Genomic DNA, 72,089 nt, shown 5'->3' on the forward strand with positions numbered 1-72,089 from the left:
GCTCCTCTCAATGTGGAGGAGCAGCGGCTTTACACTGAGTTCCTCCCAGATGACAGAGCTTCTCACCCTATCTCTAAGGGAGAGACCCACCACCCGGCGGAGGAAACTCATTTCGGCCGCTTGTACCCGTGACCTTGTCCTTTCGGTCATAACCCAAAGCTCATGACCATAGGTGAGGATGGGAACGTTGATCGACCGGTAAATTGAAAGCTTTTCCTTCTGGCTCAGCTCCTTCTTCACCACAACGGATCGCTATAGCGTCCTCATTACTGAAGACGCCGCACCGATCCGCCTGTAGATCTCACAATCCACTCTATCCTCACTCGTGAACAAGACTCCTAGGTACTTGAACTCCTTCACTTGGGGCAAGATCTCTTTCCCAACCTCGAGATGGCACTCCACCCTTTCCCGGGCGAGAACCATGGACTCGGACATGGAGGTGCTGATTCTCATCCCAGTCGCTTCACTGCGAACCGATCCAATGAAAGCTGAAGATCTTGGCCAGTTGAAGCCATCAGGACCACATCATCTGCAAAAAGCAGAGACCTAATCCTGCAGCCACCAAACCAGGCGCAGTCATGGCGTTGAGGGGATCCTCAAAGCCATGACTGCGCCTAGATATTCTGTCCATTAAAGTTATGAACAGAATCGGTGACAAAGGGCAGCCTTGGCGGAGTCCAACCCTCACTGGAAAGGGGTCCGACATACTGCCGGCAATGCGGACCAAGCTCTGACACTGATCATACAGGGAGACACCCGCCACAATCAGACATGCCGATACTCCATACTCTCTGAGCACTCCCCACAGGATTTACCGGGGGCCAAGGTCGAATGTCTTCTCCAAGTCCACAAAACTTATGTAGACTGGTTGGGCAAACTCCCATGCACACTCAAGGACCCTGCCGAGAGTATAGAGCTGGTCTACCGTTCCACGACCAGGACGAAAACCACACTGTTCGTCCTGGATCCGAGGTTCCTCCTCTCCATTACACATGAATAGACCTTACCGGGAAGGCTGAGGAGTGTGATCTACGATAGTTGGAACACACCCTCCGGTTCCCCTTCTTAAAGAGAGGAACCACCACCCCGGTCTGCCAATCCAGAGGTACCGCCCCTGATGTAGACGCAATGTTGCAGAGTCTTGTCAACCAAGACTGCCCCACAGCATCCAGAGCCTTAAGGAACTCCGGACGGAGCTCATACCCCCGGGGCCTTGCCACCGAGGAGCTTTTTAACTACCTTGGCAACCTCAGCCCCAGAAATAGGAGAGCCCACCACAGACTTCCCAGGCACTGTTTCCTCATAGGAAGACGTGTTGGTGGGACTGAGGAGGTCTCGCTTGGCCTGTCGATATGCCCACTGCCTCTGGAGTCCCATGAGCCAAAAGGACCCGGTGGCTCTTTCTTCAGCTTGACAGCATCCCTCGGTGCTGGTGGATTACCGCCACGACAGGCACCAAACACCTTGCGGCCACAGCTTCAATCAGCTGGCTCAACAAGAGAACATGGTCCACTCAGACTCAATGTCCAGCACCTCCCTCGTGACATGTTCAAAGTTCTTCCGGACATGTTCAAAGTTCTTCAGGAGACTCTGCTAGGTGTTCCCAGCAGACCCTTACAATGCGTTTGGGCCTGCCAGGTCTGACCGGCAACCTCCCCTACCATCGGAGCCAGCTCACCACCAGGTGGTGGTTGGTAGAAAGCTCTGCCCCTCTCTTCACCGAGTGTCCAAAACATGAGGCCGCAAATCCCATGACACAACTACAAAGTCAATCATGCGGCCGAGGGTGTCCTTGTGCCAAGTGCACATATGGACACCCTTATGTTTGAACATTGTGTTTGTTATGGACAATCCGTGACAAGCACAAAAGTCCAATAACAAAGCACCACTTGGGTTCAGATCCGGGTGGCCATTTTTCCCAATCACGACTCTCCAGGTTTCACTGTCGTTGCCAACATAGCGTTGAAGTCCACCAGCAGAAAAAGGGAATCACCCGAGGGAGCACTCTCCAGTACTCCCTCAAGGGAATCCAAAAAGAGTTGGTACTCTGAGCTGCTGTTTGGTGTGTAAACACAAACAACAGTCAGGACCCGTCACCCAACCCGAAGGCTGAAGGAAGCTACCATCTCGTCTATTGGGTTTAAAGTCCAACGTGCAGGCTTTGAGCCGGCGGGCAACAAGAATTGCCACCCCAGCCTCTCATTAGTTGCAACGCCAGTGTGGAATCTCTTCCACTCTGGCATTGCAAGTAATGAAAGTTCAGCTCAGTCCAGCCCCTCTGAGAGAACAGGTTCCAGAGCCCTTGCTGTGAGTCCAACTATATCTAGCCGGGAACTTCTCCACCTCAAGCACCAGCTCAGGCTCCTTCCCTCCCAGCGAGGTGACGTTCCATGTCCCAAGAGCGAGCTTATGTAGCCGATAATCGGACCACCAAGTGCCCTGCCTTCGGCTGCCGCCCAGCTCACACTGCACCCTCTATGACCCAGCCCATGAGTGGTGAGCCCTGGAGGGGGGATCCACGTTGCCTCTTCGAGCTGAGCACGGCTGGGCCCCATGGGGACAGGCCCGTCAATCGCCATCGTGCCACACCTCTGGGCCTGGCTCCACAGGGGAGCCACGGTGACCTGCGTCCGGGCGAGAAAAAATCTAGGTCCTCAATTGTACTTTTAATAAAGGTCTTTGAGCTGCTCTTTGTCTGATCCCTCACCTAGGACCTGTTTGTCCTGGATCAGTGGGACACGCAAACCACAAAGGTGGCGGCTCAGAAAGCAGGTTATATAAATATAACTCCAAAACCAAACATGCAATATGTCTAAACATGCCTGTAATATTGTATCAATGTGACTTTTCCTAGAATCAGTTGTTTTTGTAAGGTTTGCAAATATACAAAAATTAGGTTTTACTCACAATGACAAAATCACACTCAATATGACAGTTATTTAAACATAACTCATAAACCACACAAAAAAATGGCTAATAATGCCTGAAATAATGAATCATTGGGAGTTTTACTGAGTTTTATATTTTGCAAACACAAAAAGTAGTTTTTTACTTGACTGTAATGTTCTTAGAACCCTGAGATAATGGGAAAAAAGCAATAAAAATGTATTTAAACCTAACTCCTAAACAACACATGCAAAATGGCTAATAATGCCTAGGGAGACATGTAACGTTGTTAGTTTAAAAAAAATGATCTTTTGTAAAGATATCAAAGACACTAGCTAGTTTTTTTTATTCAATATGACAGTATAACAGTCATACTAAATATGAAAGTTATATAAACATAACTCCAAAACCAAACATGTGTCATGTCTAAAAATGTATTTATGTGAGTTTGTAAGGTTTGCAAAAACAAAAAGTAGTTTTTTACTCAATATGAAAGTAATGTTCTTAGAATCCTGAGATAATGCGAAAAAAGCAATACAAATGTATTCAAACACAAATTTTAAACCAAACATGTAAAATGTCTAAAAATGCCTGTAATATTGAATCCATATAAGTTTTACTAGAATCAATTGTTTTTGTAAGGTTTGCAAATACAAAAATTAGGTTTTACACATAATGACATTAAAACTGTAACACTCAATATAACAATTATTTATTTATAACTCCTAACCACACATGTAACATGTCTAATAATGCGTGAAAAAATTTATCTTTGTGAGTGTTACTAGAAACATTTTCTTTTGTAAGGTTTACAAATACAGGTTAGTTTTTTTTACTCCATATGACAGTATAACTGCCACACTCAATATGACAGTTATTTAAACATAACTCTTAAACTACACATGAAAAATGATTAACAATGCCTGAAATAATGCATTCTTGTAAGTTTTACTCGAAACATATGCTTTTTTAAGGCTTGCAAACACAAAAATTATTTCTTTACTCAATATGACAGTAATGTTCTAAATTCTGAGAAAATACGAACAAATTAATAAAAATGATTCCAACATAATTCCTAAACCAAATATGCAAAATGTCTAAAAATGTCTGTAATATTGAATCCATGTGAGTTTTACTAGATTTAAATTATTTTGTAAGGTTTGCAAATACATAAATTAAGTTTTACTTACTATGTCATATCTGACAGTATATGACAGTTATTTAACCATAACTCAAACCACACATGAAAAATGGCTAATAATGCCTGAAATAATGCATCCTTGGCCGTTTTACTCGAAACACATGCTTTTTTAAATCTTGCAAACACAAAAAGTAGTTTTTTTACTCAATATGACTGTAATGTTCTTAAAATCCTGAGATAATGCGAAAAAAGCAATAAAAATGTATTTAAACATTACTCCTAAACAACATATGCAAAATGGCTAATAATGCCTGGAAACATGTATCTTTGTTAGTTTTACTGGAAAAAGGATCTTTTGTAAAGTTTGCAAAGACACAAGCCAGTTTTTTTTTTATTCAATATGACAGTATAACAGTCATTTTAAATATCAAAGTTATATAAACATAACTCCAAAACCAAACATGTGTCATGTCTAAAAATGCCTGTAATAATGTATTAATGTGAGTTTGTAAGGTTTTCAAAAACAAAAAGTAGTTTTTTACTCAATATGAAAGTAATGATCTTAGAATCCTGAGATAATGCGAAAAAAGCAATAAAAATGTATTCAAACATAACTCCTAAACAACCCAGGCAAAATGGGTAATAATGCCTGGAGACATGTATCTTTGTTAGTTTTACTAGAAAATGTATTTTTTGTAAAGTTTGCAAAGACACAAGCTAGTTGTTTTTATTCAATAAGACAGTATAACTGTCATACTACATATGAAAGTTATATAAACATAACTCCAGAACCAAACGTGTGTCATGTCTAAAATTGCCTATAATAATGTATTTATGTGAGTTTGTAAGGTTTGCAAAAACAAAAAGTATTTTTTTCCTCAATATGAAAGTAAGGATTTTAGAATCCTGAGATAATGCGAAAAAAGCAATAAAAATGTATTTAAACATAATTCCTAAACAACCCATGCAAAATGGCTAATAATGCCTGGAGACATGTATGTTTGTTAGTTTTACTAGAAAAATGATCTTTTGTAAAGATATCAAAGACAAAAGCTACTTTTTTTTATTCAATATGACAGTATAACAGTCCTACTATATAAGAAAGTTATCAAAACATAACTCCAAAACCAAACATGTGTTATGTCTAAAAATGCCTGTAATAATGTATTTTATGTGAGTTTGTAAGGTTTGCAAAAACAAAAAGTAGTTTTTTACTCAATATGAAAGTAATGATCTTAGAATCCTGAGATAATGCGAAAAAAGCAATAAAAATGTATTTAAACATAATTCCTAAACAACCCATGCAAAATGGGTAATAATGCCTGGAGACATGTATCTTTGTTAGTTTTACTAGAAAAATGATCTTTTGTAAAGTTTGCAAAGACACAAGCTACTTTTTTTTTTATTCAATATGACTGTATAACAGTCATACTAAATATAAAAGTTATATAAACATAACTCCAAAACCAAACATGTGTCATGTCTAAAAATGCCTGTAATAATGTATTAATGTGAGTTTGTAAGGTTTGCAAAAACAAAAAGTAGTTTTTTACTCAATATGAAAGTAATGATCTTAAAATCCTGAGATAATGCGAAAAAAGCAATAAAAATGTATTTAAACATAATTCCTAAACAACCCATGCAAAATGGGTAATAATGCCTGGAGACATGTATCTTTGTTAGTTTTACTAGAAAAATGATCTTTTGTAAAGTTTGCAATGACACAATCTACTTTTTTTTAATTCAATATGACAGTATAACAGTCATACTAAATATGAAAGTTATATAAACATAACTCCAAAACCAAACATGTGTCATGTCTAAAAATGCCTGTAATAATGTATTAATGTGAGTTTGTAAGGTTTGCAAAAACAAAAAGTAGTTTTTTACTCAATATGAAAGTAATGATCTTAAAATCCTGAGATAATGCGAAAAAAGCAATAAAAATGTATTTAAACATAATTCCTAAACAACCCATGCAAAATGGGTAATAATGCCTGGAGACATGTATCTTTGTTAGTTTTACTAGAAAAATGATCTTTTGTAAAGTTTGCAAAGACACAAGCTAATTTTTTTTATTCAATATGACAGTATAACAGTCATACTAAATATAAAAGTTATATAAACATAACTCCAAAACCAAACATGTGTCATGTCTAAAAATGTCTGTAATAATGTATTTATGTGAGTTTGTAAGGTTTGCAAAAACAAAAAGTATTTTTTTACTCAATATGAAAGTAATGATCTTGGAATCCTGAGATAATGCGAAAAAAGCAATAAAAATGTCTTTAAACATAACTCCTAAACAACCCAGGCAAAATGGGTAATAATGCCTGGAGACATGTATCTTTGTTAGTTTTACTAGGAAATGTATATTTTGTAAAGTTTGCAAAGACACAAGCTAGTTGTTTTTATTCAATAAGACAGTATAACAGTCATACTAAATATGAAAGTTAAATAAACATAACTCCAGAACCAAACGTGTGTCATGTCTAAAATTGCCTATAATAATGTATTTATGTGAGTTTGTAAGGTTTGCAAAAACAAAAAGTAGTTTTTTCCTCAATATGAAAGTAGGGATTTTAGAATCCTGAGATAATGCGAAAAAAGCAATAAAAATGTATTTAAACATAATTCCTAAACAACCCATGCAAAATGGCTAATAATGCCTGGAGACATGTATCTTTGTTAATTTTACTAGAAAAATGATATTTTGTAAAGTTTGCAAAGACACAAGCTAGTTTTTTTTAATTCAATATGACAGTATAACACTCATATTAAATATAGAAGTTATATAAACATAACTCCAAAACCAAACATGTGTCATGTCTAAAAATGCCTGTAATAATGTATTTATGTGAGTTTGTAAGGTTTGCAAAAACAAAAAGTAGTTTTTTTACTCAATATGAAAGTAATGATCTTAGAATCCTGAGATAATGCGAAAAAAGCAATAAAAATGTCTTTAAACATAATTCCTAAACAACCCATGCAAAATGGGTAATAATGCCTGGAGACATGTATCTTTGTTAGTTTTACTAGAAAAATGATCTTTTGTAAAGTTTGCAAAGACACAAGCTAGTTTTTTTTTATTCAATATGACAGTATAACAGTCATACTAAATATGAAAGTTATATAAACATAACTCCAAAACCAAACATGTGAATTGTCTAAAAATGCCTGTAATATTGAATTTATGTAAGTTTTACTAGAATCAATTGTTTTTGTAAGGTTTGCAAATACAAAAATTAGGTTTTACACATAATGACATTATAACTTTAACACTCAATATGAAAGTTATTTAATTATAACTCCTAAATACACATGAAACATGTCTAATAGCGTGAAAAAAATTATCTTTGTGAGTGTTGCTGGAAACATTTTCTTTTGTAAGGTTTGCAAAGACACAAGTTAGATTTTTTTAACTCAATATGACAGTATAACGCCACACTCAATATGACAGTTATTTAAACATAACTCCTAAACCACACCTGAAAAATGGCTAATAATGCCTGAAATAATGCATCTTTGGGAGTTTTACTGGAAACATATGCTTTTTTTAAGGCTTGCAAACACAAAAAATATTTTTTTACTCAATATGACAGTAATGTTCTAAAATTCTGAGAAAATACGAACAAATTAATAAAAATGATTCCAACATAATTCCTAAACCAAACATGCAAAATGTCTGAAAATGCCTGTAATATTGAATCCATGTGAGTTTTATTTGAATCAGTTGTATGGTTTGCTAATACAAAAATTGGGTTTTATGACAAACACAAGTTAGTTTTTTTACTCAATATAACAGTTTAGCTGTCATACTATATATGAAAGTTATATAAACATAACTCCAAAACCAAACCATTATGTCCAAAACTGCCTGTAATATTGTATATATGTGAGTTTTACTAGAATCAGGGTTGCAAATACAAAAATTGGGTTTTATGACAGTATACTGTCACACTCAATATGACAGTTATTTAAACATAACTCAAACAACACATGCAAAATAGCTAATAATGCCTGGAGCATGTATCTTAGTTAGTTTTACTAGAAAAATGGTATTTTGTAAGGTTTTGTTAGTTGTTGTTTTTATTCAATATGACAGTTATACTGTCATACTAAATATGAAAGTTATATAAACATAACTCTAAAACCAAACATGCATTGTGTCTAAAAATGCCTGTAATATTGTATCTGTGTGAGTTTAACTAGATTTAGTTGTTTTTGTATGGTTTGCAAATACAAAATAAGGGTTTTACTCACTATGACAGTTTACTGTCACACTCAATCTGACAGTTATTTATTTAAACATAACTCATAAACCACCCATGCAAAATGGCTAATAATGCCTGGAGATATGTATCTTTGTGAGTTTTACTAGAAACATTATATTGTGTAAGGTTTAGTTAGTTTTTGTACTCAATCTGACAGTATAACTGTCATTCTAAATCCATCCATTTTCTTCCGTTTATCCGAGGTCGGGTTGCGGGGGCAGCAGCCTGAGCAGAAAATCCCAGACTTCCCTCTCCCCAGCCACTTCGTCCAGCTCTTCTCGGGGTATTCCGAGGCGTTCCCAGGCCAGCCGGGGACATAGTCTTTCCAATGTGTCCTAGGTCTTCCCCGTGGCCTCCTGCCACACCTCCCTAGAGGCGTTCGGGTGGCATCCTGAGCAGATGCCCGAACACCTCATGGCTCCTCTCAATGTGGAGGAGCAGCGGCTTTACTTTGAGTTCCTCCCGGATGACAGAGCTTCTCACCCTGTCTCTAAGGTAGAGACCCACCACCCGGCAGAGGAAACGCATTTCGGCCGCTTGTCCTTTCGGTCATAACCCAAAGCTGGGAACGTAGATCGACGGTAAATTGAGAGCTTTTCCTTCTGGCTCAGCTCCTTCTTCACCACAACGGATCGATATAGCGTCCTCAATACTGAAGACGCCGCACCAAATCGCCTGTGGATCTCTCGATCCACTCTATCCTCACTCCTGAACAAGACTCCTAGGTACTTGAACTCCTCCACTTGGGGCAAGATCTCCTCCCCAACCTGGAGATGGCACTCGACCCTTTCCTGCGCGAGAACCATGGACTTGGACTTGGAGGTGCTGATTCTCATCCCAGTCGCTTCACACTCAAGGACCCTGCCGAGAGTATAGACCTGGTCTACCGTTCCACGACCAGGACGAAAAGCACACTGTTCGTCCTGGATCCGAGTTTCCTCCTCTCCAGTACACAATAGACCTTACCGGGAAGGCTGAGGAGTGTGTTTCACGATAGTTGGAACACACCCTCCGGTTCCCCTTCTTAAAGAGAGGAACCACCACCCCGGTGTGCCAATCCAGAGGTACCACCCCCAATGTTCACGCGATGTTGCAGAGTCTTGTCAACCAAGACAGCCCCACAGTATCCAGAACCTTAAGGAACTCATCCACCACCGGGGCCTTGCCACAGAGGAGCTTTTTAACTACCTAGGCAACCTAAGCCCCAGAAATAGGAGAGTCCACCACAGATTCCCCAGGCACTGCTTGGCCTGTCGGTATGCCCGCTGCCTCTGGAGTCCCATGAGCCAAAAGGACCCGATAGGCTCTTTCTTCAGCTTGACGGCATCCCTCCCTGCTGGTGGCCACCAGCGAGTTCTAGGATTACCGCCACGACAGGCACCAAACACCTTGCGGCCACAGCTCCAATCAGCAGGCTCGACAAGAGAGGCACGGAACATGGTCCACTCAGACTCAATGTCCAGCACCTCCCTCGTGACATGTTTAAAGTTCTTCCTTATGTTTTGAACATTGTGTTTGTTTTGGAAAATCCGTGACAAGCACAAAAGTCCAATAACAAAGCACCACTTGGGTTCAGATCCGGGTGGCCATTTTTCCCAATCACGACTCTCCAGGTTTCACTGTCCTTGCCAACATGAGCATTGAAGTCCCCCAACAGAACAAGGGAATCACCCGAGGGAGCACTCTCCAGTACTCCCTCAAGGGAATCCAAAAAGAGTGGGTACTCTGAGCTGCTGTTTGGTGCGTAAACACAAACAACAGTCAGGACCCGTCACCCAACCCAAAGGCGGAGGGAAGCTACCATCTCGTCTACTGGGTCCAACGTGCAGGCTTTGAGCAACAACAATTGCCACCCCAGCCTCTCATTGCTTGCAACGCCAGAGTGGAAGAGAGTCCAGCCCCTCTTGAGAGAACAGGTTCCAGAGCTCTTGCTGTGCGTCGAAGTGAGTCCAACTATATCTAGCCGGAACTTCTTCACCTCGCGCACCAGCTCAGGCTCTTTCCCTCCCAGCGAGGTGACGTTCCACGTCCCAAGGGCGAGCTTATGTAGCCGATAATTGGACTGCCAAGTGCCCTGCCTTCGGCTGCCGCCCAGTTCACACTGCATCCGACCTCTATGACCTCAATGGGCCCATGAGTGGTGAGCCCATTGGAGGGTTGACCCACGTTGCCTCTTCGAAATGAGCCCGGCAGGGCCCCATGGAGACAGGCCCGGCCACCAGTCGCTCGCCATCGTGCCCCACCTCTGCGCCTGGCTCCACAGGGGAGCCACGGTGACCTGCGCCTGGGCGAGAAAAAATCTAGGTCCTCGATTTGTACTTTTCATAAAGGTCTTTGAGCTGCTCTTTGTCTGATCCCTCACCTAGGACCTTTTCTCAGGGGATCCCGAGGCGTTCCCAGGCCAGCCGGGAGACATAGTGTTCCCAATGTGTCCTGGGTCTTCCCCGTGGCCTCCAGGATGACAGAGCTTCACCTTCACCAGGGGTGTCAAACTCAAATACAGAGTGGGCCAAAGTTTAAAACTGAACAAAGCCGCGGGCCAAGGTTGAACAAATTAACCTTTTAATAGGGACCCAAACACGTTTTGCATTGAATATTGAACAAGCAAGGCTTATATAACTTTATAGTGACATGCAAAATGGAGTTTCAAATAATAATAATAATCATTAAAAAATATCAATTGCATATCAAATATAATTTAAATACAAATTGAATGCCTCTTTTCTATTTGCAGCCTTCTGAGGTAAACATCAACATTAACTTTATCCACAGGCTAATAAATTTGAAAATAAAATAACAATGAATAAAACAACCATTCAGGACTTTAAACTGCTCAGTTTGCAACACACTGATCTAATTTGATGTGCCCAAGCCAGATACCTGGCATCTTTTTTTAGATGCTAGTTCTTTAATGTCGGGGCTCAGGCTTTGAGCTGAGGCAACTTTCATTATCGAACAAGATGTTCAACAGTCATATCTCGTACACCCAATTCTAACATCATTCAGACCCAGTCACAAGATATGTGCAGCTACAGCACGCATACACAAATGAATGCAACGCATACTTCATCAACAGCGATACAGGTTACACTGAGGGTGCCAGTATAAAAAACTTTAACACTGTTAGAAATATACGCCACACTGTGAACCCACACCAAACAAAAATAAAAAACACTTTTCGGGAGAACATCCGCACCGTAACACAACATAAACACAAAAGAACAAATACCCAGAATCTTTTGCAGCACTAACTCTTCCGGGACGCTACAAAATACACCCCCGCTACCACCAAACCTCCCCCCCCCCCCACACACACACCTTGTAGCGTCTCGGAAGATTTAGTGCTACAAAGGGTTCTGGTATTTGTTGTGTTGTGTTTATGTTGTGTTACGGTGCGGATGTTCTCCCGAAATGTGTTTGTCATTCTTGTTTGGTGTGGATTCACAGTGTGGCGTATATTTCTAAAAGTGTTAAAGTTTTTTATTTGGCTACCGTCAGTGTAACCTGTATCGCTGTTGATGAAGTATGCGTTGCATTCAATTGTGTGTGGGTGCAGAAGCTGCACTGACATGAAACTGGGCTGGCACTCGTTTGACTAGCTGGAAAAAAAAAAAAAATTCGGGAGGAGTGCTGGAGTCACTCCCGGGAGGGTTGGCAAGTATTAGAAGTAGCGGCACAGCTACTTAATAATCGAAGGTCCAGCTTTAGTGTTAATTTGATATTGCCTCAAGGGCCAAGTCAAATTACACGTTGGGCCAAATTTGGCCCACGGGCCAGAGTTTGACACCCATGACCTTCACTGTAAAAAATTACTGTAAAAATAAAAAATAAAATTACAGTTATATACTCCATCCATCCATCCATTTTCTACCGCGTATTCCCTTCGGGGTCGCGGGGGGCGCTGGAGCCTATCTCAGCTACAATCAGGCGGAAGGCGGGGTACACCCTGGACAAGTCGCCACCTCATTGCAGGGCCAACACAGATAGACAGACAACATTCACACTCACATTCACACACTAGGGCCAATTTAGTGTTGCCAATCAACCTATCATGTTCTTCTTAAATGCAGTTAAGTACTGTAAATTTTGTTGCATTTTTCAAAAAATATCGACCAGCAGTAAGTTACTGTAAAACCTACAGTGTAATTCAGTATTTTTCAGACTTGTTTCTTGGGTCCGCCCACAATTCGTCCAACCGAGCTTCATTTCACCTGGCCGACCCTGCTAAATCCATCCTACTGCATCGTGTGTTTTTGATAACAAGGTAAGAGTCACTTGTACCTTGATGTGTCATTTTCTGTTTGAATTACTTTATATATATATTTATAAAGTCCGAAATGACATAGCGTCACAGTCAGCATCACAGACACTATCGTTGACCACGCGCATGTACCGCCGCATGCTAGCTAGCTAAGTTTTCTTCTTTTTTGTCATAGTCATCATAAAAGATGATAACTTGCAACATATGTGCTACGACTTGCAGCAATGTATTTGCGTATGTTAGACACATGCGAAGTCATAGTTGTATGCCTAATGCATCGTTTAAGTGTGCTTTCCCTAAATGCACAAGAGTTTTTTCCAACTTCTCAGCCTTCAAAACTCACAGCCGTCGTCATAAATATGGTAAGAGTAGGACTGATATGTATAGCGCAGAAGGTTTACCTTGTAATATTGTCTCATGTAGCGCGAAGTGCGATGATATACGAGCCTTTCTCCTGCATTTGAAAAGTCATATTACCGAAGGTAGGACAGTTACGTGCCCCTTCAGTCAATGTGAAAAAAGATTTACAGTTAAGTCTACTTTCACATCGCACGTGTCAAGGAAGCACTACGGCTACACTGAACGAAGTTTGACTTGATCAACAGCAAATCCAAGCAGCTCTTGTGTTATTAACACTGATGATGACTATTGTGATATGCAACTTGAGGATTCAGGATATTCCTGTTATGAAGACATGGAGGTCTACTTGCATTAAAAAAATGTTCACAGCACTGAAAAAAGGTTGAGAACCACTGCCTTAGGACAGTGGTTCTCAACCTTTTTTCAGTGATGTACCCCTGTGAACATTTTTTAAATTCAAGTACCCCCTAATCAGAGCAAAGCATTTTTGGTTGAAAAAAAAGAGATAAAGAAGTAAAATACAGCACTATGTCATCAGTTTCTGATTTATTAAATTGTATAACAGTGCAAAATATTGCTCATTTGTTTTGGTCTTTCTTGAACTATTTGGAAAAAAAGATATAAAAATAACTAAAAACGTGTTGAAAAATAACCAAGTGATTCAATGATAAATAAAGATTTTTACACATAGAAGTAATCAACTTAAAGTGCCCTCTTTGGGGATTGTAATAGAGATCCATCTGGATTCATGAACTTCATTCTCAACATTTCTTCACAAAAAAAGAAATCTTTAACATCAATATTTATGGAACATGTCCACTACGCTTTAACCAAGCCTCCATTGTTTTCTACATGGATAGTTGATTGACAGTTGGTGCCGTGTGGCACCGCCAGGTAGGGTCAAACCATCATGGCATGGGGGAAACTCTGGCTTTATGGTAATGAATGGAATAGCCTACTTGATTAGTTGTTCAGTTTATGAACTTACATTCATATTTTGTCGAAGTATTATTCAATAAATATATTTATAAAGGATTTTTGAATTGTTGCTATTTTTAGAATATTTAAAAAAAATCTCACGTACCCCTTGGCATACCTTCAAGTACCCCCAGGAGTATGCGTACCCCCATTTGAGAACCACTGCCTTAGGAGACTAGATGTAAACAGAGGAAAGAGAGAGCGAGTGAGGTGGCCATTCCAAATACTTTTAAAATGCTACCCATATTGGATACTGTTTAGGAACATAAACTGCATTTCTTGACTGTACCAGTTGCTGGTGATGATCAGCATTGAAGGTGATGTCATCTGCAAAGGCGTCCAACCTAGCTTAAACTCAGGGCTTGCTGCCCTTCTTGCCACATACTATGTGTTCAACTTGGAATACCAAGAGGAAGGTCCTCGGACATTGGAATTTGTTCAAAGGTAAATCCTCTTGATACTGTTAAAATACTGTTAGGATATTTTATTTTATATTTCTCACCTCTGTTCAGGAATTTGACTTGTCATTTCCCCAATTGTGTGCCTTAAATCAATGACTCTTCTGTTCCTTTGTGGACCTTCTTATTAGGGACCGAAGCACCAGTTTGACTCTAGGATACAGAGAAGGTAGGTAATGTGCAGGTAAAGATATGTTGACTGGGTCAAAGAAGGAAGCACCTGTTTGACCCCAGGATGCAGAAAAAGTAGATAATTTGCAGGTAAAGACATGTTGACTGGATGATGGCAGGAAGCACCAGCTTGACCCGAGAATGCAGAGCAAGTAGGTAATGTGCGGGTGAAGATATGTTGAATGGGTAAAGGCAGGAAGCACCAGTGTGACCCCACTATGCAGGGAAGGTAGGTAATGTGCGGGTGAAGGTATGTTGAATGGGTGAAAGAAGGAAGCGCAGGTGTGGTCGAGGCCATGCAGACAAGGTAGGTATGTGCAGGTGAAGATATGTTGTATGGTGAAAGAAAGAAGCACCAGTGTGACCCAAGGATGCAGGGAAGGTAGGTAATGTGCAGGTAAAGATATGTTGAATGGGTGAAGGCAGGAAACACCAGCTAGACGCCAGGATACAGAGAAGGTAGGTAATGTGCAGGTAAAGATATGTTGAATGAGTAAAGGCAGGAAACACCAGCTTGACTCCAGGATATAGAGAAGGTAGGTAATGTGCAGGTAAAGATATGTTGAATGGGTGAAGGTAGAAAGCACCAGCGTGACCACACTATGCAGAGAAGGTAGGTAATGTGCAGGTAAAGATATGTTGAATGGGTAAAGGCAAGAAGCACCAGTGTGACCCCAGGATGCAGAAAAGATAGGTAATGAGCAGGTAACGATATGTTAAATGGGTGAAAGCAGGAAACATCAGCGTAAATACACGGTCCCGTAGATGGAGAGAAAACATGAATAGAGAGAGGGGTTGGGGAGGCTTTAGCATTGTCTTCCTCTCTGAATTTGTCTTAATGGGTTTTAGAGCATTCACTCATCTACAGCTGTGGTTATGGTATAGGCTCACATATATCTTAAAATTGATATTAATATTTGTGCAGTGCATATTCCTAAATAACAATGTGAGGGGGGTTCTGTATCGACTACAAGTAATCTTCAATCACAACAGAATATCTAATATGCTTTCTCTCTTTTTTAGGCGATTCATTGGCGTTAACCCTGAGAGGGGAACAAAGGCTAGCCAGGGAAAGGTGGTGTCCAAGAAGACCGGGAAGCTGGTCCAGAAAAAGGCAGCAACTGTAAATCCTCACGTAGCCACCCTTATAAAACATCTCACAGACTTTGAGTGGGGCTTTATGTAGCCGACAACTAAACACTGGACTCGTGTTCAGTGTTTTGTCTCCAGTTAGAAATTAAGTGGACATGTTATAAATGTTAAAATGCTTTACTGAAAATAAGAAGAATGCACTAAATGTACATTGAATGTATTTGATGCACTTTAAAATAATGGGTTAATAAAAACATAATCTTGCAAGGCCATTTCTCCAGTCAGTTTTATGCCAGCAGATTGCAGGGGTTTTGATTTTGAAAAATTAAAAGTTCAACTCATTAACTTCTAGTGGCATTATACTGTAAAGCTCAGTCTATAGTGCTTACAATTATTTTACTGTAATTAACTGTTAATGGATATTACAGTAGATACACTAAAATAACAGTGTAATGCCGCTAAACAGATGACAGTATTATGCTGTGAAGCGTATATTTGATACAGCACAGTACTGTGATACTTTTTACAGTAATAAACTGTAGTGATAAATCACAGTATGTGTGCTGTAGAAAAACAGTTTTATACTGGAACCATTAGCTGCCAGTAGGTTACTGTAATTAAACGGTGAAAATTCTTACAGTAAGGGAGAGACCCGCCACCCAGCGGAGAAAACTCATTTCGGCCGCTTGTACCCGTGATGTTGTCCTTTCGGTCATAACCCAAAGCTCATGACCATAGGTGAGGATGGGAACGTAGATTGACCGGTAAATTGAGAGCTTTTCCCTCTGGCGCAGCTCCTTCTTACCACAACGAATCGATATAGCGTCCTCATTACTGAAGACGCCGCACCGATCAGCCTGTGCATCTCACAATCCACTCTTCCCTCACTCATGAACAAGACTCCAGGTACTTGAACTCATCCACTTGGGGCAAGATCTCCTGCCCAACCTCGAGATGGCACTCCACCCTTTCCCGGGCGAGAACCTCAGACTTGGAGGTGCTGATTCTCATCCCAGTCGCTTCACACTCGGCTGCGAACCAATCCAATGAGAGCTGAAGATCCTGGCCAGTTAAAGCCATAAGGACCACATCATCTGCAAAAAGGAGAGACCTAATCCTGCAGCCACCAAACCGGATCCCCTCAACGCCATGACTGCGCCTAGAAATTCTGTCCATAAAATTTATGAACACATTTGGTGACAAAGGGCAGCCAACTTATTGCTGGCAATGCGGACCAAGCTCTGACACTGATCATACAGGGAGCGACCCGCCACAATCAGACATGCCGATACCCCATACTATCTGAGCACTCCCCACAGGACTTCCCGGGGTGGCCACGGTCGAATGTCTTCTCCAAGTCCACAAAGCACATGTAGACTGGTTGGACAAACTCCCATGCACACTCAAGGACCCTGCCGAGAGTATAGAGCTGGTCTACCGTTCCACGACCAGGACGAAAACCACACTGTTCGTCCTGGATCCGAGGTTCCTCCTCTCCAGTACACATGAATAGACCTTACCGGGAAGGCTGAGGAGTGTGATCTACGATAGTTGGAACACACCCTCCGGTTCCCCTTCTTAAAGAGAGGAACCACCACCCCGGTCTGCCAATCCAGAGGTACCGCCCCTGATGTCCACGCGATGTTGCAGAGTCTTGTCAACTAAAACAGCCCCACAGCATCCAGAGCCTTAAGAGCTCATCCACCCCCGGGGCCTTGCCACCGAGGAGCTTTTAAAACTACCTTGGCAACCTCAGCCCCAGAAATAGGAGAGCCCACCACAAATTCCCCAGGCACTGCTTGGCCTGTCGGTATGCCCGCTGCCTCTGGAGTCCCATGAGCCAAAAGGACCAGATAAGCTCTTTCTTCAGCTTGACGGCATCCCGCACTGCTGGTGGCCACCAGCGGGTTCTAGGATTACCGCCACGACAGGCACCAAACACCTTGCGGCCACAGCTCCAATCAGCTGGCTTGACAAGAGAGGCACGGAACATGATCCATTCAGACTCAATGTCCAGCACCTCCTTTGTGACATGTTCAAAGTTCCTCCGGAGGTGGAAAAAGAAACTCTCTCTGACAGGAGACTCTGCTAGGCATTCCCAAAAGACTCTCACAATGCGTTTGGGCCTGCCAGGTCTGTCCGGGATCCTACCCCACCATCGGAGCCAGCTCACCAGGTGGTGATCGGTAGAAAGCTCGCCCCTCTCTTCACCCGAGTGTCCAAAACATGAGGCCGCAAATCCCATGACACAACTACAAAGTCAATAATGGAACTGCGGCCGAGGGTGTCCTGTTGCCAAATGCACATATGGACACCCTTATGTTTGAACATTGTGTTTGTTATGGACAATCCGTGACGAGCACAAAAGTCCAATAACAAAGCACCACTTGGGTTCAGATCCGGGTGGCCATTTTTCCCAATCACGACTCTCCAGGTTTCAAAGTCGTTGCCAACATGAGCGTTGAAGACCCCCAGCAGAACAAGGGAATCACCCGAGGGAGCACTCTCAAGGGAATCCAAAAGAGTGGGTACTCTGAGCTGCTGTTTGGTGCGTAAACACCAACAACAGTCAGGACCCATCACCCAACCCGAAAGCGGAGGGAAGCTACCATCTCGTCTTCTGGGTTAAGTCCAACGTGCAGGCTTTGAGCTGGGGGGCAACAAGAATTGCCAACCCAGCCTCTCATTACTTGCAACGCCAGAGTGGAAGAGAGTCCAACCCCTCTTGAGAGAACAGGTTCCAGAGCCCTTGCTGTGCGTCGAAGTGAGTCCAGCTTTATCTAGCCGGGAACTTCTCCACCTCGCGAGGTGACGTTCCACGTCCCAAGAGCGAGCTTATGTAGCCGATAATCGGACCGCCAAGTGCCCTGCCTTCGGCTTCCGCCCAGCTAACACTGCACCCGACCTCTGTGACCCAGCCCATGAGTGGTGAGCCTATTGCAGGGGGGACCCACGTTGCCTCTTCGAGCTGGGCCCCATGGGCACCAGTCGCTCGCCATCGTGCCCCACCTCTGGGCCTGGCTCCACAGGGGAGCCACGGTGACCTGCGTCCGGGCGACAAAATATCTAGGTCCTCGATTTGTACTTTTCATAAAGGTCTTTGAGCTGCTCTTTGTCTGATTCCTCACCTAGGACCTGTTTGTCTTGGGGGACCCTACCAGAGGGCATTAAAAGCCCCCGGACAACATAGCTCCTAGGATCAGTGGGACACGCAAACCACAAAGGTGGCGGCTCAGAAAGCAGGTTATATAAACATAACTCCAAAACCAAACATGCAAGATGTCTAAACATGCCTGTAATATTGTATCAATGTGAGTTTTACTAGAATCGGTTGTTTTTTTAAGGCTTGCAAACACAAAAGGTTTTTTTTTACTCAATATGACAGTAAGTTCTTAAAATGCTGAGATAATGTGAAAAAAACAATACAAATGTATTCCAACATGATTCCTAAACCAAACATGCAAAATGTCTAAAAATGCCTGTAATATTGAATCCATGTGAGTTTTACTAGAATCATTTGTTTTTGTAAGGTTTGCAAATACAAAAATTGAGTTTTATGACAGACACAAGTTAGTTTTTTTACTCATTATAACAGTATAGATGTCATACTATATATTAAAGTTATATGAACATAACTCCAAAACCAAACGTGCATTATGACCAAAATTGCCTGTAATATTGTATAGATGTGAGTTTTACTAGAATCAGGTTTGCAAATACAAAAATTGGGTTTTATGACAGTATACTGTCACACTCAATATGACAGTATAACTGTCATACTAAATCCATCCATTTTCTTCCGCTTATCCGAGGTCGGGTTGCGGGGGCAGCAGCCTAAGCAGAGAGCCCAGACTTCCCTCCCCCCAGCCACTTTGTCCAGCTCTTCTCGGGGGATCCCGAGGCGTTCCCAGGCCATAGTCTTTCCAATGTATCCTAGGTCTTCCCCATGGCCTCCTGCCGTTCGGACCTAGGGAGGCGTTCGGGTGGCATCCTGAGCAGATGCCCGAACCACCTCATCTGGCTCCTCTCAATGTGGAGGAGCAGCGGCTTTACACTGAGTTCCTCCCAGATGACAGAGCTTCTCACCCTATCTCTAAGGGAGAGACCCACCACCCGGCGGAGGAAACTCATTTCGGCCGCTTGTACCCGTGACCTTGTCCTTTCGGTCATAACCCAAAGCTCATGACCATAGGTGAGGATGGGAACGTTGATCGACCGGTAAATTGAAAGCTTTTCCTTCTGGCTCAGCTCCTTCTTCACCACAACGGATCGCTATAGCGTCCTCATTACTGAAGACGCCGCACCGATCCGCCTGTAGATCTCACAATCCACTCTATCCTCACTCGTGAACAAGACTCCTAGGTACTTGAACTCCTTCACTTGGGGCAAGATCTCTTTCCCAACCTCGAGATGGCACTCCACCCTTTCCCGGGCGAGAACCATGGACTCGGACATGGAGGTGCTGATTCTCATCCCAGTCGCTTCACTGCGAACCGATCCAATGAAAGCTGAAGATCTTGGCCAGTTGAAGCCATCAGGACCACATCATCTGCAAAAAGCAGAGACCTAATCCTGCAGCCACCAAACCAGGCGCAGTCATGGCGTTGAGGGGATCCTCAAAGCCATGACTGCGCCTAGATATTCTGTCCATTAAAGTTATGAACAGAATCGGTGACAAAGGGCAGCCTTGGCGGAGTCCAACCCTCACTGGAAAGGGGTCCGACATACTGCCGGCAATGCGGACCAAGCTCTGACACTGATCATACAGGGAGACACCCGCCACAATCAGACATGCCGATACTCCATACTCTCTGAGCACTCCCCACAGGATTTACCGGGGGCCAAGGTCGAATGTCTTCTCCAAGTCCACAAAACTTATGTAGACTGGTTGGGCAAACTCCCATGCACACTCAAGGACCCTGCCGAGAGTATAGAGCTGGTCTACCGTTCCACGACCAGGACGAAAACCACACTGTTCGTCCTGGATCCGAGGTTCCTCCTCTCCATTACACATGAATAGACCTTACCGGGAAGGCTGAGGAGTGTGATCTACGATAGTTGGAACACACCCTCCGGTTCCCCTTCTTAAAGAGAGGAACCACCACCCCGGTCTGCCAATCCAGAGGTACCGCCCCTGATGTAGACGCAATGTTGCAGAGTCTTGTCAACCAAGACTGCCCCACAGCATCCAGAGCCTTAAGGAACTCCGGACGGAGCTCATACCCCCGGGGCCTTGCCACCGAGGAGCTTTTTAACTACCTTGGCAACCTCAGCCCCAGAAATAGGAGAGCCCACCACAGACTTCCCAGGCACTGTTTCCTCATAGGAAGACGTGTTGGTGGGACTGAGGAGGTCTCGCTTGGCCTGTCGATATGCCCACTGCCTCTGGAGTCCCATGAGCCAAAAGGACCCGGTGGCTCTTTCTTCAGCTTGACAGCATCCCTCGGTGCTGGTGGATTACCGCCACGACAGGCACCAAACACCTTGCGGCCACAGCTTCAATCAGCTGGCTCAACAAGAGAACATGGTCCACTCAGACTCAATGTCCAGCACCTCCCTCGTGACATGTTCAAAGTTCTTCCGGACATGTTCAAAGTTCTTCAGGAGACTCTGCTAGGTGTTCCCAGCAGACCCTTACAATGCGTTTGGGCCTGCCAGGTCTGACCGGCAACCTCCCCTACCATCGGAGCCAGCTCACCACCAGGTGGTGGTTGGTAGAAAGCTCTGCCCCTCTCTTCACCGAGTGTCCAAAACATGAGGCCGCAAATCCCATGACACAACTACAAAGTCAATCATGCGGCCGAGGGTGTCCTTGTGCCAAGTGCACATATGGACACCCTTATGTTTGAACATTGTGTTTGTTATGGACAATCCGTGACAAGCACAAAAGTCCAATAACAAAGCACCACTTGGGTTCAGATCCGGGTGGCCATTTTTCCCAATCACGACTCTCCAGGTTTCACTGTCGTTGCCAACATAGCGTTGAAGTCCACCAGCAGAAAAAGGGAATCACCCGAGGGAGCACTCTCCAGTACTCCCTCAAGGGAATCCAAAAAGAGTTGGTACTCTGAGCTGCTGTTTGGTGTGTAAACACAAACAACAGTCAGGACCCGTCACCCAACCCGAAGGCTGAAGGAAGCTACCATCTCGTCTATTGGGTTTAAAGTCCAACGTGCAGGCTTTGAGCCGGCGGGCAACAAGAATTGCCACCCCAGCCTCTCATTAGTTGCAACGCCAGTGTGGAATCTCTTCCACTCTGGCGTTGCAAGTAATGAAAGTTCAGCTCAGTGCAGCCCCTCTGAGAGAACAGGTTCCAGAGCCCTTGCTGTGAGTCCAACTATATCTAGCCGGGAACTTCTCCACCTCAAGCACCAGCTCAGGCTCCTTCCCTCCCAGCGAGGTGACGGTCCATGTCCCAAGAGCGAGCTTATGTAGCCGATAATCGGACCACCAAGTGCCCTGCCTTCGGCTGCCGCCCAGCTCACGCTGCACCCTCTATGACCCAGCCCATGAGTGGTGAGCCCTGGAGGGGGGATCCACGTTGCCTCTTCGAGCTGAGCACGGCTGGGCCCCATGGGGACAGGCCCGTCAATCGCCATCGTGCCACACCTCTGGGCCTGGCTCCACAGGGGAGCCACGGTGACCTGCGTCCGGGCGAGAAAAAATCTAGGTCCTCAATTGTACTTTTAATAAAGGTCTTTGAGCTGCTCTTTGTCTGATCCCTCACCTAGGACCTGTTTGTCCTGGATCAGTGGGACACGCAAACCACAAAGGTGGCGGCTCAGAAAGCAGGTTATATAAATATAACTCCAAAACCAAACATGCAATATGTCTAAACATGCCTGTAATATTGTATCAATGTGACTTTTCCTAGAATCGGTTGTTTTTGTAAGGTTTGCAAATACAAAAATTAGGTTTTACTCACAATGACAAAATCACACTCAATATGACAGTTATTTAAACATAACTCATAAACCACACAAAAAAATGGCTAATAATGCCTGAAATAATGAATCATTGGGAGTTTTACTGAGTTTTATATTTTGCAAACACAAAAAGTAGTTTTTTACTTGACTGTAATGTTCTTAGAACCCTGAGATAATGGGAAAAAAGCAATAAAAATGTATTTAAACCTAACTCCTAAACAACACATGCAAAATGGCTAATAATGCCTAGGGAGACATGTAACGTTGTTAGTTTAAAAAAATGATCTTTTGTAAAGATATCAAAGACACTAGCTAGTTTTTTTTATTCAATATGACAGTATAACAGTCATACTAAATATGAAAGTTATATAAACATAACTCTAAAACCAAACATGTGTCATGTCTAAAAATGTATTTATGTGAGTTTGTAAGGTTTGCAAAAACAAAAAGTAGTTTTTTACTCAATATGAAAGTAATGTTCTTAGAATCCTGAGATAATGCGAAAAAAGCAATACAAATGTATTCAAACACAAATTTTAAACCAAACATGTAAAATGTCTAAAAATGCCTGTAATATTGAATCCATATAAGTTTTACTAGAATCAATTGTTTTTGTAAGGTTTGCAAATACAAAAATTAGGTTTTACACATAATGACATTAAAACTGTAACACTCAATATGACAATTATTTATTTATAACTCCTAACCACACATGAAACATGTCTAATAATGCGTGAAAAAATGTATCTTTGTGAGTGTTACTAGAAACATTTTCTTTTGTAAGGTTTGCAAATACAGGTTAGTTTTTTTTACTCCATATGACAGTATAACTGCCACACTCAATATGACAGTTATTTAAACATAACTCTTAAACTACACATGAAAAATGATTAACAATGCCTGAAATAATGCATTCTTGTAAGTTTTACTCGAAACATATGCTTTTTTAAGGCTTGCAAACACAAAAATTATTTCTTTACTCAATATGACAGTAATGTTCTAAAATTCTGAGAAAATACGAACAAATTAATAAAATGATTCCAACATAATTCCTAAACCAAATATGCAAAATGTCTAAAAAATGTCTGTAATATTGAATCCATGTGAGTTTTACTAGATTTAAATGATTTTGTAAGGTTTGCAAATACGTAAATTAGGTTTTACTTACTATGTCATATCTGACAGTATATGACAGTTATTTAACCATACCTCAAACCACACATGAAAAATGGCTAATAATACCTGAAATAATGCATCCTTGGCCGTTTTACTCGAAACACATGCTTTTTTAAATCTTGCAAACACAAAAAGTAGTTTTTTTACTCAATATGACTGTAATGTTCTTAAAATCCTGAGATAATGCGAAAAAAGCAATAAAAATGTATTTAAACATTACTCCTAAACAACATATGCAAAATGGCTGATAATGCCTGGAAACATGTATCTTTGTTAGTTTTACTGGGAAAATGATCTTTTGTAAAGTTTGCAAAGACACAAGCCAGTTTTTTTTTATTCAATATGACAGTATAACAGTCATTTTAAATATCAAAGTTATATAAACATAACTCCAAAACCAAACATGTGTCATGTCTAAAAATGCCTGTAATAATGTATTAATGTGAGTTTGTAAGGTTTGCAAAAACAAAAAGTAGTTTTTTACTCAATATGAAAGTAATGATCTTAGAATCCTGAGATAATGCGAAAAAAGCAATAAAAATGTATTCAAACATAACTCCTAAACAACCCAGGCAAAATGGGTAATAATGCCTGGAGACATGTATCTTTGTTAGTTTTACTAGAAAATGTATTGTTTGTAAAGTTTGCAAAGACACAAGCTAGTTGTTTTTATTCAATAAGACAGTATAACTGTCATACTACATATGAAAGTTATATAAACATAACTCCAGAACCAAACGTGTGTCATGTCTAAAATTGCCTATAATAATGTATTTATGTGAGTTTGTAAGGTTTGCAAAAACAAAAAGTAGTTTTTTCCTCAATATGAAAGTAAGGATTTTAGAATCCTGATATAATGCGAAAAAAGCAATAAAAATGTATTTAAACATAATTCCTAAACAACCCATGCAAAATGGCTAATAATGCCTGGAGACATGTATCTTTGTTAGTTTTACTAGAAAAATGATCTTTTGTAAAGATATCAAAGACAAAAGCTAGTTTTTTTTATTCAATATGACAGTATAACAGTCCTACTAAATATGAAAGTTATCAAAACATAACTCCAAAACCAAACATGTGTTGTGTCTAAAAATGCCTGTAATAATGTATTTATGTGAGTTTGTAAGGTTTGCAAAAACAAAAAGTAGTTTTTTACTCAATATGAAAGTAATGATCTTAGAATCCTGAGATAATGCGAAAAAAGCAATACAAATATATTTAAACATAAATCCTAAACAACCCATGCAAAATGGGTAATAATGCCTGGAGACATGTATCTTTGTTAGTTTTACTAGAAAAATGATCTTTTGTAAAGTTTGCAAAGACACAAGCTAGTTTTTTTTATTCAATATGACTGTATAACAGTCATACTAAATATAAAAGTTATATAAACATAACTCCAAAACCAAACATGTGTCATGTCTAAAAATGCCTGTAATAATGTATTAATGTGAGTTTGTAAGGTTTGCAAAAACAAAAAGTAGTTTTTTACTCAATATGAAAGTAATGATCTTAAAATCCTTAGATAATGCGAAAAAAGCAATAAAAATGTATTTAAACATAATTCCTAAACAACCCATGCAAAATGGGTAATAATGCCTGGAGACATGTATCTTTGTTAGTTTTACTAGAAAAATGATCTTTTGTAAAGTTTGCAAAGACACAAGCTAGTTTTTTTTTATTCAATATGACAGTATAACAGTCATACTAAATATGAAAGTTATATAAACATAACTCCAAAACCAAACATGTGTCATGTCTAAAAATGCCTGTAATCATGTATTAATGTGAGTTTGTAAGGTTTGCAAAAACAAAAAGTAGTTTTTTACTCAATATGAAAGTAATGATCTTAAAATCCTGAGATAATGCGAAAAAAGCAATAAAAATGTATTTAAACATAATTCCTAAACAACCCAGGCAAAATGGGTAATAATGCCTGGAGACATGTATCTTTGTTAGTTTTACTAGAAAAATGATCTTTTGTAAAGTTTGCAAAGACACAAGCTAATTTTTTTTATTCAATATGACAGTATAACAGTCATACTAAATATAAAAGTTATATAAACATAACTCCAAAACCAAACATGTGTCATGTCTAAAAATGTCTGTAATAATGTATTTATGTGAGTTTGTAAGGTTTGCAAGAATAAAAAGTAATTTTTTACTCAATATGAAAGTAATGATCTTGGAATCCTGAGATAATGCGAAAAAAGCAATAAAAATGTATTCAAACATAACTCCTAAACAACCCAGGCAAAATGGGTAATAATGCCTGGAGACATGTATCTTTGTTAGTTTTACTAGGAAATGTATATTTTGTAAAGTTTGCAAAGACACAAGCTAGTTGTTTTTATTCAATAAGACAGTATAACAGTCATACTAAATATGAAAGTTATATAAACATAACTCCAGAACCAAACGTGTGTCATGTCTAAAATTGCCTATAATAATGTATTTATGTGAGTTTGTAAGGTTTGCAAAAACAAAAAGTAGTTTTTTCCTCAATATGAAAGTAGGGATTTTAGAATCCTGAGATAATGCGAAAAAAGCAATAAAAATGTATTTAAACATAATTCCTAAACAACCCATGCAAAATGGCTAATAATGCCTGGAGACATGTATCTTTGTTAATTTTACTAGAAAAATGATATTTTGTAAAGTTTGCAAAGACACAAGCTAGTTTTTTTTAATTCAATATGACAGTATAACAGTCATATTAAATATAGAAGTTATATAAACATAACTCCAAAACCAAACATGTCTCATGTCTAAAAATGCCTGTAATAATGTATTTATGTGTTTGTAAGGTTTGCAAAAACAAAAAGTAGTTTTTTACTCAATATGAGAGTAATGATCTTAGAATCCTGAGATAATGCGAAAAAAGCAATAAAAATGTCTTTAAACATAATTCCTAAACAACCCATGCAAAATGGGTAATAATGCCTGGAGACATGTATCTTTGTTAGTTTTACTAGAAAAATGATCTTTTGTAATGTTTGCAAAGACACAAGCTATTTTTTTTATTCAATATGACAGTATAACAATCCTACTAAATATGAAAGTTATATAAACATAACTCCAAAACCAAACATGTGTCATGTCTAAAAATGCCTGTAATAATGTATTTATGTGAGTTTGTAAGGTTTTCAAAAACAAAAAGTAGTTTTTTACTCAATATGAAAGTAATGATCTTAGAATCCTGAGATAATGCGAAAAAAGCAATAAAAATGTATTTAAACATAATTCCTAAACAACCCATGCAAAATGGCTAATAATGCCTGGAGACATGTATCTTTGTTAGTTTTACTAGAAAAATGATATTTTGTAAAGTTTGCAAAGACACAAGCTAGTTTTTTTTTTATTCAATATGACAGTATAACAGTCATACTAAATATAAAAGTTATATAAACATAACTCCAAAACCAAACATGTGTCATGTCTAAAAATGTCTGTAATAATGTATTTATGTGAGTTTGTAAGGTTTGCAAAAACAAAAAGTAGTTTTTTACTCAATATGAAAGTAATGATCTTGGAATCCTGAGATAATGCGAAAAAAGCAATAAAAATGTATTTAAACATAACTCCTAAACAACCCAGGCAAAATGGGTAATAATGCCTGGAGACATGTATCTTTGTTAGTTTTACTAGGCAATGTATATTTTGTAAAGTTTGCAAAGACACAAGCTAGTTGTTTTTATTCAATAAGACAGTATAACAGTCATACTAAATATGAAAGTTATATAAACATAACTCCAGAACCAAACGTGTGTCATGTCTAAAATTGCCTATAATAATGTATTTATGTGAGTTTGTAAGGTTTGCAAAAAAAAAAAGTAGTTTTTTCCTCAATATGAAAGTAGGGATTTTAGAATCCTGAGATAATGCGAAAAAAGCAATAAAAATGTATTTAAACATAATTCCTAAACAACCCATTCAAAATGGCTAATAATGCCTGGAGACATGTATCTTTGTTAATTTTACTAGAAAAATGATATTTTGTAAAGTTTGCAAAGACACAAGCTAGTTTTTTTTAATTCAATATGACAGTATAACAGTCATATTAAATATAGAAGTTATATAAACATAACTCCAAAACCAAACATGTCTCATGTCTAAAAATGCCTGTAATAATGTATGTATGTGAGTTTGTAAGGTTTGCAAAAACAAAAAGTAGTTTTTTACTCAATATGAAAGTAATGATCTTAGAATCCTGAGATAATGCAAAAAAAGCAATAAAAATGTCTTTAAACATAATTCCTAAACAACCCATGCAAAATGGGTAATAATGCCTGGAGACATGTATCTTTGTTAGTTTTACTAGAAAAATGATCTTTTGTAATGTTTGCAAAGACACAAGCTAGTTTTTTTTAATTCAATATGACAGTATAACAATCATACTAAATATGAAAGTTATATAAACATAACTCCAAAACCAAACATGTGTCATGTCTAAAAATGCCTGTAATAATGTATTTATGTGAGTTTGTAAGGTTTGCAAAAACAAAAAGTAGTTTTTTACTCAATATGAAAGTAATGATCTTAGAATCCTGAGATAATGCGAAAAAAGCAATAAAAATGTATTCAAACATAATTCCTAAACAACCCATGCAAAATGGCTAATAATGCCTGGAGACATGTATCTTTGTTCATTTTACTAGAAAAATGATATTTTGTAAAGTTTGCAAAGACACAAGCTAGTTTTTTTTAATTCAATATGACAGTATAACAGTCATATTAAATATAGAAGTTATATAAACATAACTCCAAAACCAAACATGTCTCATGTCTAAAAATGCCTGTAATAATGTATGTATGTGAGTTTGTAAGGTTTGCAAAAACAAAAAGTAGTTTTTTACTCAATATGAAAGTAATGATCTTAGAATCCTGAGATAATGCAAAAAAAGCAATAAAAATGTCTTTAAACATAATTCCTAAACAACCCATGCAAAATGGGTAATAATGCCTGGAGACATGTATCTTTGTTAGTTTTACTAGAAAAATGATCTTTTGTAATGTTTGCAAAGACACAAGCTAGTTTTTTTTAATTCAATATGACAGTATAACAATCATACTAAATATGAAAGTTATATAAACATAACTCCAAAACCAAACATGTGTCATGTCTAAAAATGCCTGTAATAATGTATTTATGTGAGTTTGTAAGGTTTGCAAAAACAAAAAGTAGTTTTTTACTCAATATGAAAGTAATGATCTAAGAATCCTGAGATAATGCGAAAAAAGCAATAAAAATGTATTTAAACATAATTCCTAAACAACCCATGCAAAATGGGTAATAATGCCTGGAGACATGTATCTTTGTTAGTTTTACTAGAAAAATGATCTTTTGTAAAGTTTGCAAAGACACAAGCTAGTTTTTTTTTATTCAATATGACAGTATAACAGTCATACTAAATATAAAAGTTATATAAACATAACTCCAGAACCAAACGTGTGTCATGTCTAAAATTGCTTACTTATTATGTATTCATGTGGGTTTGTAAGGTTTGCAAAAACAAAAAGTAGTGTTTTACTCAATATGAAAGTAATGATCTTAGAATCCTGAGATAATGCGAAAAAAGCAATACAAATGTATTCAAACACAATTTTTAAACCAAACATGTGAATTGTCTAAAAATGCCTGTAATATTGAATTTATGTAAGTTTTACTAGAATCATTTGTTTTTGTAAGGTTTGCAAATACAAAAATTAGGGTTTACACATAATGACATTATAACTTTAACACTCAATATGAAAGTTATTTAATTATAACTCCTAAATACACATGAAACATGTCTAATAGCGTGAAAAAAATTATCTTTGTGAGTGTTGCTAGAAACATTTTCTTTTGTAAGGTTTGCAAAGACACAAGTTAGATTTTTTTAACTCAATATGACAGTATAACGCCACACTCAATATGACAGTTATTTAAACATAACTCCTAAACCACACCTGAAAAATGGCTAATAATGCCTGAAATAATGCATCTTTGGGAGTTTTACTGGAAACATAGGCTTTTTTTAAGGCTTGCAAACACAAAAATTATTTTTTTACTCAATATGACGGTAATGTTCTAAAATTCTGAGAAAATACGAACAAATTAATAAAAATGATTCCAACATAATTCCTAAACCAAACATGCAAAATGTCTGAAAATGCCTGTAATATTGAATCCATGTGAGTTTTATTTGAATCAGTTGTATGGTTTGCTAATACAAAAATTGGGTTTTATGACAAACACAAGTTAGTTTTTTTACTCAATATAACAGTTTAGCTGTCATACTATATATGAAAGTTATATAAACATAACTCCAAAACCAAACCATTATGTCCAAAACTGCCTGTAATATTGTATATATGTGAGTTTTACTAGAATCAGGGTTGCAAATACAAAAATTGGGTTTTATGACAGTATACTGTCACACTCAATATGACAGTTATTTAAACATAACTCAAACAACACATGCAAAATAGCTAATAATGCCTGGAGCATGTATCTTAGTTAGTTTTACTAGAAAAATTGTATTTTGTAAGGTTTTGTTAGTTGTTGTTTTTATTCAATATGACAGTATAACTGTCATACTAAATATGAAAGTTATATAAACATAACTCTAAAACCAAACATGCATTGTGTCTAAAAATGCCTGTAATATTGTATCTGTGTGAGTTTAACTAGATTTAGTTGTTTTTGTAAGGTTTGCAAATACAAAATAAGGGTTTTACTCACTATGACAGTTTACTGTCACACTCAATCTGACAGTTATTTATTTAAACATAACTCCTAAACCACACATGCAAAATGGCTAATAATGCCTGGAGATATGTATCTTTGTGAGTTTTACTAGAAACATTATATTGTGTAAGGTTTAGTTAGTTTTTGTACTCAATCTGACAGTATAACTGTCATTCTAAATCCATCCATTTTCTTCCGCTTATCCGAGGTCGGGTTGCGGGGGCAGCAGCCTGAGCAGAAAATCCCAGACTTCCCTCTCCCCAGCCACTTCGTCCAGCTCTTCTCGGGGTATTCCGAGGCGTTCCCAGGCCAGCCGGGGACATAGTCTTTCCAATGTGTCCTAGGTCTTCCCCGTGGCCTCCTGCCACACCTCCCTAGAGGCGTTCGGGTGGCATCTTGAGCAGATGCCCGAACCACCTCATGGCTCCTCTCAATGTGGAGGAGCAGCGGCTTTACTTTGAGTTCCTCCCGGATGACAGAGCTTCTCACCCTGTCTCTAAGGTAGAGACCCACCACCCGGCAGAGGAAACGCATTTCGGCCGCTTGTCCTTTCGGTCATAACCCAAAGCTGGGAACGTAGATCGACGGTAAATTGAGAGCTTTTCCTTCTGGCTCAGCTCCTTCTTCACCACAACGGATCGATATAGCGTCCTCAATACTGAAGACGCCGCACCAAATCGCCTGTGGATCTCTCGATCCACTCTATCCTCACTCGTGAACAAGACTCCTAGGTACTTGAACTCCTCCACTTGGGGCAAGATCTCCTCCCCAACCTGGAGATGGCACTCGACCCTTTCCTGCGCGAGAACCATGGACTTGGACTTGGAGGTGCTGATTCTCATCCCAGTCGCTTCACACTCAAGGACCCTGCCGAGAGTATAGACCTGGTCTACCGTTCCACGACCAGGACGAAAACCACACTGTTCGTCCTGGATCCGAGTTTCCTCCTCTCCAGTACACATGAATAGACCTTACCGGGAAAGCTGAGGAGTGTGTTTCACGATAGTTGGAACACACCCTCCGGTTCTCCTTCTTAAAGAGAGGAACCACCACCCCGGTGTGCCAATCCAGAGGTACCACCCCCAATGTTCACGCGATGTTGCAGAGTCTTGTCAACCAAGACAGCCCCACAGTATCCAGAGCCTTAAGGAACTCATCCACCACCGGGGCCTTGCCACAGAGGAGCTTTTTAACTACCTAGGCAACCTAAGCCCCAGAAATAGGAGAGTCCACCACAGATTCCCCAGGCACTGCTTGGCCTGTCGGTATGCCCGCTGCCTCTGGAGTCCCATGAGCCAAAAGGACCCGATAGGCTCTTTCTTCAGCTTGACGGCATCCCTCCCTGCTGGTGGCCACCAGCGAGTTCTAGGATTACCGCCACGACAGGCACCAAACACTTTGCGGCCACAGCTCCAATCAGCAGGCTCGACAAGAGAGGCACGGAACATGGTCCACTCAGACTCAATGTCCAGCACCTCCCTCGTGACATGTTCAAAGTTCTTCCTTATGTTTGAACATTGTGTTTGTTATGGACAATCCGTGACGAGCACAAAAGTCCAATAACAAAGCACCACTTGGGTTCAGATCTGGGTGGCCATTTTTCCCAATCACGACTCTCCAGGTTTCACTGTCCTTGCCAACATGAGCATTGAAGTCCCCCAACAGAACAAGGGAATCACCCGAGGGAGCACTCTCCAGTACTCCCTCAAGGGAATCCAAAAAGAGTGGGTACTCTGAGCTGCTGTTTGGTGCGTAAACACAAACAACAGTCAGGACCCGTCACCCAACCCAAAGGCGGAGGGAAGCTACCATCTCGTCTACTGGGTCCAACGTGCAGGCTTTGAGCAACAACAATTGCCACCCCAGCCTCTCATTGCTTGCAACGCCAGAGTGGAAGAGAGTCCAGCCCCTCTTGAGAGAACAGGTTCCAGAGCCCTTGCTGTGCGTCGAAGTGAGTCCAACTATATCTAGCCGGAACTTCTTCACCTCGCGCACCAGCTCAGGCTCTTTCCCTCCCAGCGAGGTGACGTTCCACGTCCCAAGAGCGAGCTTATGTAGCCGATAATCGGACTGCCAAGTGCCCTGCCTTCGGCTGCCGCCCAGTTCACACTGCATCCGACCTCTATGACCTCAATGGGCCCATGAGTGGTGAGCCCATTGGAGGGTTGACCCACGTTGCCTCTTCGAAATGAGCCCGGCAGGGCCCCATGGAGACAGGCCCGGCCACAAGTCGCTCGCCATCGTGCCCCACCTCTGCGCCTGGCTCCACAGGGGAGCCACGGTGACCTGCGCCTGGGCGAGAAAAAATCTAGGTCCTCGATTTGTACTTTTCATAAAGGTCTTTGAGCTGCTCTTTGTCTGATCCCTCACCTAGGATCTTTTCTCAGGGGATCCCGAGGCGTTCCCAGGCCAGCCGGGAGACATAGTGTTCCCAATGTGTCCTGGGTCTTCCCCGTGGCCTCCAGGATGACAGAGCTTCACCTTCACCAGGGGTGTCAAACTCAAATACAGAGTGGGCCAAAGTTTAAAACTGAACAAAGCCGCGGGCCAAGGTTGAACAAATTAACCTTTTAATAGGGACCCAAACACGTTTTGCATTGAATATTGAACAAGCAAGGCTTATATAACTTTATAGTGACATGCAAAATGGAGTTTCAAATAATAATAATAATCATTAAAAAATATCAATTGCATATCAAATATAATTTAAATACAAATTGAATGCCTCTTTTCTATTTGCAGCCTTCTGAGGTAAATATCAACATTAACTTTATCCACAGGCTAATAAATTTGAAAATAAAATAACAATGAATAAAACAACCATTCAGGACTTTAAACTGCTCAGTTTGCAACACACTGATCTAATTTGATGTGCGCAAGCCAGATACCTGGCATCTTTTTTTAGATGCTAGTTCTTTAATGTCGGGGCTCAGGCTTTGAGCTGAGGCAACTTTCATTATCGAACAAGATGTTCAACAGTCATATCTCGTACACCCAATTCTAACATCATTCAGACCCAGTCACAAGATATGTGCAGCTACAGCACGCATACACAAATGAATGCAACGCATACTTCATCAACAGCGATACAGGTTACACTGAGGGTGCCAGTATAAAAAACTTTAACACTGTTAGAAATATACGCCACACTGTGAACCCACACCAAACAAAAATAAAAAACACTTTTCGGGAGAACATCCGCACCGTAACACAACATAAACACAAAAGAACAAATACCCAGAATCTTTTGCAGCACTAACTATTTCGGGACGCTACAAAATACACCCCCGCTACCACCAAACCTCCCCCCCCCCCACACACACACACACCTTGTAGCGTCTCGGAAGATTTAGTGCTACAAAGGGTTCTGGGTATTTGTTGTGTTGTGTTTATGTTGTGTTACGGTGCGGATGTTCTCCCGAAATGTGTTTGTCATTCTTGTTTGGTGTGGATTCACAGTGTGGCGTATATTTCTAAAAGTGTTAAAGTTTTTTATTTGGCTACCGTCAGTGTAACCTGTATCGCTGTTGATGAAGTATGCGTTGCATTCAATTGTGTGTGGGTGCAGAAGCTGCACTGACATGAAACTGGGCTGGCACTCGTTTGACTAGCTGGAAAAAAAAAAAAAAAAAAAAAAAAAAAAATTCGGGAGGAGTGCTGGAGTCACTCCCGGGAGGGTTGGCAAGTATTAGAAGTAGCGGCACTGCCGCAATGTATAATCGAAGGTCCAGCTTTAGTGTTAATTTGATATTGCCTCAAGGGCCAAGTCAAATTACACGTTGGGCCAAATTTGGCCCACGGGCCAGAGTTTGACACCCATGACCTTCACTGTAAAAAGTTACTGTAAAAATTAAAAATAAAATTACAGTTATATACTCCATCCATCCATCCATTTTCTACCGCTTATTCCCTTCGGGGTCGCGGGGGGCGCTGGAGCCTATCTCAGCTACAATCAGGCAGAAGGCGGGGTACACCCTGGACAAGTCGCCACCTCATCGCAGGGCCAACACAGATAGACAGACAACATTCACACTCACATTCACACACTAGGGCCAATTTAGTGTTGCCAATCAACCTATCATGTTCTTCTTAAATGCAGTTAAGTACTGTAAATTTTGTTGCATTTTTCAAAAAATATCGACCAGCAGTAAGTTACTGTAAAACCTACAGTGTAATTCAGTTATTTTCAGACTTGTTTCTTGGGTCCGCCCACAATTCGTCCAACCGAGCTTCATTTCACCTGGCCGACCCTGCTAAATCCATCCTACTGCATCGTGTGTTTTTGATAACAAGGTAAGAGTCACTTGTACCTTGATGTGTCATTTTCTGTTTGAATTACTTTATATATATATTTATAAAGTCCGAAATGACATAGCGTCACAGTCAGCATCACAGACACTATCGTTGACCACGCGCATGTACCGCCGCATGCTAGCTAGCTAAGTTTTCTTCTTTTTTGTCATAGTCATCATAAAAGATGATAACTTGCAACATATGTGCTACGACTTGCAGCAATGTATTTGCGTATGTTAGACACATGCAAAGTCATAGTTGTATGCCTAATGCATCGTTTAAGTGTGCTTTCCCTAAATGCACAAGAGTTTTTTCCAACTTCTCAGCCTTCAAAACTCACAGCCGTCGTCATAAATATGGCAAGAGTAGGACTGATATGTATAGCGCAGAAGGTTTACCTTGTAATATTGTCTCATGTAGCGCGAAGTGCGATGATATACGAGCCTTTCTCCTGCATTTGAAAAGTCATATTACCGAAGGTAGGACAGTTACGTGCCCCTTCAGTCAATGTGAAAAAAGATTTACAGTTAAGTCTACTTTCACATCGCACGTGTCAAGGAAGCACTACGGCTACACTGAACGAAGTTTGACTTGATCAACAGCAAATCCAAGCAGCTCTTGTGTTATTAACACTGATGATGACTATTGTGATATGCAACTTGAGGATTCAGGATATTCCTGTTATGAAGACATGGAGGTCTACTTGCATTAAAAAAAATGTTCACAGCACTGAAAAAAGGTTGAGAACCACTGCCTTAGGACAGTGGTTCTCAACCTTTTTTCAGTGATGTACCCCTGTGAACATTTTTTAAATTCAAGTACCCCCTAATCAGAGCAAAGCATTTTTGGTTGAAAAAAAGAGATAAAGACGTAAAATACAGCACTATGTCATCAGTTTCTGATTTATTAAATTGTATAACAGTGCAAAATATTGCTCATTTGTTGTGGTCTTTCTTGAACTATTTGGAAAAAAAGATATAAAAATAACTAAAAACTTGTTGAAAAATAACCAAGTGATTCAATTATAAATAAAGATTTTTACACATAGAAGTAATCAACTTAAAGTGCCCTCTTTGGGGATTGTAATAGAGATCCATCTGGATTCATGAACTTCATTCTCAACATTTCTTCACAAAAAAAGAAATCTTTAACATCAATATTTATGGAACATGTCCACTACGCTTTAACCAAGCCTCCATTGTTTTCTACATGGATAGTTGATTGACAGTTGGTGCCGTGTGGCACCGCCAGGTAGGGTCAAACCATCATGGCATGGGGGAAACTCTGGCTTTATGGTAATGAATGGAATAGCCTACTTGATTAGTTGTTCAGTTTATGAACTTACATTCATATTTTGTCGAAGTATTATTCAATAAATATATTTATAAAGGATTTTTGAATTGTTGCTATTTTTAGAATATTTAAAAAAAATCTCACGTACCCCTTGGCATACCTTCAAGTACCCCCAGGAGTACGCGTACCCCCATTTGAGAACCACTGCCTTAGGAGACTAGATGTAAACAGAGGAAAGAGAGAGTGAGTGAGGTGGCCATTCCAAATACTTTTAAAATGCTACCCATATTGGATACTGTTTAGGAACATAAACTGCATTTCTTGACTGTACCAGTTGCTGGTGACAAAGTCACAATAAAACGTTGGATGATCAGCATGGAAGGTGATGTCATCTGCAAAGGCGTCCAACCTAGCTTAATCTCAGGGCTTGCTGCCCTTCTTGCCACATACTATGTGTTCAACTTGGAATACCAAGAGGAAGGTCCTCGGACATTGGAATTTGTTCAAAGGTAAATCCTCTTGATACTGTTAAAATACTGTTAGGATATTTTATTTTATATTTCTCACCTCTGTTCAGGAATTTGACTTGTCATTTCCCCAATTGTGTGCCTTAAATCAATGACTCTTCTGTTCCTTTGTGGACCTTCTTATTAGGGACCGAAGCACCAGTTTGACTCTAGGATACAGAGAAGGTAGGTAATGTGCAGGTAAAGATATGTTGACTGGGTCAAAGAAGGAAGCACCTGTTTGACCCCAGGATGCAGAAAAAGTAGATAATTTGCAGGTAAAGACATGTTGACTGGATGATGGCAGGAAGCACCAGCTTGACCCGAGAATGCAGAGCAAGTAGGTAATGTGCGGGTGAAGATATGTTGAATGGGTAAAGGCAGGAAGCACCAGTGTGACCCCACTATGCAGGGAAGGTAGGTAATGTGCGGGTGAAGGTATGTTGAATGGGTGAAAGAAGGAAGCGCAGGTGTGGTCGAGGCCATGCAGACAAGGTAGGTATGTGCAGGTGAAGATATGTTGTATGGTGAAAGAAAGAAGCACCAGTGTGACCCAATGATGCAGGGAAGGTAGGTAATGTGCAGGTAAAGATATGTTGAATGGGTGAAGGCAGGAAACACCAGCTAGACGCCAGGATACAGAGAAGGTAGGTAATGTGCAGGTAAAGATATGTTGAATGAGTAAAGGCAGGAAACACCAGCTTGACTCCAGGATATAGAGAAGGTAGGTAATGTGCAGGTAAAGATATGTTGAATGGGTGAAGGTAGAAAGCACCAGCGTGACCACATTATGCAGAGAAGGTAGGTAATGTGCAGGTAAAGATATGTTGAATGGGTAAAGGCAAGAAGCACCAGTGTGACCCCAGGATGCAGAGAAGATAGGTAATGAGCAGGAAACGATATGTTAAATGGGTGAAAGCAGGAAACATCAGCGTAAATACACGGTCCCGTAGATGGAGAGAAAACATGAATAGAGAGAGGGGTTGGGGAGGCTTTAGCATTGTCTTCCTCTCTGAATTTGTCTTAATGGGTTTTAGAGCATTCACTCATCTACAGCTGTGGTTATGGTATAGGCTCACATATATCCTAAAATTGATATTAATATTTGTGCAGTGCATATTCCTAAATAACAATGTGAGGGGGGTTCTGTATCGACTACAAGTAATCTTCAATCACAAAAGAATATCTAATATGCTTTCTCTCTTTTTTAGGCGATTCATTGGCGTTAACCCTGAGAGGGGAACAAAGGCTAGCCAGGGAAAGGTGGTGTCCAAGAAGACCGGGAAGCTGGTCCAGAAAAAGGCAGCAACTGTAAATCCTCACATAGCCACCCTTATAAAACATCTCACAGACTTTGAGTGGGGCTTTATGTAGCCGACAACTAAACACTGGACTCGTGTTCAGTGTTTTGTCTCCAGTTAGAAATTAAGTGGACATGTTATAAATGTTAAAATGCTTTACTGAAAATAAGAAGAATGCACTAAATGTACATTGAATGTATTTGATGCACTTTAAAATAATGGGTTAATAAAAACATAATCTTGCAAGGCCATTTCTCCAGTCATTTTTATGCCAGCAGATTGCAGGGGTTTTGATTTTGAAAAATTAAAAGTTCAACTCATTAACTTCTAGTGGCATTATACTGTAAAGCTCAGTCTATAGTGCTTACAATTATTTTACTGTAATTAACTGTTAATGGATATTACAGTAGATACACTAAAATAACAGTGTAATGCCGCTAAACAGATGACAGTATTATGCTGTGAAGCGTATATTTGATACAGCACAGTACTGTGATACTTTTTACAGTAATAAACTGTAGTGATAAATCACAGTATGTGTGCTGTAGAAAAACAGTTTTATACTGGAACCATTAGCTGCCAGTAGGTTACTGTAATTAAACGGTGAAAATTCTTACAGTAAGGGAGAGACCCGCCACCCAGCGGAGAAAACTCATTTCGGCCGCTTGTACCCGTGATGTTGTCCTTTCGGTCATAACCCAAAGCTCATGACCATAGGTGAGGATGGGAACGTAGATTGACCGGTAAATTGAGAGCTTTTCCCTCTGGCGCAGCTCCTTCTTACCACAACGAATCGATATAGCGTCCTCATTACTGAAGACGCCGCACCGATCAGCCTGTGCATCTCACGATCCACTCTTCCCTCACTCATGAACAAGACTCCAGGTACTTGAACTCATCCACTTGGGGCAAGATCTCCTGCCCAACCTCGAGATGGCACTCCACCCTTTCCCGGGCGAGAACCTCAGACTTGGAGGTGCTGATTCTCATCCCAGTCGCTTCACACTCGGCTGCGAACCAATCCAATGAGAGCTGAAGATCCTGGCCAGTTAAAGCCACATCATCTGCAAAAAGGAGAGACCTAATCCTGCAGCCACCAAACCGGATCCCCTCAACGCCATGACTGCGCCTAGAAATTCTGTCCATAAAATTTATGAACACATTTGGTGACAAAGGGCAGCCAACTTATTGCTGGCAATGCGGACCAAGCTCTGACACTGATCATACAGGGAGCGACCCGCCACAATCAGACATGCCGATACCCCATACTATCTGAGCACTCCCCACAGGACTTCCCGGGGTGGCCACGGTCGAATGTCTTCTCCAAGTCCACAAAGCACATGTAGACTGGTTGGACAAACTCCCATGCACACTCAAGGACCCTGCCGAGAGTATAGAGCTGGTCTACCGTTCCACGACCAGGACGAAAACCACACTGTTCGTCCTGGATCCGAGGTTCCTCCTCTCCAGTACACATGAATAGACCTTACCGGGAAGGCTGAGGAGTGTGATCTACGATAGTTGAAACACACCCTCCGGTTCCCCTTCTTAAAGAGAGGAACCACCACCCCGGTGTGCCAATCCAGAGGTACCGCCCCTGATGTCCACGCGATGTTGCAGAGTCTTGTCAACTAAAACAGCCCCACAGCATCCAGAGCCTTAAGAGCTCATCCACCCCCGGGGCCTTGCCACCGAGGAGCTTTTAAAACTACCTTGGCAACCTCAGCCCCAGAAATAGGAGAGCCCACCACAAATTCCCCAGGCACTGCTTGGCCTGTCGGTATGCCCGCTGCCTCTGGAGTCCCATGAGCCAAAAGGACCAGATAAGCTCTTTCTTCAGCTTGACGGCATCCCGCACTGCTGGTGGCCACCAGCGGGTTCTAGGATTACCGCCACGACAGGCACCAAACACCTTGCGGCCACAGCTCCAATCAGCTGGCTTGACAAGAGAGGCACGAACATGATCCATTCAGACTCAATGTCCAGCACCTCCTTTGTGACATGTTCAAAGTTCCTCCGGAGGTGGAAAAAGAAACTCTCTCTGACAGGAGACTCTGCTAGGCATTCCCAAAAGACTCTCACAATGCGTTTGGGCCTGCCAGGTCTGTCCGGGATCCTACCCCACCATCGGAGCCAGCTCACCAGGTGGTGATCGGTAGAAAGCTCGCCCCTCTCTTCACCCGAGTGTCCAAAACATGAGGCCGCAAATCCCATGACACAACTACAAAGTCAATAATGGAACTGCGGCCGAGGGTGTCCTGGTGCCAAGTGCACATATGGACACTCTTATGTTTGAACATTGTGTTTGTTATGGACAATCCGTGACGAGCACAAAAGTCCAATAACAAAGCACCACTTGGGCCACCCGGATGGCCACACTCCATCCGGGTGGCCATTTTTCCCAATCACGACTCTCCAGGTTTCAAAGTCGTTGCCAACATGAGCGTTGAAGACCCCCAGCAGAACAAGGGAATCACCCGAGGGAGCACTCTCAAGGGAATCCAAAAAGAGTGGGTACTCTGAGCTGCTGTTTGGTGCGTAAACACCAACAACAGTCAGGACCCATCACCCAACCCGAAAGCGGAGGGAAGCTACCATCTCGTCTTCTGGGTTAAGTCCAACGTGCAGGCTTTGAGCTGGGGGGCAACAAGAATTGCCAACCCAGCCTCTCATTACTTGCAACGCCAGAGTGGAAGAGAGTCCAACCCCTCTTGAGAGAACAGGTTCCAGAGCCCTTGCTGTGCGTCGAAGTGAGTCCAGCTTTATCTAGCCGGGAACTTCTCCACCTCGCGAGGTGACGTTCCACGTCCCAAGAGCGAGCTTATGTAGCCGATAATCGGACCGCCAAGTGCCCTGCCTTCGGCTTCCGCCCAGCTAACACTGCACCCGACCTCTGTGAGCCAGCCCATGAGTGGTGAGCCTATTGCAGGGGGGACCCACGTTGCCTCTTCGAGCTGGGCCCCATGGGCACCAGTCGCTCGCCATCGTGCCCCACCTCTGGGCCTGGCTCCACAGGGGAGCCACGGTGACCTGCGTCCGGGCGAGAAAATATCTAGGTCCTCAATTTGTACTTTTCATAAAGGTCTTTGAGCTGCTCTTTGTCTGATTCCTCACCTAGGACCTGTTTGTCTTGGGGGACCCTACCAGGGGGAATAGAAGCCCCCGGACAACATAGCTCCTAGGATCAGTGGGACACGCAAACCACAAAGGTGGCGGCTCAGAAAGCAGGTTATATAAACATAACTCCAAAACCAAACATGCAAGATGTCTAAACATGCCTGTAATATTGTATCAATGTGAGTTTTACTAGAATCAGTTGTTTTTGTAAGGCTTGCAAACACAAAAGGTTTTTTTTACTCAATATGACTGTAAGTTCTTAAAATGCTGAGATAATGTGAAAAAAACAATACAAATGTATTCCAACATGATTCCTAAACCAAACATGCAAAATGTCTAAAAATGCCTGTAATATTGAATCCATGTGAGTTTTACTAGAATCATTTGTTTTTGTAAGGTTTGCAAATACAAAAATTGAGTTTTATGACAGACACAAGTTAGTTTTTTTACTCATTATAACAGTATAGATGTCATACTATATATTAAAGTTATATGAACATAACTCCAAAACCAAACGTGCATTATGTCCAAAATTGCCTGTAATATTGTATAGATGTGAGTTTTACTAGAATCAGGTTTGCAAATACAAAAATTGGCTTTTATGACAGTATACTGTCACACTCAATATGACAGTATAACTGTCATACTAAATCCATCCATTTTCTTCCGCTTATCCGAGGTCGGGTTGCGGGGGCAGCAGCCTAAGCAGAGAGCCCAGACTTCCCTCTCCCCAGCCACTTTGTCCAGCTCTTCTCGGGGGATCCCGAGGCGTTCCCAGGCCATAGTCTTTCCAATGTATCCTAGGTCTTCCCCATGGCCTCCTGCCGTTCGGACCTAGGGAGGCGTCCGGGTGGCTTCCTGAGCAGATGCCCGAACCACCTCATCTGGCTCCTCTCAATGTGGAGGAGCAGCGGCTTTACACTGAGTTCCTCCCAGATGACAGAGCTTCTCACCCTATCTCTAAGGGAGAGACCCACCACCCGGCGGAGGAAACTTATTTCGGCCGCTTGTACCCGTGACCTTGTCCTTTCGGTCATAACCCAAAGCTCATGACCATAGGTGAGGATGGGAACGTTGATCGACCGGTAAATTGAAAGCTTTTCCTTCTGGCTCAGCTCCTTCTTCACCACAACGGATCGCTATAGCGTCCTCATTACTGAAGACGCCGCACCGATCCGCCTGTAGATCTCACAATCCACTCTATCCTCACTCGTGAACAAGACTCCTAGGTACTTGAACTCCTTCACTTGGGGCAAGATCTCTTTCCCAACCTCGAGATGGCACTCCACCCTTTCCCGGGCGAGAACCATGGACTCGGACATGGAGGTGCTGATTCTCATCCCAGTCGCTTCACTGCGAACCGATCCAATGAAAGCTGAAGATCTTGGCCAGTTGAAGCCATCAGGACCACATCATCTGCAAAAAGCAGAGACCTAATCCTGCAGCCACCAAACCAGGCGCAGTCATGGCGTTGAGGGGATCCTCAAAGCCATGACTGCGCCTAGATATTCTGTCCATTAAAGTTATGAACAGAATCTGTGACAAAGGGCAGCCTTGGCGGAGTCCAACCCTCACTGGAAAGGGGTCCGACATACTGCCGGCAATGCGGACCAAGCTCTGACACTGATCATACAGGGAGACACCCGCCACAATCAGACATGCCGATACTCCATACTCTCTGAGCACTCCCCACAGGATTTACCGGGGGCCAAGGTCGAATGTCTTCTCCAAGTCCACAAAACTTATGTAGACTGGTTGGGCAAACTCCCATGCACACTCAAGGACCCTGCCGAGAGTATAGAGCTGGTCTACCGTTCCACGACCAGGACGAAAACCACACTGTTCGTCCTGGATCCGAGGTTCCTCCTCTCCATTACACATGAATAGACCTTACCGGGAAGGCTGAGGAGTGTGATCTACGATAGTTGGAACACACCCTCCGGTTCCCCTTCTTAAAGAGAGGAACCACCACCCCGGTCTGCCAATCCAGAGGTACCGCCCCTGATGTAGACGCAATGTTGCAGAGTCTTGTCAACCAAGACTGCCCCACAGCATCCAGAGCCTTAAGGAACTCCGGACGGAGCTCATACCCCCGGGGCCTTGCCACCGAGGAGCTTTTTAACTACCTTGGCAACCTCAGCCCCAGAAATAGGAGAGCCCACCACAGACTTCCCAGGCACTGTTTCCTCATAGGAAGACGTGTTGGTGGGACTGAGGAGGTCTCGCTTGGCCTGTCGATATGCCCACTGCCTCTGGAGTCCCATGAGCCAAAAGGACCCGGTGGCTCTTTCTTCAGCTTGACAGCATCCCACGACAGGCACCAAACACCTTGCGGCCACAGCTTCAATCAGCTGGCTCAACAAGAGAACATGGTCCACTCAGACTCAATGTCCAGCACCTCCCTCGTGACATGTTCAAAGTTCTTCCGGACATGTTCAAAGTTCTTCAGGAGACTCTGCTAGGTGTTCCCAGCAGACCCTTACAATGCGTTTGGGCCTGCCAGGTCTGACCGGCAACCTCCCCTACCATCGGAGCCAGCTCACCACCAGGTGGTGGTTGGTAGAAAGCTCTGCCCCTCTCTTCACCGAGTGTCCAAAACATGAGGCCGCAAATCCCATGACACAACTACAAAGTCAATCATGCGGCCGAGGGTGTCCTTGTGCCAAGTGCACATATGGACACCCTTATGTTTGAACATTGTGTTTGTTATGGACAATCCGTGACAAGCACAAAAGTCCAATAACAAAGCACCACTTGGGTTCAGATCCGGGTGGCCATTTTTCCCAATCACGACTCTCCAGGTTTCACTGTCGTTGCCAACATAGCGTTGAAGTCCACCAGCAGAAAAAGGGAATCACCCGAGGGAGCACTCTCCAGTACTCCCTCAAGGGAATCCAAAAAGAGTTGGTACTCTGAGCTGCTGTTTGGTGTGTAAACACAAACAACAGTCAGGACCCGTCACCCAACCCGAAGGCTGAAGGAAGCTACCATCTCGTCTATTGGGTTTAAAGTCCAACGTGCAGGCTTTGAGCCGGGGGGCAACAAGAATTGCCACCCCAGCCTCTCATTAGTTGCAACGCCAGTGTGGAATCTCTTCCACTCTGGCATTGCAAGTAATGAAAGTTCAGCTCAGTCCAGCCCCTCTGAGAGAACAGGTTCCAGAGCCCTTGCTGTGAGTCCAACTATATCTAGCCGGGAACTTCTCCACCTCAAGCACCAGCTCAGGCTCCTTCCCTCCCAGCGAGGTGACGTTCCATGTCCCAAGAGCGAGCTTATGTAGCCGATAATCGGACCACCAAGTGCCCTGCCTTCGGCTGCCGCCAAGCTCACACTGCACCCTCTATGACCCAGCCCATGAGTGGTGAGCCCTGGAGGGGGGATCCACGTTGCCTCTTCGAGCTGAGCACGGCTGGGCCCCATGGGGACAGGCCCGTCAATCGCCATCGTGCCACACCTCTGGGCCTGGCTCCACAGGGGAGCCACGGTGACCTGCGTCCGGGCGAGAAAAAATCTAGGTCCTCAATTGTACTTTTAATAAAGGTCTTTGAGCTGCTCTTTGTCTGATCCCTCACCTAGGACCTGTTTGTCCTGGATCAGTGGGACACGCAAACCACAAAGGTGGCGGCTCAGAAAGCAGGTTATATAAATATAACTCCAAAACCAAACATGCAATATGTCTAAACATGCCTGTAATATTGTATCAATGTGACTTTTCCTAGAATCGGTTGTTTTTGTAAGGTTTGCAAATACAAAAATTAGGTTTTACTCACAATGACAAAATCACACTCAATATGACAGTTATTTAAACATAACTCATAAACCACACAAAAAAATGGCTAATAATGCCTGAAATAATGAATCATTGGGAGTTTTACTGAGTTTTATATTTTGCAAACACAAAAAGTAGTTTTTTACTTGACTGTAATGTTCTTAGAACCCTGAGATAATGGGAAAAAAGCAATAAAAATGTATTTAAACCTAACTCCTAAACAACACATGCAAAATGGCTAATAATGCCTAGGGAGACATGTAACGTTGTTAGTTTAAAAAAATGATCTTTTGTAAAGATATCAAAGACACTAGCTAGTTTTTTTTATTCAATATGACAGTATAACAGTCATACTAAATATGAAAGTTATATAAACATAACTCCGAAACCAAACATGTGTCATGTCTAAAAATGTATTTATGTGAGTTTGTAAGGTTTGCAAAAACAAAAAGTAGTTTTTTACTCAATATGAAAGTAATGTTCTTAGAATCCTGAGATAATGCGAAAAAAGCAATACAAATGTATTCAAACACAAATTTTAAACCAAACATGTAAAATGTCTAAAAATGCCTGTAATATTGAATCCATATAAGTTTTACTAGAATCAATTGTTTTTGTAAGGTTTGCAAATACAAAAATTAGGTTTTACACATAATGACATTAAAACTGTAACACCCAATATAACAATTATTTATTTATAACTCCTAACCACACATGAAACATGTCTAATAATGCGTGAAAAAATTTATCTTTGTGAGTGTTACTAGAAACATTTTCTTTTGTAAGGTTTACAAATACAGGTTAGTTTTTTTTACTCCATATGACAGTATAACTGCCACACTCAATATGACAGTTATTTAAACAAAACTCTTAAACTACACATGAAAAATGATTAACAATGCCTGAAATAATGCATTCTTGTAAGTTTTACTCGAAACATATGCTTTTTTAAGGCTTGCAAACACAAAAATTATTTCTTTACTCAATATGACAGTAATGTTCTAAAATTCTGAGAAAATACGAACAAATTAATAAAAATGATTCCAACATAATTCCTAAACCAAATATGCAAAATGTCTAAAAATGTCTGTAATATTGAATCCATGTGAGTTTTACTAGATTTAAATTATTTTGTAAGGTTTGCAAATACATAAATTAAGTTTTACTTACTATGTCATATCTGACAGTATATGACAGTTATTTAACCATAACTCAAACCACACATGAAAAATGGCTAATAATGCCTGAAATAATGCATCCTTGGCCGTTTTACTCGAAACACATGCTTTTTTAAATCTTGCAAACACAAAAAGTAGTTTTTTTACTCAATATGACTGTAATGTTCTTAAAATCCTGAGATAATGCGAAAAAAGCAATAAAAATGTATTTAAACATTACTCCTAAACAACATATGCAAAATGGCTAATAATGCCTGGAAACATGTATCTTTGTTAGTTTTACTGGAAAAAGGATCTTTTGTAAAGTTTGCAAAGACACAAGCCAGTTTTTTTTAATTCAATATGACAGTATAACAGTCATTTTAAATATCAAAGTTATATAAACATAACTCCAAAACCAAACATGTGTCATGTCTAAAAATGCCTGTAATAATGTATTAATGTGAGTTTGTAAGGTTTTCAAAAACAAAAAGTAGTTTTTTACTCAATATGAAAGTAATGATCTTAGAATCCTGAGATAATGCGAAAAAAGCAATAAAAATGTATTCAAACATAACTCCTAAACAACCCAGGCAAAATGGGTAATAATGCCTGGAGACATGTATCTTTGTTAGTTTTACTAGAAAATGTAATTTTTGTAAAGATATCAAAGACAAAAGCTAGTTTTTTTTATTCAATATGACAGTATAACAGTCCTACTAAATATGAAAGTTATCAAAACATAACTCCAAAACCAAACATGTGTTATGTCTAAAAATGCCTGTAATAATGTATTTTATGTGAGTTTGTAAGGTTTGCAAAAACAAAAAGTAGTTTTTTACTCAATATGAAAGTAATGATCTTAGAATCCTGAGATAATGCGAAAAAAGCAATAAAAATGTATTTAAACATAATTCCTAAACAACCCATGCAAAATGGGTAATAATGCCTGGAGACATGTATCTTTGTTAGTTTTACTAGAAAAATTATCTTTTGTAAAGTTTGCAAAGACACAAGCTACTTTTTTTTTATTCAATATGACTGTATAACAGTCATACTAAATATAAAAGTTATATAAACATAACTCCAAAACCAAACATGTGTCATGTCTAAAAATGCCTGTAATAATGTATTAATGTGAGTTTGTAAGGTTTGCAAAAACAAAAAGTAGTTTTTTACTCAATATGAAAGTAATGATCTTAAAATCCTGAGATAATGCGAAAAAAGCAATAAAAAGTTATTTAAACATAATTCCTAAACAACCCATGCAAAATGGGTAATAATGCCTGGAGACATGTATCTTTGTTAGTTTTACTAGAAAAATGATCTTTTGTAAAGTTTGCAAAGACACAAGCTACTTTTTTTAAATTCAATATGACAGTATAACAGTCATACTAAATATGAAAGTTATATAAACATAACTCCAAAACCAAACATGTGTCATCTCTAAAAATGCCTGTAATAATGTATTAATGTGAGTTTGTAAGGTTTGTAAAAACAAAAAGTAGTTTTTTACTCAATATGAAAGTAATGATCTTAAAATCCTGAGATAATGCGAAAAAAGCAATAAAAATGTATTTAAACATAATTCCTAAACAACCCATGCAAAATGGGTAATAATGCCTGGAGACATGTATCTTTGTTAGTTTTACTAGAAAAATGATCTTTTGTAAAGTTTGCAAAGACACAAGCTAATTTTTTTTATTCAATATGACAGTATAACAGTCATACTAAATATAAAAGTTATATAAACATAACTCCAAAACCAAACATGTGTCATGTCTAAAAATGTCTGTAATAATGTATTTATGTGAGTTTGTAAGGTTTGCAAAAACAAAAAGTAGTTTTTTACTCAATATGAAAGTAATGATCTTGGAATCCTGAGATAATGCGAAAAAAGCAATAAAAATGTATTTAAACATAACTCCTAAACAACCCAGGCAAAATGGGTAATAATGCCTGGAGACATGTATCTTTGTTAGTTTTACTAGGAAATGTATATTTTGTAAAGTTTGCAAAGACACAAGCTAGTTGTTTTTATTCAATAAGACAGTATAACAGTCATACTAAATATGAAAGTTATATAAACATAACTCCAGAACCAAACGTGTGTCATGTCTAAAATTGCCTATAATAATGTATTTATGTGAGTTTGTAAGGTTTGCAAAAACAAAAAGTAGTTTTTTCCTCAATATGAAAGTAGGGATTTTAGAATCCTGAGATAATGCGAAAAAAGCAATAAAAATGTATTTAAACATAATTCCTAAACAACCCATGCAAAATGGCTAATAATGCCTGGACACATGTATCTTTGTTAATTTTACTAGAAAAATGATATTTTGTAAAGTTTGCAAAGACACAAGCTAGTTTTTTTTTATTCAATATGACAGTATAACACTCATATTAAATATAGAAGTCATATAAACATAACTCCAAAACCAAACATGTGTCATGTCTAAAAATGCCTGTTATAATGTATTTATGTGAGTTTGTAAGGTTTGCAAAAACAAAAAGTAGTTTTTTTACTCAATATGAAAGTAATGATCTTAGAATCCTGAGATAATGCGAAAAAAGCAATAAAAATGTCTTTAAACATAATTCCTAAACAACCCATGCAAAATGGGTAATAATGCCTGGAGACATGTATCTTTGTTAGTTTTACTAGAAAAATGATCTTTTGTAAAGTTTGCAAAGACACAAGCTAGTTTTTTTTATTCAATATGACAGTATAACAGTCATACTAAATATGAAAGTTATATAAACATAACTCCAAAACCAAACATGTGAATTGTCTAAAAATGCCTGTAATATTGAATTTATGTAAGTTTTACTAGAATCAATTGTTTTTGTAAGGTTTGCAAATACAAAAATTAGGTTTTACACATAATGACATTATAACTTTAACACTCAATATGAAAGTTATTTAATTATAACTCCTAAATACACATGAAACATGTCTAATAGCGTGAAAAAAATTATCTTTGTGAGTGTTGCTGGAAACATTTTCTTTTGTAAGGTTTGCAAAGACACAAGTTAGATTTTTTTAACTCAATATGACAGTATAACGCCACACTCAATATGACAGTTATTTAAACATAACTCCTAAACCACACCTGAAAAATGGCTAATAATGCCTGAAATAATGCATCTTTGGGAGTTTTACTGGAAACATATGCTTTTTTTAAGGCTTGCAAACACAAAAAATATTTTTTTACTCAATATGACAGTAATGTTCTAAAATTCTGAGAAAATACGAACAAATTAATAAAAATGATTCCAACATAATTCCTAAACCAAACATGCAAAATGTCTGAAAATGCCTGTAATATTGAATCCATGTGAGTTTTATTTGAATCAGTTGTATGGCTTGCTAATACAAAAATTGGGTTTTATGACAAACACAAGTTAGTTTTTTTACTCAATATAACAGTTTAGCTGTCATACTATATATGAAAGTTATATAAACATAACTCCAAAACCAAACCATTATGTCCAAAACTGCCTGTAATATTGTATATATGTGAGTTTTATTAGAATCAGGGTTGCAAATACAAAAATTGGGTTTTATGACAGTATACTGTCACACTCAATATGACAGTTATTTAAACATAACTCAAACAACACATGCAAAATAGCTAATAATGCCTGGAGCATGTATCTTAGTTAGTTTTACTAGAAAAATTGTATTTTGTAAGGTTTTGTTAGTTGTTGTTTTTATTCAATATGACAGTATAACTGTCATACTAAATATGAAAGTTATATAAACATAACTCTAAAACCAAACATGCATTGTGTCTAAAAATGCCTGTAATATTGTATCTGTGTGAGTTTAACTAGATTTAGTTGTTTTTGTATGGTTTGCAAATACAAAATAAGGGTTTTACTCACTATGACAGTTTACTGTCACACTCAATCTGACAGTTATTTATTTAAACATAACTCCTAAACCACCCATGCAAAATGGCTAATAATGCCTGGAGATATGTATCTTTGTGAGTTTTACTAGAAACATTATATTGTGTAAGGTTTAGTTAGTTTTTGTACTCAATCTGACAGTATAACTGTCATTCTAAATCCATCCATTTTCTTCCGCTTATCCGAGGTCGGGTTGCGGGGGCAGCAGCCTGAGCAGAAAATCCCAGACTTCCCTCTCCCCAGCCACTTCGTCCAGCTCTTCTCGGGGTATTCCGAGGCGTTCCCAGGCCAGCCGGGGACATAGTCTTTCCAATGTGTCCTAGGTCTTCCCCGTGGCCTCCTGCCACACCTCCCTAGAGGCGTTCGGGTGGCATCCTGAGCAGATGCCCGAACCACCTCATGGCTCCTCTCAATGTGGAGGAGCAGCGGCTTTACTTTGAGTTCCTCCCGGATGACAGAGCTTCTCACCCTGTCTCTAAGGTAGAGACCCACCACCCGGCAGAGGAAACGCATTTCGGCCGCTTGTCCTTTCGGTCATAACCCAAAGCTGGGAACGTAGATCGACGGTAAATTGAGAGCTTTTCCTTCTGGCTCAGCTCCTTCTTCACCACAACGGATCGATATAGCGTCCTCAATACTGAAGACGCCGCACCAAATCGCCTGTGGATCTCTCGATCCACTCTATCCTCACTCGTGAACAAGACTCCTAGGTACTTGAACTCCTCCACTTGGGGCAAGATCTCCTCCCCAACCTGGAGATGGCACTCGACCCTTTCCTGCGCGAGAACCATGGACTTGGACTTGGAGGTGCTGATTCTCATCCCAGTCGCTTCACACTCAAGGACCCTGCCGAGAGTATAGACCTGGTCTACCGTTCCACGACCAGGACGAAAACCACACTGTTCGTCCTGGATCCGAGTTTCCTCCTCTCCAGTACACATGAATAGACCTTACCGGGAAGGCTGAGGAGTGTGTTTCACGATAGTTGGAACACACCCTCCGGTTCCCCTTCTTAAAGAGAGGAACCACCACCCCGGTGTGCCAATCCAGAGGTACCACCCCCAATGTTCACGCGATGTTGCAGAGTCTTGTCAACCAAGACAGCCCCACAGTATCCAGAACCTTAAGGAACTCATCCACCACCGGGGCCTTGCCACAGAGGAGCTTTTTAACTACCTAGGCAACCTAAGCCCCAGAAATAGGAGAGTCCACCACAGATTCCCCAGGCACTGCTTGGCCTGTCGGTATGCCCGCTGCCTCTGGAGTCCCATGAGCCAAAAGGACCCGATAGGCTCTTTCTTCAGCTTGACGGCATCCCTCCCTGCTGGTGGCCACCAGCGAGTTCTAGGATTACCGCCACGACAGGCACCAAACACCTTGCGGCCACAGCTCCAATCAGCAGGCTCGACAAGAGAGGCAAGGAACATGGTCCACTCAGACTCAATGTCCAGCACCTCCCTCGTGACATGTTTAAAGTTCTTCCTTATGTTTTGAACATTGTGTTTGTTTTGGACAATCCGTGACAAGCACAAAAGTCCAATAACAAAGCACCACTTGGGTTCAGATCCGGGTGGCCATTTTTCCCAATCACGACTCTCCAGGTTTCACTGTCCTTGCCAACATGAGCATTGAAGTCCCCCAACAGAACAAGGGAATCACCCGAGGGAGCACTCTCCAGTACTCCCTCAAGGGAATCCAAAAAGAGTGGGTACTCTGAGCTGCTGTTTGGTGCGTAAACACAAACAACAGTCAGGACCCGTCACCCAACCCAAAGGCGGAGGGAAGCTACCATCTCGTCTACTGGGTCCAACGTGCAGGCTTTGAGCAACAACAATTGCCACCCCAGCCTCTCATTGCTTGCAACGCCAGAGTGGAAGAGAGTCCAGCCCCTCTTGAGAGAACAGGTTCCAGAGCTCTTGCTGTGCGTCGAAGTGAGTCCAACTATATCTAGCCGGAACTTCTTCACCTCGCGCACCAGCTCAGGCTCTTTCCCTCCCAGCGAGGTGACGTTCCACGTCCCAAGGGCGAGCTTATGTAGCCGATAATTGGACTGCCAAGTGCCCTGCCTTCGGCTGCCGCCCAGTTCACACTGCATCCGACCTCTATGACCTCAATGGGCCCATGAGTGGTGAGCCCATTGGAGGGTTGACCCACGTTGCCTCTTCGAAATGAGCCCGGCAGGGCCCCATGGAGACAGGCCCGGCCACCAGTCGCTCGCCATCGTGCCCCACCTCTGCGCCTGGCTCCACAGGGGAGCCACGGTGACCTGCGCCTGGGCGAGAAAAAATCTAGGTCCTCGATTTGTACTTTTCATAAAGGTCTTTGAGCTGCTCTTGTCCGATCCCTCACCTAGGACCTTTTCTCAGGGGATCCCGAGGCGTTCCCAGGCCAGCCGGGAGACATAGTGTTCCCAATGTGTCCTGGGTCTTCCCCGTGGCCTCCAGGATGACAGAGCTTCACCTTCACCAGGGGTGTCAAACTCAAATACAGAGTGGGCCAAAGTTTAAAACTGAACAAAGCCGCGGGCCAAGGTTGAACAAATTAACCTTTTAATAGGGACCCAAACACGTTTTGCATTGAATATTGAACAAGCAAGGCTTATATAACTTTATAGTGACATGCAAAATGGAGTTTCAAATAATAATAATAATAATTAAAAAATATCAATTGCATATCAAATATAATTTAAATACAAATTGAATGCCTCTTTTCTATTTGCAGCCTTCTGAGGTAAACATCAACATTAACTTTATCCACAGGCTAATAAATTTGAAAATAAAATAACAATGAATAAAACAACCATTCAGGACTTTAAACTGCTCAGTTTGCAACACACTGATCTAATTTGATGTGCCCAAGCCAGATACCTGGCATCTTTTTTTAGATGCTAGTTCTTTAATGTCGGGGCTCAGGCTTTGAGCTGAGGCAACTTTCATTATCGAACAAGATGTTCAACAGTCATATCTCGTACACCCAATTCTAACATCATTCAGACCCAGTCACAAGATATGTGCAGCTACAGCACGCATACACAAATGAATGCAACGCATACTTCATCAACAGCGATACAGGTTACACTGAGGGTGCCAGTATAAAAAACTTTAACACTGTTAGAAATATACGCCACACTGTGAACCCACACCAAACAAAAATAAAAAACACTTTTCGGGAGAACATCCGCACCGTAACACAACATAAACACAAAAGAACAAATACCCAGAATCTTTTGCAGCACTAACTCTTTCGGGACGCTACAAAATACACCCCCGCTACCACCAAACCTCCCCCCCCCCCACACACACACCTTGTAGCGTCTCGGAAGATTTAGTGCTACAAAGGGTTCTGGTATTTGTTGTGTTGTGTTTATGTTGTGTTACGGTGCGGATGTTCTCCCGAAATGTGTTTGTCATTCTTGTTTGGTGTGGATTCACAGTGTGGCGTATATTTCTAAAAGTGTTAAAGTTTTTTATTTGGCTACCGTCAGTGTAACCTGTATCGCTGTTGATGAAGTATGCGTTGCATTCAATTGTGTGTGGGTGCAGAAGCTGCACTGACATGAAACTGGGCTGGCACTCGTTTGACTAGCTGGAAAAAAAAAAAAAATTCGGGAGGAGTGCTGGAGTCACTCCCGGGAGGGTTGGCAAGTATTAGAAGTAGCGGCACAGCCGCAATGTATAATCGAAGGTCCAGCTTTAGTGTTAATTTGATATTGCCTCAAGGGCCAAGTCAAATTACACGTTGGGCCAAATTTGGCCCACGGGCCAGAGTTTGACACCCATGACCTTCACTGTAAAAAATTACTGTAAAAATAAAAAATTAAATTACAGTTATATACTCCATCCATCCATCCATTTTCTACCGCTTATTCCCTTCGGGGTCGCGGGGGGCGCTGGAGCCTATCTCAGCTACAATCAGGCGGAAGGCGGGGTACACCCTGGACAAGTCGCCACCTCATTGCAGGGCCAACACAGATAGACAGACAACATTCACACTCACATTCACACACTAGGGCCAATTTAGTGTTGCCAATCAACCTATCATGTTCTTCTTAAATGCAGTTAAGTACTGTAAATTTTGTTGCATTTTTTAAAAAATATCGACCAGCAGTAAGTTACTGTAAAACCTACAGTGTAATTCAGTTATTTTCAGACTTGTTTCTTGGGTCCGCCCACAATTCGTCCAACCGAGCTTCATTTCACCTGGCCGACCCTGCTAAATCCATCCTACTGCATCGTGTGTTTTTGATAACAAGGTAAGAGTCACTTGTACCTTGATGTGTCATTTTCTGTTTGAATTACTTTATATATATATTTATAAAGTCCGAAATGACATAGCGTCACAGTCAGCATCACAGACACTATCGTTGACCACGCGCATGTACCGCCGCATGCTAGCTAGCTAAGTTTTCTTCTTTTTTGTCATAGTCATCATAAAAGATGATAACTTGCAACATATGTGCTACGACTTGCAGCAATGTATTTGCGTATGTTAGACACATGCGAAGTCATAGTTGTATGCCTAATGCATCGTTTAAGTGTGCTTTCCCTAAATGCACAAGAGTTTTTTCCAACTTCTCAGCCTTCAAAACTCACAGCCGTCGTCATAAATATGGCAAGAGTAGGACTGATATGTATAGCGCAGAAGGTTTACCTTGTAATATTGTCTCATGTAGCGCGAAGTGCGATGATATACGAGCCTTTCTCCTGCATTTGAAAAGTCATATTACCGAAGGTAGGACAGTTACGTGCCCCTTCAGTCAATGTGAAAAAAGATTTACAGTTAAGTCTACTTTCACATCGCACGTGTCAAGGAAGCACTACGGCTACACTGAACGAAGTTTGACTTGATCAACAGCAAATCCAAGCAGCTCTTGTGTTATTAACACTGATGATGACTATTGTGATATGCAACTTGAGGATTCAGGATATTCCTGTTATGAAGACATGGAGGTCTACTTGCATTAAAAAAATGTTCACAGCACTGAAAAAAGGTTGAGAACCACTGCCTTAGGACAGTGGTTCTCAACCTTTTTTCAGTGATGTACCCCTGTGAACATTTTTTAAATTCAAGTACCCCCTAATCAGAGCAAAGCATTTTTGGTTGGAAAAAAAAGAGATAAAGAAGTAAAATACAGCACTATGTCATCAGTTTCTGATTTATTAAATTGTATAACAGTGCAAAATATTGCTCATTTGTTGTGGTCTTTCTTGAACTATTTGGAAAAAAAGATATAAAAATAACTAAAAACGTGTTGAAAAATAACCAAGTGATTCAATTATAAATAAAGATTTTTACACATAGAAGTAATCAACTTAAAGTGCCCTCTTTGGGGATTGTAATAGAGATCCATCTGGATTCATGAACTTCATTCTCAACATTTCTTCACAAAAAAAGAAATCTTTAACATCAATATTTATGGAACATGTCCACTACGCTTTAACCAAGCCTCCATTGTTTTCTACATGGATAGTTGATTGACAGTTGGTGCCGTGTGGCACCGCCAGGTAGGGTCAAACCATCATGGCATGGGGGAAACTCTGGCTTTATGGTAATGAATGGAATAGCCTACTTGATTAGTTGTTCAGTTTATGAACTTACATTCATATTTTGTCGAAGTATTATTCAATAAATATATTTATAAAGGATTTTTGAATTGTTGCTATTTTTAGAATATTTAAAAAAAAATTCACGTACCCCTTGGCATACCTTCAAGTACCCCCAGGAGTATGCGTACCCCCATTTGAGAACCACTGCCTTAGGAGACTAGATGTAAACAGAGGAAAGGGAGAGCGAGTGAGGTGGCCATTCCAAATACTTTTAAAATGCTACCCATATTGGATACTGTTTAGGAACATAAACTGCATTTCTTGACTGTACCAGTTGCTGGTGATGATCAGCATGGAAGGTGATGTCATCTGCAAAGGCGTCCAACCTAGCTTAATCTCAGGGCTTGCTGCCCTTCTTGCCACATACTATGTGTTCAACTTGGAATACCAAGAGGAAGGTCCTCGGACATTGGAATTTGTTCAAAGGTAAATCCTCTTGATACTGTTAAAATACTGTTAGGATATTTTATTTTATATTTCTCACCTCTGTTCAGGAATTTGACTTGTCATTTCCCCAATTGTGTGCCTTAAATCAATGACTCTTCTGTTCCTTTGTGGACCTTCTTATTAGGGACCGAAGCACCAGTTTGACTCTAGGATACAGAGAAGGTAGGTAATGTGCAGGTAAAGATATGTTGACTGGGTCAAAGAAGGAAGCACCTGTTTGACCCCAGGATGCAGAAAAAGTAGATAATTTGCAGGTAAAGACATGTTGACTGGATGATGGCAGGAAGCACCAGCTTGACCCGAGAATGCAGAGCAAGTAGGTAATGTGCGGGTGAAGATATGTTGAATGGGTAAAGGCAGGAAGCACCAGTGTGACCCCACTATGCAGGGAAGGTAGGTAATGTGCGGGTGAAGGTATGTTGAATGGGTGAAAGAAGGAAGCGCAGGTGTGGTCGAGGCCATGCAGACAAGGTAGGTATGTGCAGGTGAAGATATGTTGTATGGTGAAAGAAAGAAGCACCAGTGTGACCCAAGGATGCAGGGAAGGTAGGTAATGTGCAGGTAAAGATATGTTGAATGGGTGAAGGCAGGAAACACCAGCTAGACGCCAGGATACAGAGAAGGTAGGTAATGTGCAGGTAAAGATATGTTGAATGAGTAAAGGCAGGAAACACCAGCTTGACTCCAGGATATAGAGACGGTAGGTAATGTGCAGGTAAAGATATGTTGAATGGGTGAAGGTAGAAAGCACCAGCGTGACCACACTATGCAGAGAAGGTAGGTAATGTGCAGGTAAAGATATGTTGAATGGGTAAAGGCAAGAAGCACCAGTGTGACCCCAGGATGCAGAAAAGATAGGTAATGAGCAGGTAACGATATGTTAAATGGGTGAAAGCAGGAAACATCAGCGTAAATACACGGTCCCGTAGATGGAGAGAAAACATGAATAGAGAGAGGGGTTGGGGAGGCTTTAGCATTGTCTTCCTCTCTAAATTTGTCTTAATGGGTTTTAGAGCATTCACTCATCTACAGCTGTGGTTATGGTATAGGCTCACATATATCCTAAAATTGATATTAATATTTGTGCAGTGCATATTCCTAAATAACAATGTGAGGGGGGTTCTGTATCGACTACAAGTAATCTTCAATCACAACAGAATATCTAATATGCTTTCTCTCTTTTTTAGGCGATTCATTGGCGTTAACCCTGAGAGGGGAACAAAGGCTAGCCAGGGAAAGGTGGTGTCCAAGAAGACCGGGAAGCTGGTCCAGAAAAAGGCAGCAACTGTAAATCCTCACGTAGCCACCCTTATAAAACATCTCACAGACTTTGAGTGGGGCTTTATGTAGCCGACAACTAAACACTGGACTCGTGTTCAGTGTTTTGTCTCCAGTTAGAAATTAAGTGGACATGTTATAAATGTTAAAATGCTTTACTGAAAATAAGAAGAATGCACTAAATGTACATTGAATGTATTTGATGCACTTTAAAATAATGGGTTAATAAAAACATAATCTTGCAAGGCCATTTCTCCAGTCAGTTTTATGCCAGCAGATTGCAGGGGTTTTGATTTTGAAAAATTAAAAGTTCAACTCATTAACTTCTAGTGGCATTATACTGTAAAGCTCAGTCTATAGTGCTTACAATTATTTTACTGTAATTAACTGTTAATGGATATTACAGTAGATACACTAAAATAACAGTGTAATGCCGCTAAACAGATGACAGTATTATGCTGTGAAGCGTATATTTGATACAGCACAGTACTGTGATACTTTTTACAGTAATAAACTGTAGTGATAAATCACAGTATGTGTGCTGTAGAAAAACAGTTTTATACTGGAACCATTAGCTGCCAGTAGGTTACTGTAATTAAACGGTGAAAATTCTTACAGTAAGGGAGAGACCCGCCACCCAGCGGAGAAAACTCATTTCGGCCGCTTGTACCCGTGATGTTGTCCTTTCGGTCATAACCCAAAGCTCATGACCATAGGTGAGGATGGGAACGTAGATTGACCGGTAAATTGAGAGCTTTTCCCTCTGGCGCAGCTCCTTCTTACCACAACGAATCGATATAGCGTCCTCATTACTGAAGACGCCGCACCGATCAGCCTGTGCATCTCACAATCCACTCTTCCCTCACTCATGAACAAGACTCCAGGTACTTGAACTCATCCACTTGGGGCAAGATCTCCTGCCCAACCTCGAGATGGCACTCCACCCTTTCCCGGGCGAGAACCTCAGACTTGGAGGTGCTGATTCTCATCCCAGTCGCTTCACACTCGGCTGCGAACCAATCCAATGAGAGCTGAAGATCCTGGCCAGTTAAAGCCATAAGGACCACATCATCTGCAAAAAGGAGAGACCTAATCCTGCAGCCACCAAACCGGATCCCCTCAACGCCATGACTGCGCCTAGAAATTCTGTCCATAAAATTTATGAACACATTTGGTGACAAAGGGCAGCCAACTTATTGCTGGCAATGCGGACCAAGCTCTGACACTGATCATACAGGGAGCGACCCGCCACAATCAGACATGCCGATACCCCATACTATCTGAGCACTCCCCACAGGACTTCCCGGGGTGGCCACGGTCGAATGTCTTCTCCAAGTCCACAAAGCACATGTAGACTGGTTGGACAAACTCCCATGCACACTCAAGGACCCTGCCGAGAGTATAGAGCTGGTCTACCGTTCCACGACCAGGACGAAAACCACACTGTTCGTCCTGGATCCGAGGTTCCTCCTCTCCAGTACACATGAATAGACCTTACCGGGAAGGCTGAGGAGTGTGATCTACGATAGTTGGAACACACCCTCCGGTTCCCCTTCTTAAAGAGAGGAACCACCACCCCGGTCTGCCAATCCAGAGGTACCGCCCCTGATGTCCACGCGATGTTGCAGAGTCTTGTCAACTAAAACAGCCCCACAGCATCCAGAGCCTTAAGAGCTCATCCACCCCCGGGGCCTTGCCACCGAGGAGCTTTTAAAACTACCTTGGCAACCTCAGCCCCAGAAATAGGAGAGCCCACCACAAATTCCCCAGGCACTGCTTGGCCTGTCGGTATGCCCGCTGCCTCTGGAGTCCCATGAGCCAAAAGGACCAGATAAGCTCTTTCTTCAGCTTGACGGCATCCCGCACTGCTGGTGGCCACCAGCGGGTTCTAGGATTACCGCCACGACAGGCACCAAACACCTTGCGGCCACAGCTCCAATCAGCTGGCTTGACAAGAGAGGCACGGAACATGATCCATTCAGACTCAATGTCCAGCACCTCCTTTGTGACATGTTCAAAGTTCCTCCGGAGGTGGAAAAAGAAACTCTCTCTGACAGGAGACTCTGCTAGGCATTCCCAAAAGACTCTCACAATGCGTTTGGGCCTGCCAGGTCTGTCCGGGATCCTACCCCACCATCGGAGCCAGCTCACCAGGTGGTGATCGGTAGAAAGCTCGCCCCTCTCTTCACCCGAGTGTCCAAAACATGAGGCCGCAAATCCCATGACACAACTACAAAGTCAATAATGGAACTGCGGCCGAGGGTGTCCTGGTGCCAAATGCACATATGGACACCCTTATGTTTGAACATTGTGTTTGTTATGGACAATCCGTGACGAGCACAAAAGTCCAATAACAAAGCACCACTTGGGTTCAGATCCGGGTGGCCATTTTTCCCAATCACGACTCTCCAGGTTTCAAAGTCGTTGCCAACATGAGCGTTGAAGACCCCCAGCAGAACAAGGGAATCACCCAAGGGAGCACTCTCAAGGGAATCCAAAAGAGTGGGTACTCTGAGCTGCTGTTTGGTGCGTAAACACCAACAACAGTCAGGACCCATCACCCAACCCGAAAGCGGAGGGAAGCTACCATCTCGTCTTCTGGGTTAAGTCCAACGTGCAGGCTTTGAGCTGGGGGGCAACAAGAATTGCCAACCCAGCCTCTCATTACTTGCAACGCCAGAGTGGAACCCCTCTTGAGAGAACAGGTTCCAGAGCCCTTGCTGTGCGTCGAAGTGAGTCCAGCTTTATCTAGCCGGGAACTTCTCCACCTCGCGAGGTGACGTTCCACGTCCCAAGAGCGAGCTTATGTAGCCGATAATCGGACCGCCAAGTGCCCTGCCTTCGGCTTCCGCCCAGCTAACACTGCACCCGACCTCTGTGACCCAGCCCATGAGTGGTGAGCCTATTGCAGGGGGGACCCACGTTGCCTCTTCGAGCTGGGCCCCATGGGCACCAGTCGCTCGCCATCGTGCCCCACCTCTGGGCCTGGCTCCACAGGGGAGCCACGGTGACCTGCGTCCGGGCGAGAAAATATCTAGGTCCTCGATTTGTACTTTTCATAAAGGTCTTTGAGCTGCTCTTTGTCTGATTCCTCACCTAGGACCTGTTTGTCTTGGGGGACCCTACCAGAGGGCATAGAAGCCCCCGGACAACATAGCTCCTAGGATCAGTGGGACACGCAAACCACAAAGGTGGCGGCTCAGAAAGCAGGTTATATAAACATAACTCCAAAACCAAACATGCAAGATGTCTAAACATGCCTGTAATATTGTATCAATGTGAGTTTTACTAGAATCGGTTGTTTTTTTAAGGCTTGCAAACACAAAAGGTTTTTTTTTACTCAATATGACAGTAAGTTCTTAAAATGCTGAGATAATGTGAAAAAAACAATACAAATGTATTCCAACATGATTCCTAAACCAAACATGCAAAATGTCTAAAAATGCCTGTAATATTGAATCCATGTGAGTTTTACTAGAATCATTTGTTTTTGTAAGGTTTGCAAATACAAAAATTGAGTTTTATGACAGACACAAGTTAGTTTTTTTACTCATTATAACAGTATAGATGTCATACTATATATTAAAGTTATATGAACATAACTCCAAAACCAAACGTGCATTATGACCAAAATTGCCTGTAATATTGTATAGATGTGAGTTTTACTAGAATCAGGTTTGCAAATACAAAAATTGGGTTTTATGACAGTATACTGTCACACTCAATATGACAGTATAACTGTCATACTAAATCCATCCATTTTCTTCCGCTTATCCGAGGTCGGGTTGCGGGGGCAGCAGCCTAAGCAGAGAGCCCAGACTTCCCTCCCCCCAGCCACTTTGTCCAGCTCTTCTCGGGGGATCCCGAGGCGTTCCCAGGCCATAGTCTTTCCAATGTATCCTAGGTCTTCCCCATGGCCTCCTGCCGTTCGGACCTAGGGAGGCGTTCGGGTGGCATCCTGAGCAGATGCCCGAACCACCTCATCTGGCTCCTCTCAATGTGGAGGAGCAGCGGCTTTACACTGAGTTCCTCCCAGATGACAGAGCTTCTCACCCTATCTCTAAGGGAGAGACCCACCACCCGGCGGAGGAAACTCATTTCGGCCGCTTGTACCCGTGACCTTGTCCTTTCGGTCATAACCCAAAGCTCATGACCATAGGTGAGGATGGGAACGTTGATCGACCGGTAAATTGAAAGCTTTTCCTTCTGGCTCAGCTCCTTCTTCACCACAACGGATCGCTATAGCGTCCTCATTACTGAAGACGCCGCACCGATCCGCCTGTAGATCTCACAATCCACTCTATCCTCACTCGTGAACAAGACTCCTAGGTACTTGAACTCCTTCACTTGGGGCAAGATCTCTTTCCCAACCTCGAGATGGCACTCCACCCTTTCCCGGGCGAGAACCATGGACTCGGACATGGAGGTGCTGATTCTCATCCCAGTCGCTTCACTGCGAACCGATCCAATGCAAGCTGAAGATCTTGGCCAGTTGAAGCCATCAGGACCACATCATCTGCAAAAAGCAGAGACCTAATCCTGCAGCCACCAAACCAGGCGCAGTCATGGCGTTGAGGGGATCCTCAAAGCCATGACTGCGCCTAGATATTCTGTCCATTAAAGTTATGAACAGAATCGGTGACAAAGGGCAGCCTTGGCGGAGTCCAACCCTCACTGGAAAGGGGTCCGACATACTGCCGGCAATGCGGACCAAGCTCTGACACTGATCATACAGGGAGACACCCGCCACAATCAGACATGCCGATACTCCATACTCTCTGAGCACTCCCCACAGGATTTACCGGGGGCCAAGGTCGAATGTCTTCTCCAAGTCCACAAAACTTATGTAGACTGGTTGGGCAAACTCCCATGCACACTCAAGGACCCTGCCGAGAGTATAGAGCTGGTCTACCGTTCCACGACCAGGACGAAAACCACACTGTTCGTCCTGGATCCGAGGTTCCTCCTCTCCATTACACATGAATAGACCTTACCGGGAAGGCTGAGGAGTGTGATCTACGATAGTTGGAACACACCCTCCGGTTCCCCTTCTTAAAGAGAGGAACCACCACCCCGGTCTGCCAATCCAGAGGTACCGCCCCTGATGTAGACGCAATGTTGCAGAGTCTTGTCAACCAAGACTGCCCCACAGCATCCAGAGCCTTAAGGAACTACGGACGGAGCTCATACCCCCGGGGCCTTGCCACCGAGGAGCTTTTTAACTACCTTGGCAACCTCAGCCCCAGAAATAGGAGAGCCCACCACGGACTTCCCAGGCACTGTTTCCTCATAGGAAGACGTGTTGGTGGGACTGAGGAGGTCTCGCTTGGCCTGTCGATATGCCCACTGCCTCTGGAGTCCCATGAGCCAAAAGGACCCGGTGGCTCTTTCTTCAGCTTGACAGCATCCCTCGGTGCTGGTGGATTACCGCCACGACAGGCACCAAACACCTTGCGGCCACAGCTTCAATCAGCTGGCTCAACAAGAGAACATGGTCCACTCAGACTCAATGTCCAGCACCTCCCTCGTGACATGTTCAAAGTTCTTCCGGACATGTTCAAAGTTCTTCAGGAGACTCTGCTAGGTGTTCCCAGCAGACCCTTACAATGCGTTTGGGCCTGCCAGGTCCGACCGGCAACCTCCCCTACCATCGGAGCCAGCTCACCACCAGGTGGTGGTTGGTAGAAAGCTCTGCCCCTCTCTTCACCGAGTGTCCAAAACATGAGGCCGCAAATCCCATGACACAACTACAAAGTCAATCATGCGGCCGAGGGTGTCCTTGTGCCAAGTGCACATATGGACACCCTTATGTTTGAACATTGTGTTTGTTATGGACAATCCGTGACAAGCACAAAAGTCCAATAACAAAGCACCACTTGGGTTCAGATCCGGGTGGCCATTTTTCCCAATCACGACTCTCCAGGTTTCACTGTCGTTGCCAACATAGCGTTGAAGTCCACCAGCAGAAAAAGGGAATCACCCGAGGGAGCACTCTCCAGTACTCCCTCAAGGGAATCCAAAAAGAGTTGGTACTCTGAGCTGCTGTTTGGTGTGTAAACACAAACAACAGTCAGGACCCGTCACCCAACCCGAAGGCTGAAGGAAGCTACCATCTCGTCTATTGGGTTTAAAGTACAACGTGCAGGCTTTGAGCCGGCGGGCAACAAGAATTGCCACCCCAGCCTCTCATTAGTTGCAACGCCAGTGTGGAATCTCTTCCACTCTGGCGTTGCAAGTAATGAAAGTTCAGCTCAGTCCAGCCCCTCTGAGAGAACAGGTTCCAGAGCCCTTGCTGTGAGTCCAACTATATCTAGCCGGGAACTTCTCCACCTCAAGCACCAGCTCAGGCTCCTTCCCTCCCAGCGAGGTGACGGTCCATGTCCCAAGAGCGAGCTTATGTAGCCGATAATCGGACCACCAAGTGCCCTGCCTTCGGCTGCCGCCCAGCTCACGCTGCACCCTCTATGACCCAGCCCATGAGTGGTGAGCCCTGGAGGGGGGATCCACGTTGCCTCTTCGAGCTGAGCACGGCTGGGCCCCATGGGGACAGGCCCGTCAATCGCCATCGTGCCACACCTCTGGGCCTGGCTCCACAGGGGAGCCACGGTGACCTGCGTCCGGGCGAGAAAAAATCTAGGTCCTCAATTGTACTTTTAATAAAGGTCTTTGAGCTGCTCTTTGTCTGATCCCTCACCTAGGACCTGTTTGTCCTGGATCAGTGGGACACGCAAACCACAAAGGTGGCGGCTCAGAAAGCAGGTTATATAAATATAACTCCAAAACCAAACATGCAATATGTCTAAACATGCCTGTAATATTGTATCAATGTGACTTTTCCTAGAATCGGTTGTTTTTGTAAGGTTTGCAAATACAAAAATTAGGTTTTACTCACAATGACAAAATCACACTCAATATGACAGTTATTTAAACATAACTCATAAACCACACAAAAAAATGGCTAATAATGCCTGAAATAATGAATCATTGGGAGTTTTACTGAGTTTTATATTTTGCAAACACAAAAAGTAGTTTTTTACTTGACTGTAATGTTCTTAGAACCCTGAGATAATGGGAAAAAAGCAATAAAAATGTATTTAAACCTAACTCCTAAACAACACATGCAAAATGGCTAATAATGCCTAGGGAGACATGTAACGTTGTTAGTTTAAAAAAATGATCTTTTGTAAAGATATCAAAGACACTAGCTAGTTTTTTTTATTCAATATGACAGTATAACAGTCATACTAAATATGAAAGTTATATAAACATAACTCCAAAACCAAACATGTGTCATGTCTAAAAATGTATTTATGTGAGTTTGTAAGGTTTGCAAAAACAAAAAGTAGTTTTTTACTCAATATGAAAGTAATGTTCTTAGAATCCTGAGATAATGCGAAAAAAGCAATACAAATGTATTCAAACACAAATTTTAAACCAAACATGTAAAATGTCTAAAAATGCCTGTAATATTGAATCCATATAAGTTTTACTAGAATCAATTGTTTTTGTAAGGTTTGCAAATACAAAAATTAGGTTTTACACATAATGACATTAAAACTGTAACACTCAATATGACAATTATTTATTTATAACTCCTAACCACACATGAAACATGTCTAATAATGCGTGAAAAAATTTATCTTTGTGAGTGTTACTAGAAACATTTTCTTTTGTAATGTTTGCAAATACAGGTTAGTTTTTTTTACTCCATATGACAGTATAACTGCCACACTCAATATGACAGTTATTTAAACATAACTCTTAAACTACACATGAAAAATGATTAACAATGCCTGAAATAATGCATTCTTGTAAGTTTTACTCGAAACATATGCTTTTTTAAGGCTTGCAAACACAAAAATTATTTCTTTACTCAATATGACAGTAATGTTCTAAAATTCTGAGAAAATACGAACAAATTAATAAAATGATTCCAACATAATTCCTAAACCAAACATGCAAAATGTCTAAAAATGTCTGTAATATTGAATGCATGTGAGTTTTACTAGATTTAAATGATTTTGTAAGGTTTGCAAATACATAAATTAGGTTTTACTTACTATGTCATATCTGACAGTATATGACAGTTATTTAACCATACCTCAAACCACACATGAAAAATGGCTAATAATACCTGAAATAATGCATCCTTGGCCGTTTTACTGGAAACACATGCTTTTTTAAATCTTGCAAACACAAAAAGTAGTTTTTTTTACTCAATATGACTGTAATGTTCTTAAAATCCTGAGATAATGCGAAAAAAGCAATAAAAATGTATTTAAACATTACTCCTAAACAACATATGCAAAATGGCTGATAATGCCTGGAAACATGTATCTTTGTTAGTTTTACTGGGAAAATGATCTTTTGTAAAGTTTGCAAAGACACAAGCCAGTTTTTTTTTTATTCAATATGACAGTATAACAGTCATTTTAAATATCAAAGTTATATAAACATAACTCCAAAACTAAACATGTGTCATGTCTAAAAATGCCTGTAATAATGTATTAATGTGAGTTTGTAAGGTTTGCAAAAACAAAAAGTAGTTTTTTACTCAATATGAAAGTAATGATCTTAGAATCCTGAGATAATGCGAAAAAAGCAATAAAAATGTATTCAAACATAACTCCTAAACAACCCAGGCAAAATGGGTAATAATGCCTGGAGACATGTATCTTTGTTAGTTTTACTAGAAAATGTATTGTTTGTAAAGTTTGCAAAGACACAAGCTAGTTGTTTTTATTCAATAAGACAGTATAACTGTCATACTACATATGAAAGTTATATAAACATAACTCCAGAACCAAACGTGTGTCATGTCTAAAATTGCCTATAATAATGTATTTATGTGAGTTTGTAAGGTTTGCAAAAACAAAAAGTAGTTTTTTCCTCAATATGAAAGTAAGGATTTTAGAATCCTGAGATAATGCGAAAAAAGCAATAAAAATGTATTTAAACATAATTCCTAAACAACCCATGCAAAATGGCTAATAATGCCTGGAGACATGTATCTTTGTTAGTTTTACTAGAAAAATGATCTTTTGTAAAGATATCAAAGACAAAAGCTAGTTTTTTTTATTCAATATGACAGTATAACAGTCCTACTAAATATGAAAGTTATCAAAACATAACTCCAAAACCAAACATGTGTTGTGTCTAAAAATGCCTGTAATAATGTATTTATGTGAGTTTGTAAGGTTTGCAAAAACAAAAAGTAGTTTTTTACTCAATATGAAAGTAATGATCTTAGAATCCTGAGATAATGCAAAAAAAGCAATACAAATATATTTAAACATAAATCCTAAACAACCCATGCAAAATGGCTAATAATGCCTGGAGACATGTATCTTTGTTAGTTTTACTAGAAAAATGATCTTTTGTAAAGTTTGCAAAGACACAAGCTAGTTTTTTTTTATTCAATATGACTGTATAACAGTCATACTAAATATAAAAGTTATATAAACATAACTCCAAAACCAAACATGTGTCATGCCTAAAAATGCCTGTAATAATGTATTAATGTGAGTTTGTAAGGTTTGCAAAAAAAAAAACTAGTTTTTTACTCAATATGAAAGTAATGATCTTAAAATCCTGAGATAATGCGAAAAAAGCAATAAAAATGTATTTAAACATAATTCCTAAACAACCCAGGCAAAATGGGTAATAATGCCTGGAGACATGTATCTTTGTTAGTTTTACTAGAAAATGTATTGTTTGTAAAGTTTGCAAAGACACAAGCTAGTTGTTTTTATTCAATAAGACAGTATAACTGTCATACTACATATGAAAGTTATATAAACATAACTCCAGAACCAAACGTGTGTCATGTCTAAAATTGCCTATAATAATGTATTTATGTGAGTTTGTAAGGTTTGCAAAAACAAAAAGTAGTTTTTTCCTCAATATGAAAGTAAGGATTTTAGAATCCTGAGATAATGCGAAAAAAGCAATAAAAATGTATTTAAACATAATTCCTAAACAACCCATGCAAAATGGCTAATAATGCCTGGAGACATGTATCTTTGTTAGTTTTACTAGAAAAATGATCTTTTGTAAAGATATCAAAGACAAAAGCTAGTTTTTTTTATTCAATATGACAGTATAACAGTCCTACTAAATATGAAAGTTATCAAAACATAACTCCAAAACCAAACATGTGTTGTGTCTAAAAATGCCTGTAATAATGTATTTATGTGAGTTTGTAAGGTTTGCAAAAACAAAAAGTAGTTTTTTACTCAATATGAAAGTAATGATCTTAGAATCCTGAGATAATGCAAAAAAAGCAATACAAATATATTTAAACATAAATCCTAAACAACCCATGCAAAATGGCTAATAATGCCTGGAGACATGTATCTTTGTTAGTTTTACTAGAAAAATGATCTTTTGTAAAGTTTGCAAAGACACAAGCTAGTTTTTTTTTATTCAATATGACTGTATAACAGTCATACTAAATATAAAAGTTATATAAACATAACTCCAAAACCAAACATGTGTCATGCCTAAAAATGCCTGTAATAATGTATTAATGTGAGTTTGTAAGGTTTGCAAAAAAAAAAACTAGTTTTTTACTCAATATGAAAGTAATGATCTTAAAATCCTGAGATAATGCGAAAAAAGCAATAAAAATGTATTTAAACATAATTCCTAAACAACCCAGGCAAAATGGGTAATAATGCCTGGAGACATGTATCTTTGTTAGTTTTACTAGAAAAATGATCTTTTGTAAAGTTTGCAAAGACACAAGCTAATTTTTTTTATTCAATATGACAGTATAACAGTCATACTAAATATGAAAGTTATATAAACATAACTCCAAAACCAAACATGTGTCATGTCTAAAAATGTCTGTAATAATGTATTTATGTGAGTTTGTAAGGTTTGCAAGAATAAAAAGTAATTTTTTACTCAATATGAAAGTAATGATCTTGGAATCCTGAGATAATGCGAAAAAAGCAATACAAATGTATTTAAACATAACTCCTAAACAACCCAGGCAAAATGGGTAATAATGCCTGGAGACATGTATCTTTGTTAGTTTTACTAGGAAATGTATATTTTGTAAAGTTTGCAAAGACACAAGCTAGTTGTTTTTATTCAATAAGACAGTATAACAGTCATACTAAATATGAAAGTTATATAAACATAACTCCAGAACCAAACGTGTGTCATGTCTAAAATTGCCTATAATAATGTATTTATGTGAGTTTGTAAGGTTTGCAAAAACAAAAAGTAGTTTTTTCCTCAATATGAAAGTAGGGATTTTAGAATCCTGAGATAATGCGAAAAAAGCAATAAAAATGTATTTAAACATAATTCCTAAACAACCCATGCAAAATGGCTAATAATGCCTGGAGACATGTATCTTTGTTAATTTTACTAGAAAAATTATATTTTGTAAAGTTTGCAAAGACACAAGCTAGTTTTTTTTAATTCAATATGACAGTATAACAGTCATATTAAATATAGAAGTTATATAAACATAACTCCAAAACCAAACATGTCTCGTGTCTAAAAATGCCTGTAATAATGTATTTATGTGAGTTTGTAAGGTTTGCAAAAACAAAAAGTAGTTTTTTACTCAATATGAAAGTAATGATCTTAGAATCCTGAGATAATGCGAAAAAAGCAATAAAAATGTCTTTAAACATAATTCCTAAACAACCCATGCAAAATGGGTAATAATGCCTGGAGACATGTATCTTTGTTAGTTTTACTAGAAAAATGATCTTTTGTAATGTTTGCAAAGACACAAGCTATTTTTTTTTATTCAATATGACAGTATAACAATCATACTAAATATGAAAGTTATATAAACATAACTCCAAAACCAAACATGTGTCATGTCTAAAAATGCCTGTAATAATGTATTATGTGAGTTTGTAAGGTTTTCAAAAACAAAAAGTAGTTTTTTACTCAATATGAAAGTAATGATCTTAGAATCCTGAGATAATGCGAAAAAAGCAATAAAAATGTATTTAAACATATTTCCTAAACAACCCATGCAAAATGGCTAATAATGCCTGGAGACATGTATCTTTGTTAGTTTTACTAGAAAAATGATATTTTGTAAAGTTTGCAAAGACACAAGCTAGTTTTTTTTTATTCAATATGACAGTATAACAGTCATACTAAATATAAAAGTTATATAAACATAACTCCAAAACCAAACATGTGTCATGTCTAAAAATGTCTGTAATAATGTATTTATGTGAGTTTGTAAGGTTTGCAAAAACAAAAAGTAGTTTTTTACTCAATATGAAAGTAATGATCTTGGAATCCTGAGATAATGCGAAAAAAGCAATAAAAATGTATTTAAACATAACTCCTAAACAACCCAGGCAAAATGGGTAATAATGCCTGGAGACATGTATCTTTGTTAGTTTTACTAGAAAAATGATCTTTTGTAATGTTTGCAAAGACACAAGCTATTTTTTTTTATTCAATATGACAGTATAACAATCATACTAAATATGAAAGTTATATAAACATAACTCCAAAACCAAACATGTGTCATGTCTAAAAATGCCTGTAATAATGTATTATGTGAGTTTGTAAGGTTTTCAAAAACAAAAAGTAGTTTTTTACTCAATAGGAAAGTAATGATCTTAGAATCCTGAGATAATGCGAAAAAAGCAATAAAAATGTATTTAAACATATTTCCTAAACAACCCATGCAAAATGGCTAATAATGCCTGGAGACATGTATCTTTGTTAGTTTTACTACGAAATGTATATTTTGTAAAGTTTGCAAAGACACAAGCTAGTTGTTTTTATTCAATAAGACAGTATAACAGTCATACTAAATATGAAAGTTATATAAACATAACTCCAGAACCAAACGTGTGTCATGTCTAAAATTGCCTATAATAATGTATTTATGTGAGTTTGTAAGGTTTGCAAAAACAAAAAGTAGTTTTTTCCTCAATATGAAAGTAGGGATTTTAGAATCCTGAGATAATGCGAAAAAAGCAATAAAAATGTATTTAAACATAATTCCTAAACAACCCATGCAAAATGGCTAATAATGCCTGGAGACATGTATCTTTGTTAATTTTACTAGAAAAATGATATTTTGTAAAGTTTGCAAAGACACAAGCTAGTTTTTTTTAAATTCAATATGACAGTATAACAGTCATATTAAATATAGAAGTTATATAAACATAACTCCAAAACCAAACATGTCTCATGTCTAAAAATGCCTGTAATAATGTATGTATGTGAGTTTGTAAGGTTTGCAAAAACAAAAAGTAGTTTTTTACTCAATATGAAAGTAATGATCTTAGAATCCTGAGATAATGCAAAAAAAGCAATAAAAATGTCTTTAAACATAATTCCTAAACAACCCATGCAAAATGGGTAATAATGCCTGGAGACATGTATCTTTGTTAGTTTTACTAGAAAAATGATCTTTTGTAATGTTTGCAAAGACACAAGCTATTTTTTTTTAATTCAATATGACAGTATAACAATCATACTAAATATGAAAGTTATATAAACATAACTCCAAAACCAAACATGTGTCATGTCTAAAAATGCCTGTAATAATGTATTTATGTGAGTTTGTAAGGTTTGCAAAAACAAAAAGTAGTTTTTTACTCAATATGAAAGTAATGATCTAAGAATCCTGAGATAATGCGAAAAAAGCAATAAAAATGTATTTAAACATAATTCCTAAACAACCCATGCAAAATGGGTAATAATGCCTGGAGACATGTATCTTTGTTAGTTTTACTAGAAAAATGATCTTTTGTAAAGTTTGCAAAGACACAAGCTAGTTTTTTTTTATTCAATATGACAGTATAACAGTCATACTAAATATAAAAGTTATATAAACATAACTCCAGAACCAAACGTGTGTCATGTCTAAAATTGCTTACTTATTATGTATTCATGTGGGTTTGTAAGGTTTGCAAAAACAAAAAGTAGTGTTTTACTCAATATGAAAGTAATGATCTTAGAATCCTGAGATAATGCGAAAAAAGCAATACAAATGTATTCAAACACAATTTTTAAACCAAACATGTGAATTGTCTAAAAATGCCTGTAATATTGAATTTATGTAAGTTTTACTAGAATCATTTGTTTTTGTAAGGTTTGCAAATACAAAAATTAGGGTTTACACATAATGACATTATAACTTTAACACTCAATATGAAAGTTATTTAATTATAACTCCTAAATACACATGAAACATGTCTAATAGCGTGAAAAAAATTATCTTTGTGAGTGTTGCTAGAAACATTTTCTTTTGTAAGGTTTGCAAAGACACAAGTTAGATTTTTTTAACTCAATATGACAGTATAACGCCACACTCAATAGGACAGTTATTTAAACATAACTCCTAAACCACACCTGAAAAATGGCTAATAATGCCTGAAATAATGCATCTTTGGGAGTTTTACTGGAAACATAGGCTTTTTTTAAGGCTTGCAAACACAAAAATTATTTTTTTACTCAATATGACGGTAATGTTCTAAAATTCTGAGAAAATACGAACAAATTAATAAAAATGATTCCAACATAATTCCTAAACCAAACATGCAAAATGTCTGAAAATGCCTGTAATATTGAATCCATGTGAGTTTTATTTGAATCAGTTGTATGGTTTGCTAATACAAAAATTGGGTTTTATGACAAACACAAGTTAGTTTTTTTACTCAATATAACAGTTTAGCTGTCATACTATATATGAAAGTTATATAAACATAACTCCAAAACCAAACCATTATGTCCAAAACTGCCTGTAATATTGTATATATGTGAGTTTTACTAGAATCAGGGTTGCAAATACAAAAATTGGGTTTTATGACAGTATACTGTCACACTCAATATGACAGTTATTTAAACATAACTCAAACAACACATGCAAAATAGCTAATAATGCCTGGAGCATGTATCTTAGTTAGTTTTACTAGAAAAATTGTATTTTGTAAGGTTTTGTTAGTTGTTGT

The sequence above is a fragment of the Entelurus aequoreus genome, linkage group LG12 (genome assembly GCF_033978785.1).
Source record: "Entelurus aequoreus isolate RoL-2023_Sb linkage group LG12, RoL_Eaeq_v1.1, whole genome shotgun sequence".
Classification (NCBI taxonomy): domain Eukaryota; kingdom Metazoa; phylum Chordata; class Actinopteri; order Syngnathiformes; family Syngnathidae; genus Entelurus; species Entelurus aequoreus.